Raw genomic sequence first — 72,089 nt, 5'->3', positions numbered from 1 at the left:
AGTAATTTTGTGGAGTTCCTCAATCGATTTAGGCTCCTCTCATTCTCAATCTCTCTCTACTTTCATACCATAATTTACACATCTGAAGAAACCATTGTCTAGTTCTATAGGTAACCTTCTTCCTCTCCCTCTTCCCCACATGCCCATTGCCACAACCCCTTCGTAATTTGGCTGGAACATAGTTATTGCAGGTGAACCAGCATGCTTTTTCAAGCCTATTACCCAATTTTAATTTGAGACCATCATGTATTTAAAAGTGGGTGATCCATCCTCCAAACTGTGCAAGTTATGTCAAAACCCTTTCTCCACTTCATCTTGATGATGGGCATGTCCTTGAGGTCCCCCCTTTGGATGATAATTTAAGTCATAGGGCTTATAAATATAATAGAAAAAAAAAATCTGTATAAACATAATAGTTTGCAAACATGGATGTATGTAGTTTGTTCATTAATAAATAACAATAGATAATGTTGAATTTATCTTTTTCTTTTTATAGGAAAAACATAAAGAACTAGATTAAAATGTATGTTGAGAAGTACAACTACTCGGGAGAAATACAACTAAAAGTCCTATTTATCCGGTATCCAATATTAGTAATAATATGACTATAATCCTTGTGTACTTCCATATCTATCAATCCAACAAAAAAGTTTAAAAGAGTGCGGGATTGAAATTTAGAACAAATAGCCTTTTCCATTTTTGAGACTATTTCTAGCAGGATTGTCAGATGTCGAAGAGAGCCATGGTGTCTTTGAGGTTTTTGGTATGAGAGCCATGATTCGTTCATCACTGTACCAAATATGTGGTATAGATATGCTTTCCTTTTGTGCAAGGTCAAGGCCAGTGTTGATTGCGACCAAATGTATGATATAGAATGTTGAATTTAGCTGAGTTCATTTGAAGAGAACAATGGCCTCCCACTTACTCTAGAACGTCAGGTGGCTTAATTTGTAAGTCCCAGTACTCCTATCTCCTACTATTTCGCACCTTCATATTTGTCTCCTGATATTTCTTTCTATTTGCTCTTTAATTTATTCATATACCTAACAAAATGTGGCTGAAGATCAAGACATCAATGCTATATATCCATTCTATAAAGCAACCGTAAGCACGTGCAAAATCAAAAAGATCAATATCAGAATGAACCTCAGGCAAAGATTTTATAACATTCCAAGCATCCTCCAAATTGAGATTTTGATTTCCCTCAACAACAAGGAACCTGCTCAGGCATACAGTATAATTAGAGTATTTATACCACCTAGCATCTCCATCTAACATGAACAGCATTGATAAACAAAATTTGATCATCATCAATGATTTTTCTACTATATTCGCACAAAAAGAGAGACAGAAAAATACTGCCATGTACTCTAAATAGTCATCGTGTAGTAAAAAAAAGAGTATGTCCCATCCCAAGCTGCGAACCTGTACCATCCTTGTCTTTGCAAATTACACTGTGAAAGATGCTTTGTAATGTCATTCCAATTTGCAATAGGGAGTATGCAGATTATACATTTCCTATTTAGGTTGAACCATAAACAAATCAAAAGATATTATTACCTGGGATACTCTGAAAATCAGGCTCTATTCCATTTCCATTGATGTCCATGTGCTTTGGTGTGACATACTTCCCAACAGTGACAACCATACCAGATCCATCATGGAGTTCAAAAACAGATTGAATTTAATTTGTTTTAACAGATTGGAAAAGTTAAATATACTATAATGAACTAGAGTTCCATCAGCGACATCAGACCCTGGCTCCTATATTACACAACAATAACCAGCACAATGAATTGGCAGTCCCATTTCTTTCCTAGGATATAGCCTACAAATTAGATATATTTCAATGCTTTCAGATCCTCAATATATCCAAATGATGTAGGACAGCCCTAGGAACTAGGGTATTCTACAATGAATAGTATCCAAAGCTAACAAAGACACTAGGAGGGGTTAGGGGAGGGGATTGCACAGCACTTATACTCTACCAACAAAGATGTCTATGACATGATTTTACCCAGCAAAAAGGAATATAAGAAAAATGCAAGTATCATAAAGACTAAAAGGAAACAAATTAGATTTCATGTATGATTAATCCACACGCAAAGAGATTAGAGGCATTATATTCAAGGTAATAAGAATTATAGCAGGCTATAATGATTAATTTTCCATCCAATAAAGGATAAAATATTGCATCCAATGCATGAAGTGTAATCCCAACCCAACTAACACTAACAACTACCCAAGCACCAAAAGAAATCAAATTAACAAAGCTTGCAATGATGTAATCAGCAGCCTAAGTAATAACAAAACAAGAAGGGGTTTACTATAAAGGAAAGCAAGGTAGATAGAAGTAACAAAGGCAGAGCAACAGAAAAAGAATACCAAGCCGCAAACAATACTGCCACAGGGACTAATTGTGGAGGATAAAAAATAAGAAAGCTAGGACTGGAAAATAAAAATAATTTGCAGAAAATAATTCTGCTACTACTAAGAGGGCCAGGAAAGGATAGGAAGAGATTCAGAAGAAAGAGTAAACAAGAAGACACAGCAGGGAGGGGGCTGTCGACAGGTAGAGAGAGAAAAAAATAAGAAGCAGCGGGGGGAACCGGAAAAATACCAGTGCAGGAAAATACCAGCCACGAGGGTGTAGGAGATGAGAAAAATAAAATTGGGGAAAGAAGAACAGGATTTTGGAGAGAAAAGTAGTAGGACTAGCAAGAAGGGTAAGGGAATTTTGAGAGCCAAAAGTCACACTTGCTAAACTTAGCATAGAGTTTCTTTTCTCTCAACCTTTGCAATGTGAAGTTCAGGTGCTTCACATGCTCTTCTTCGTTCTTCGAGTATATCAAGATGTCATCAATGAAAACGATTACAAACTTATCGAACACATCGTGAAATACCCGGTTCATGAGGTCCATGAATACAGCAGGAGCATTGGTTAAACCAAAAGGCATGACTTTAAATTCATAATGCCCATACCTTGTTCTGAACGCCGTCTTAAAGATATCACTTGACTTCACTTTCAACTGATGATACCCAGACCTTAAGTCAATCTTTGAGAACACAGCCGCGCCTTTCAACTGATCAAACAAATCATCAATCCGGGGTAGCGGGTATCTATTCTTGATCGTCAACTTGTTTAACTCCCGGTTGTCAATGCACAGGCGCATACTACCATCTTTCTTCTTAACAAACAAGACCGGAGCTCCCCAGGGTGACACACTTGGCTGCACAAAACCTCTGTCCAGGAGTTCATTCAACTGAGTTTGCAACTCCTCAAGCTTGGTAGGCGCCATCCTATATGGAGCCTTAGACACCGGAGATGCTCCAGGAATCAAGTCTATGGAGAACTCAACCTCTCTATCAGGGGGTAGTCCTGATAGATCGTCTGGAAACATATCAGCAAAGTTACAAGCAACGTTGACATCTTCAGTCTCTTCCTTTCTTTGACCTTGCTCCCAGATGAAGTACCTTCCACCAAGGTGTGGATTTGCATTAAAGCTGTCAAAGTCCTCTTGCTCACTCTTCCCTTCTTTCCTTGGAACTCGAAAACTGAATTCCCGTCCAATCGAAACTGGATCTTCTTCGAAGAGCACAAGATCACAGCGTTGTAGGAAGTCAACCAGTCAATTCCCAATATGACGTCGAAGTCCCTCATATCAAACAACACTAGATTTGCCTTCAAGTTCAAACCACAAACTAGAACAGGACATTCCTCTAACACTTTATCTAGTTTAACAGCAGACCCAACAGGGGTACAAATTGATAAACAACTAGATAAACATCTGGGTGTAAGATTAGTCTTCACAGCAAAAGTAGATGAAATGAAAGAATGGGATGCACCCGTATCAAACAACACAAATGCTGGAAAAGAAGTGACTAACAATGTACCTATTACAACTTCATGGCAAGGGTCTTGCTCAGTACCGGAGATGCTAAATGCTCGCCCGAAGGAGGGGCAAGGGGCAGGAACAGGAGCGGGAGCACTTCTCATGGTAGGAGCAGAAACACTAGGCAAAGCGGACTTTTTCGAACACAAGCAAGCAAAATGTCCAAGCTGCTTGCGAAGGAAGCATACAAGGTCTCTCTGTGCAACAGAAGCGGCTGCCAAAGGGGGTCTCTGAAAAGCAGGCCGAGGGGGAACCACACCAGGCCGAGCAGGCTGCACAAATCCCGTAGGTCAAGCTCCACTATATTGGCCACGAGGACCCACAGGAGTAGCACTGGAACTCTGACCCACACTCCTAGGCTGGAAGGCCGGAGTGGGATATGGTGAAGGCCTCACAAATTGACGCTCGGTGCGATCCACAAGATCGGGATGCCAAGGCTGCCAAGGCCTCTGAACACGAGCATTTTCTCTTTCAGCTTCTTCCAACTTCTTTGCATTCTGAACCACTTGGGAGTAACTCTCAAGAGGGAGGAGGGTGAGGTACGTCTTTAAAGATGGCCGCAGTCCTTTGAAGAATTTCTTTGCCTTAGCATTGTCAGGCTTCATCGAATCAGGGGCGAAAAAGAATAACTCTTCAAATTTCTGCTGGTAGTCCAGCACAGATAAGGAAGCTTGGGCCAATGCCATAAACTCAGTCTCCTTGGCATCCTTCACTGCCTCGGGGAAATAGTTCTTACAGAAGGCTTCCTTAAATGCTTCCCAAGTGACAACACCACCATGGAGGGTTTCTAGAATAGGTCGAGAAGAAGTCCACCATGCATCTGCTTCCTGTTGAAGCTTCTGCTCGGCGAAGAGTACTTTCTGAGCATCCGTACACTGCAAGTTCCGGAAGGCCTTTTCTAATTCCCTCAGCCATCTGTTAGGTAACAAAACATCCTTTGATACACCAGTAAAGGATGGCACCTGCAGTTTCAAGAAACTCTCCATCAGCCTGGTATGCGGGGTTCGTGCGAACCTCTCCACATGCGGGGCCACCAAGCCAGCATTGCCATGCCCACTAACACGTTTCTCTTCCCTCAGATTCACAAAACCAGCCATCATCTGGTTGAACTGAGCTTGCTGATGTTGCATCATGTTCGTCATGACACTTGCAATGTCCTTGAAGCTTCCAATGTCAGGGGCATTGGGGATACCATTGGTAGTATGGCTGTCCTCTTGGGTCTGTTGGTCAGACCCTCCAGCAAGCGTCTCCTCATTTTCGGTACTACCGGAGCCGACAAGACGATTTCTCAGTAGAACCATTCTGCAAAGAACATTGATCACATCGAGACACGAAGATTCATCAAAACACACTTGACCATATGATTAAAATGCTCAAATCATACATAGGTTCATCCATATAATAAGCAAATAATCAAACATTGGTCAAAATCCAAAAATTCCATCAAAAATCCCATTTTTCTCAATTTTTATAGCCTTGGTCGACTGGCTGGTCGACTGTCAGTCGACCAAGCCCAACAGTAACGAAAAATCAGGCTTTTTAACTTCATTTCCTCTTCATTTCTCATTTCTAACTCATTTCTCTTGTGGAGGGGCTCTAGAGAATGCATTAGCAAACACTCCTAAGCAGATTCCAAGTGGTTGAGGCTTTCACATCATCAAAACATCAAGCATTACTCAACCAAGTAAGTAAATCACTATTCATCATCTTCTCATTTGATTTCTTCATTTAGATTTCTCAAAATACCATGTTAAACTTGTTGTTCTTAGATAGAAACATGTTCATGCATGCTTAGAAACATAATCCCATAGTTTTCATGCAATAACAATGCTTAAACATCAAGCAAACACAAAATCTCAACTTGGTTTCGTTAATGTAGCCGAAAGTTTTCAAAATTTAGAAAAATTTCGATTTCTCCCAAACCACTAGGAGTTTTAACACCAAATTTGATGCCACACAATCCAAACGATATGCTACACATTACCATGCAATTCGTTTCAACCAATTTCAACAATATCAAAAATCCCCAAATTTGACCTAAACATCGAAATTCCTCTTTTCTAGCTTGCTGAATTTTCAACTTTAGGACGCGATTTCGACCGGTTTTCTTCCAACAAACATCACAATCTTGCAATTTTAAGTACTGTGCATATGCCAATATACTCAACTTGAATTTTCCCCAAATTTGAAAATTTTCGAAAAATTACGAAAATGCCTTTCATGTCCGATTTTGGTTAATCTTCTAACATTGACTTGTTGATCTTTTCTACAGATATTTATACCCTATGGGGAGACGAGGACGAGGTGGTCGCGCTCGAGGTAGGGTAGTAGGAGCCAGGAGAGGTAGAGGTAAGGTGCCTTTGCTGCCACGAGCGGAGGTGATTGTTCGACACCGCTTCGTCACACCATTGGCCGAGTTTCTTTACGATGCATACTTTGGGCATTGTCACATAGAGTATGGTCGACCATTTCGGGTTGGAGAGTTGACTACTTTTCGGATCGGTGAGAGATTCGATACTTTGGGATGGACACACCTACTTGTTGGGGATTTGCCGATGTACCTAGAGTTAGTTCGGCTGTTTTACAGCAATTTGACTTCATTCGTGGAGGGTCGAGCTGATCAGATGGAGTTAGTGATAGCGAGTCAGATCAGGGAGACTCAGATCAGATTTACTACTCGTACACTAGCAGAGATTCTCAGGGTTCCTTATTGTCCACATGCATGTGTGTGGATTTCAGTAGGGGAGGATTTCAGCAGACACATGCTTCCATATGAGTTGCATGAGATATGCATGACACTTTGGGATGATGACAGGTGTTATCAGCCTAGGAACAGCGGCGAGATGATTGCATCTGCCAGAGTCATCGGACGGATTATAGGGAGGAACATCATACCGAGGGCGGGACATCATAATGTGGTTATGGTGATGGATGCCTTACTCATCTATCGGATCTATATGGGAATTGAGCTCGATCTATCTTACATTATACAGAATGTTATGATCGAAGTTGTCACGCATCAGGGTGTTAGAAATCTTTAGAAATCTTTGCTTTGGGATTCTATTGACACACATCTTCAGTTATTTTGGGATAGATTTGGATGGTGAGGATAGAGTTGTTGGAGGTGCGGGGTATTCCATTGGTACGAGGACTATTGGACTGATGCAGTTAGATCAGGTTGACAGGTCTCCCAGTCTAGGGGATGAGTCGGAGTCTGAGGATGATGGTGAGGATGTTCCGGCAGAGAATCAGGGTGGGGATGATATCGGTGTACAGGAGGTCGGTCTCGATGATCAGGGGGTTCCCGCATCACAGTTTGAGACTGGGGGTCCATCATAGGCTACACCGGAGGCACCGGATCTGTATGCTCAGATGCAGTCTATGACTTCCATGATGGAGAGGATGGGGGTTAGACAGGAGCAGTTGTTCGAGAGTTTAGGAGCCAGACAGACTCAGATATACGAGAGGATGGAGGCGAGTCAATCACATATGTATGAGAGGCTTGAGGTGAGGCTTGCACAGATAGAGTCCAGGCAGGATCAGATGCAGTCTCAGCTCACTCAGATCGCTGAGGATGTCAGGACATCCAGAGTTCGACGACGATCTCCTAGATAGATAGATTGTACTAGGATTTCAGTTTTGCTTTCTATATGTAACCCGTTGTAAAACTTATTTAAGTTAATGAAGGTTATTTCAGTTTCATCTGTTATTGTGTATTATTCACTTTCTTTTTCGTTTCATTAAGTGATGATTGTTAAATTATAATTATTGTATGTTATTCAACAATTCACTTATGCTTCGTTAATCAGGTTTCTAGTCCGAGTTATCTATTATTCCCTTCTAAGAGTAATTGAGTCACCTTGGATCTGTGACTCGGAATGTTCCGTTATCGTTTCTATGGTTGGGGCCTTACTTGATCTTGGGCTCTGATACCACTCTATCACATCCACCTAGTATCCTGTCTGGCATACCCGAGATGTGATCCACAGCCCGAAGATCCAGATCGAGCGGCCATGCCTCCCACATACACGATAACATAATCATGAACAATATAATCAATGTATAAAGCAAGCAATAAATAGATCAAATGAATAAGAAAATATAATTAATCAGAGTGCGGAAATATTAAGTATCAACTTCTCAAAGGGGTAATCTCAAAGAGAAAGAGTGATCAGAAGTCACCCCTTCAACAATAGCGGAAAAGTGGTTAATTAAGTTAAATTACAACCTGTGTCAAGAACAAATCCATAAGAGCTAGAGAGAAAATATCCAAACGATTACAGTCATCCAGGGAAATGGGGCCTACACATAGGTTTCTTCTATCCTAATGATTTCTTCTTCATAAGAGTGGATGAAGTAAACCCAACGTGGCCGCTCCCTCACTAAGGTGGGGCTAACCCCGGTACGAACCATAATCCTCCTCGGCATAGCAATCCTGACCCTCAATGTATCCATCACCCGAAGGGTAGTATGCGGAATCATAGCTCGGGTCGTAGGACGTACCATCAAGGTCTTCTGTACCTGTAGGATAATCTAACAAATTGCACAAAAGGAATGAGTTCAAAAGCACTCAGCAAGGCAAGTCGTTTCATATTACATAGTTCATTCGATACAAGTCACAATATGATGCAATATGATATGAGACAAATGATGAAATATGATTCTATCTTAAGTATGCTAGTCTCTAAGGTAGACATGTTTTAAGCCATAGCACCATACTTCTTTGGGTCGTCAGTCACTCCCCCTCAATCATAAGATATCTTGGATCTGCCGTGGTAATTGGGTAAGGTCCTCATCAAGCCATGGTTGGGGATTTAGTCACCACTCTCTCACATCACCATTGGTATAAGTATTGGCGTATGTCGCGGCGAAGCCTAGCCCAATGCAAGTCATCTACTCACTCGTATCATGTCAGATCCGGATACATTCCCTATGGCACCAACCAACTCGGTTCCGTATCCTTCACACTAGAGTCAGCGTATCCCATGGCACTGACCAACTCAGACTACGGACTCATCAACCCTATTGGTCATCCACAAATGGTAAACGAGAAGCTCTCACGTCCTCTCACGAGTTGGTTACCGATCTTGAGCGCCCGTGAGCCCAGGTCTATCCATTTGCAACCCTACCAATAAATGGCTCCTTTCGGGTATCCGCAATATGGTTTGAGTCCTCTCAAGGAGTGGATACCGGTCTTGAGCGCCGATCAACCATACTCTTACCACGGGTCGTTCGGTCTCAATACCCTTCCGATTCAAGTCTGATACAACAAGGATATTCCTAATCATACACCTAGACAATCCTATGCATGTCATCCAACAACCCGGGAAAGCGTCGATGGCACCTTCGGGGAATATCACATACTACTCCCTCTGATGTCCAAGGACAGAAGTGTCAGAAGGACACTTCCCAATCCCAAGTCATACGTAATCAATCACAAGCTCAATCTCATCATATCATACTAAATCAATGATTCATTATATAAACAATACATATCATAACATGATTTGATCATATATAAAATCATAAAGTACAATTGAACATGATATTCTAAATGATATATAACATTATATTACTGATAAGAAGACATATAACAGTCACGTATGGTAAAGGAATACACATAGGAACATAACCATTAAGTTCTCACAATGTAAGCATGTTGGTATAATTAACATACTTGAGTTAACGACCGTCCTTACCTTAATCAAGTTGTAATTAAATTCAATGATCACCAAGAATGGTCCCAAAATCAGTTTTGATACCCTAGACAACATACAAGTAACATCAGAGAAGAAAACAATCGAATCGGAGTTCAAACGGATCAATTCGGCTGAGTACAGGACAGTCGACCAAGACTTGTTAACCACTGGGCAGTAATGGAAACTTGATCCGAAGATGCCCTTCCGGTGCTCCGATCGACACGAAATTTGGAGGGCATGTTTATAACAGTAAGAGAATACTACACACTAATTTGCATGATGATCCAACGGTCCAATCAAAAATTCCCAATTCGAAATCTTAGGTTTTATATGCTAATTATCAAGAATCAAATTGGAACTGATTGAAATTGTAGAGGATGATGGGAATCAATTAAGGGAATGTTAAGAATCAAGTTTGAATCTTAATTTCATTATAGTCTAAGCTTAACATGCATCTAAATATCAGATTTGAATCAAAATAGGTTAAATTGAATAGAATCAAAGTAATGAAGTGCCATTAATCTCAATGGAATCATAACATAGCATGAGTGGGGAAGAATCAAGGAATTGAAAGGGGGAAACTCATGGTTAAGTGTTTGCAAGGTTGCAGCACTTCAGCCATGGTCTCAAGATCATCAATTGATAGAAAAATGAATAGATTAGAAGAAGAATAGAAGAAATCATACCTTGAGTTGATGATTAATGTATACACTAATGATTGGAGTCAAAGATCTTCCCAAACATCAAGGAATAGCCCAAGAGAGTGTCCAACCTCGAGCTCTGGAGTGCCAATGATTAGTTTAGGTCCTCATTCATGAGTTCGAAAAAGGTAGGGGCAAAATGGGAAGTGATTTAGTGAATATTCAAATTCCATTACTCTTGGTCGACTGTCAGTCGACCAAGCCATGACAGCAACTTCAGGAGTGGATTCGGGAGGCTATACAGGGTCAAATCGAGCGGGGTTTTCTCCTACAAGTCAATCAACAAGTCTAGTTTCAGAAAATACCTTCGGATTGATCATGGGGTTCCAAGAAGTGCTTCAACTAATTCAATCTTCATCGATGCGCAGATTTCCACTCAACACTGACAATGTGCTCAAGTAAGGGGCATCATTGTCAATGTCCATAGGCTCTGTATCAAGCATCGAATCATCAACTAAGAGGGCCCATAGGTCTCTTCTACCACCACTTCGGGTCTTCGGACCTGCAACAGTATAAAATCCGGGCCGGGTCAGGGTTAGGATAAGGCCGGATTTTACACAGGGGTGTTACCATCTCTTGGTTGACTGGCATGGTCAACTGTCAGTCGACCAAGCAATCGACCAAGACTTGTTAACCAGGGGCAGAAATGAAGACTTGGTCCAAACTGACCTTCCGGTGCTCCGATCGACACGAAATTTGGAGGGCATGTTTATAACAGTATGAGGATACTACACACTAAATTTCATGACGATCCAACGGTCCAATTAAAAATACCCAATTCGAAATCTTATGTTTTATATGATAGATATCAAGAATCAAATTGGAATTGATTGAAATTGTAAAGAATGATGGGAATCATTCAAGTGAATGTTAAGAATCAAGTTAAAATCATGAATTCATAATAATCTAGGCTTAACATGCATCTACATATCAGTTTTGAATCAAGAATAGGTTGAATTGAAAGGAATCAAAGTAATGAAATGCAAGTAATCCTAATGGAATCATAACATAGAAAGAATGGGGTGATGATCATGGAATTGAAAGGGGGAAACTCATGGTTAAGTGTTTGCAAGGTTGCAGCACTTCAACCATGGTCTTAAAATCATAAATTGGTAGAATAAAGAATAGATTAGAAGAAGAATGGAAGAATCATACCTTGTGTTGATGATTGATGTGTAATACTAATGATTGGAGTCAAAGATCTTCAAAATCATCAAGAAAAGCCCAAGAGAGTGTCACTTTTCGTTCTCTGGAGTGCCAATGATTGGGGTAGACCTCCATTCACGAGTTCCAAAAAGGTAGGGGCAAAATGGGAAGTGCTTTTGTAAATTTTCGAAATCCATTACTGCTGGTCGACTGGCTTGGTTGACTGTCAATCGACCAGGCAGTCGACCAAGGCATGACAGCAACTTCAGGAGTGGATTTGAAAGGCTATACAAGGTCAAATTGAGCGGGGTTTTCTCCTACAAGTCAATCAAGAAGTCTAGTTTCCAGAAATACCTTTTGATCAAGCATTGGAGTTCATTAGGCACTTCAAATAATTCAATCTTCTTTGATGCGCAGGCAAGATTAGCCAGACATAGTTCAGCAACTTCGGACAGGGATTCGGAAGGCTATACGGGGTCAAATTGAGCGGGGTTTTCTTCTACAACTCCATAAAGAAGTCTAGTTTTGGAAAATTCTTTCGGATTGGGCACGGGAGTTCATTAGGTTCACTAAATAAGCTTACCTTCTTCAGGCTGCATATTCAAAACTAACACTGACAATGCTCTCAAGTGAGGGGCATCATCGACAATGTCCAAGGGCTTGGGCTCCGACACCAAATCATTAATAAAAAAGGTCCACAAGTCTCTATTTCCCCCACTTCGGGTCAAACACCATGTCTTCCATAAAGAGGGCCCACAAGGACAACTTCCATCATTTCGGGACATGGATCTACACTAAGGAAAAGGTCGGACATAACCTCCTAAGGCTTTCAAAGATAAAAACACAGAAATCACGGTCTAACATCAAGGTCTAATATTAAACAAGTCTTTCTTCACCCAAAACAAATGGGGTGACCCGGGCTAGGTTTGGACTGGATTTCACATTCCCGAAGGTGCCCATCGACAGAAGCGTCAGTAGAACATTCCCCAATCCCAAGTTATACCTAAGCAACCAGATACTCAAGTCCAATATCTCACATACATTTGATACATCATCATAATAGAAGTTCAGTCATAATATTGAAATGATTCATCATAAGTATAAGTGACAATAATAATTAAGCATTATAACAAGAATATATGGAATCACAATTCTATTGTTCTAAAGCATGTATAACAGTCCTATGATGTTCACAAGTAATAAAGAGACCATGTTCACCAAGTTATGAAAATCAAGGCATAAGCACATAGCCTACGTATTTATGGCAATAACCATCCTTACCTTAATCGAGTCGGAAATAATACCAATAATCACCAAGAATACCCCAAAAGTCAGTGTTGGTACCCTAGACAACATACAAGTAACATCAGAGAAGAAAACAATCGAATCAGAGGTCAAACGAATCAATTCGGCTGGGTACAGGGGTGTTACCATCTCTTGGTTGACTGGCTTGGTCGACTGTTAGTCGATCAAGACTTGTTAACCAGGGGCAGAAATGAAGACTTGGTCCAAAACTGACCTTCCGGTGCTCCGATCGACACGAAATTTGGAGGGCATGTTTATAACAGTATGAGGGTACTACACACTAAATTTCATGACGATCCAACGGTCCATTAAAAATACCCAATTCGAAATCTTATGTTCTATATGTTAGATATCAAGAATCAAATTGGAATTGATTGAAATTATAAAGAATGATGGGAATCAATCAAGTGAATATTAAGAATCAAGTTAGAATCATGAATTCATAATAATCTAGGCTTAACATGCATCTACATATCAGTTTTGAATCAAGAATAGGTTTAATTGAAAGGAATCAAAGTAATGAAATGCAAGTAATCCTAATAGAATCATAACATAGCAAGAATGGGGTGATGATCATGGAATTGAAAGGGGGAAACTCATGGTTAAGTGTTTGCAAAGTTGCAGCACTTCAACCATGGTCTTAAGATCATAAATTGGTAGAATAAAGAATAGATTAGAAGAAGAATGGAAGAATCATACCTTGTGTTGATGATTGATGTGTAATACTAATGATTGGAGTCAAAGATCTTCAAAATCATCAAGAAAAGCCCAAGAGAGTGTCACTTTTCGTTCTCTGGAGTGCCAATGATTGGGGTAGACCTCCATTCACGAGTTCCAAAAAGGTAGGGGCAAAATGGGAAGTGATTTTGTAAAATTTCAAAATCCAATACTGCTGGTCGATTGGCTTGGTTGACTGTCAGTCAACCAGGCAGTCGACCAAGGCATGACAGCAACTTTAGGAGTGGATTTGAAAGGCTATACAAGGTCAAATTGAGTGGGGTTTTTTCTTACAAGTCAATCAAGAAGTCTAGTTTCCAGAAATACCTTTTGATCAAGCATTGGAGTTCATTAGGTACTTCAAATAGTTCAATCTTCTTTGATGCGCAGGCAGGATTGGCCAGACATAGTTCAGCAACTTCGGACAGGGATTCGGAAGGCTATACGGGGACAAATTGAGCGGGGTTTTCTTCTGCAAGTTCATCAAGAAGTCTAGTTTTGGAAAATTCCTTTGGATTGGGCACGGGAGTTCATTAGGTCCACCAACTAAGCTCACCTTCTTCAGGCTGCAGATTCAAAACTAACACTGAAAATGCTCTCAAGTGAGGGGCATCATCGACAATGTCCAAGGGCTTGGGCTCCGACACCAAATCATTAATCAAAAGGGTCCACAAGTCTCTATTTCCCCCACTTCGGGTCAAACACCATGTCTTCCATAAAGAGGGCCCACAAGGACAACTTCCATCATTTCGGGACATGGATCTACACTAAGGAAAAGGTCGGACATAACCTCCTAAGGCTTTCAAAGATAAAAACACAGAAATCACGGTCTAACATCAAGGTCTAATATTAAACAAGTATTTCTTCACCCAAAACAAATGGGGTGTCCCGGGCTAGGTTTGGGTTGGATTTCACATTCCCCCCCCCCCTTAAAATAATTTCGTCCTCAAAATTGGGAGAGTACTAGGCTTTCGAAATAGATGGAGATACATCGCTTTTACCTTGACTTTCTTCTCCCAAAATCTTCGGAAAACAAATAACAATAAGTCTTTTGTAAGAAAACAAGGAATAAATCTAACATGCTTTGAAATCAAATCTAGAGTATGATCATGGCTTCATGAAGACTTCACAAGGATCATGGCAAAGACCAATATGAAGATCATAAAACCTTAAAAATGAAAGGAGATTGTAGAAGAGATGTTGCAAGGATGCAACATCTTCTTCATAATCTCAATCACAAGGAATAAAACATAGTAAGAGTAGATCAATACAACATAAGGGAGATTATTAAGCTTTGATTGAAGAACAGGAGATGAAAAGCTTGAAGTCTTGGAACAATTAGAAGGAATAACAAATCATGAAGATCACACTTGATTTCTCTTCGAAATCATCATGTGGAGAATTTACAAGGTTATAAAGTGTATGGAGATCCACTTTAGAACAGCAGGTATAGAAGAATCAATCATGGGAATGTCTTAAAATCACCCTCTCATCAAAGGGAAAATAGAAGGTACAAGAAGAAACAGAAGGGAGAAAAGATTAGCTTCGAGGTAAACTTCTACTAAACGAAATTAGGCAACTCATATGACAGAGAATAAATTGAACAAGGTATATGGTAGGTATGCATTTGGCACAGCAGCAAGGTTAGGATTAGGTGGGATTTCACAATAATGCTTCGTATACTGTTCTATGTCCATGATCCATATTTTTTCCCTAACCTTTTGGGTCGAAGATAGTGAGTGGTCTTTGGGAAACATTTTGCTTTAAGGGTTTGAACCCATAGAGAGTTTTATTGATTGAGAAGTCTCCATCCTTGTATTAGCAGAAAAGTTGTGTTATAATCCTTCACTTTCTTTAACCTAGGCTCTCATGCTTTTCGGTTTGCAGCACTAGTCCTATGAGAATAAGGTGGCCTGCTTGGCCTCAAATGGATTTCCTAGCCAAAATCTTTGGCAGAAGGAGTCCAACTTCTTGTAGAAACCGTTCGAGAATTTGAAGCACTGCATTTGATATAAAGTCATGAATTGTAACACTAATTGGAGAAGAACTCCTCCTGGAAAGAACAACCTGGAAGCCTTCCAAGTTATAAATTTGGACTTCATTTTGAGAATGGGGAGGAGGCTCTTAGATTTTGCTCTTTCTAAGAATGTTGTGTCCCTAGGTATATTGCATCCTTCCTCATTTCTAGCACACCCATCATGGATAGTAGTGCAGCCCTTTGTGTTGGGGATACATTTCTGCTTGTAAAGGCTCCACTACATCAAAGAACATATCTAGAGCCGCTTTTTCTAGTTAGGATATTTCCTTTTTCTGCCCGACAAAATAGGAAAGTGTCATATGCAAAAAAGAGATGAGAGATTTTCAGGGCTTCTTGGCAAATTTTAATGCCTTTGAACATGTTTAAGTCTCTGTATTCTTTTAAAAATCGAGATAACACTTCCATAACTAGTTAGAGATAGCTACTTACAGGACAACCTTGTTGAAATCCCCTCGAAGCAGAATAGTTAAAATCAGGGCTTTTGTTAAGTTTGATTGAGAATGATGTTGTAGATATGAAGGATTTCACAAGATTAATAATTGCACCATCATTTATCAAACCCAAGGCTCTGAAAAAGCCTAAGATAACAATCCACTCAACCTTATCGTGAGCCTTTGATATATCCAATATTAGGGCCACATATCACACTTTGGCTCTAGTTTTATTCATGAAATTGAAGATTTCATGGGCTATGAAGATGTTATCCGAGTTTGGCAGCCTGCCACTAGGGGTGCAAGTTTGGCCCTGGCGACCCTGACCCGCCCTGAGCCCGAATAGGGCTTGGGCTAAAGATTTTGGCCCTAAGGCCGGGTTAGGGCCAAAATATTCTAGCCCTGAACTAGGGCCAAGGGCGGGCCTGGGATTACTCTTTGGCCCGCCCAGCCCATCCCGGCCCGTCCCTGATTTTGGCCCTAATCTTGTCCCTGATTCTAGCCCTGATTTTGGCCCGGATTTTGGCCTTGATTCTGGCCCTGATTTTAGCCCTGATTCTGGCCCTTATTTTGGCCCTGATTCTGGCCATGATTTTGGCCTTGATCTTGGCCCTGATCCTGGCCCTGATCTTGGCCTTGATCTAGGCCCATGATTTTGGCCTTGATTTGAGTTTGGATCTTCCACCCATTATGGAGAAGAATTAATTATAATCCACATGGAGTGAATATTTGACACGTGTCAAATTTTAAAAATATGATCATGTTTTGTAAAAAATTAATAAAATAAATTATATCTTCATTACCAATGTAGTAAGGATCCACCTGATTTTGGCCCGATCCTGACCCTAGTTTTGACTCTAGTCTTATTGTTAATTTGACCCTGATCATGTATTAGATTTTTACCCTAATCTTCACATTAATATTGATATAATTATAAGTCTCGACTTTGACCTTCAGTCATTTTGATCATATTAGACTATGAGTTCACTTTTTATATTATTTTTAGGATAATTTTTATTTTTCGAACTAAGTCATTTTTAGTTTTTAACAAATGCGAGATAATATGTTATAAATAATAAAAGCTAGTATATAGAGAATTAAAATCTCACAAATCTGCACCCGAACGTCTCATCATGAATATTGACATCTTTCTTTTGCCTCCAATGTGATATTTCAGGATTTTTTTTTTTATTAAGGACAAATAGCTATATTTGTAACTAAAATATAATTTTCTTTAACTACGAAAAAAATATCAATACTAAATTATGGTTGATTTACTTGTTAACAAAGTTTTGAATATGATTTTTTTTTTTTTTTTTTTTTTTTTGAATAAGGATATCAATGAGAGGGGTTTTTCAATTTCCATCACCAAAGTAATGGGAGAGGTTTTCAATTTCCATCATTAAAACAATGAGAGAAATTCAGAGATCAATATAGAATTATGGAGTATAAATTTATTTATGTTTAAAGCAACACTATCAACTTATTGACTATTTTATAATTTTGTATGAGTTTGAATTATCTTATATTTTTTTTATTTTTATTTTTAGTTTACTTATGATACTTTTATTATTATTATTATTATTTTATAAATTTACATTTGATATTTTAGGTCCAAGGATAGGACCACTTAAGGTTAGGGCCAAGATAAGGTCAATCAGGGCCAAGGACAAGGCTAATCAGGGTCAAGGCCAATTAGGGCTAGGGACAGGGCTAATTAGGGTTAGGGACAGGGCCAATCAAGGCTAATCAGGGTCAGAGCCAATCAGGATCAGGGCTAGGGCCAATTAGGGCCAATCAGGGCCAAACCATCCCGACCCGGCCCAATTAGGGTCAATTAGGGCGGGAATGGGCTTGGCTTGGCCCTGTAGGGCTTAGGGCCAGGGACAATAATCCTTGGCCCTGAACTAGGGTTAGGGCAGGAATGGGCTCAGATTAGAACATATAGGGCTGGGCTTGGGATTGCAAAAACCCGGCCCAGCCAGGCCCAGTTGCAGCCCTACCTGCCACCGAGGCACCTTGGAAAGGTGAGATGAGTTTTGGTAGCAAGGGTTTTAGTCTTCAGGCAACAAATTTTGCCAGAATTTTATAACTCTTATTGCATAAGATATTGGGTCTAAAATTTTAGACTTGAAGAACATTATTTTTCTGGGATAAAACACAAAAGAGTATGGTTGATCCTTGAAGGGAGAGTTTGGTTATTAAAAAAAAGAATTTACACATTGGAAAACATCTACTAAATTAAGTCCCAGAAAAATTGATAGAAATAGGTATTAAAGCCATCAAGTCCAGGTGCCTCAAAGGGCCCAAAGGAGAACACGAAGTTTTTAATTTCCTTCCTCATTTTAACAAAAATATTTTTAATGCAAACCAACTCTTGAGATAGCCACAGAGGTTTACCCAAAAAAAAAAAAGGCAAAAAAGAAAAGAAGATAACCACAAAGGAAAGGATGCCAAAGAGATAAACAAAGCCTAACCCCAAAAATTCCACTGAAGAGAGCATACCGCAAATCACCACAAGCAATTAAAAAGATGAAGCAAAGGTTCAGGAAATAAAACCCATAAAGAGCAACAGTGATAGAAGAAAGAAGGATAAAGTACATAAAAATAGAGCAAAGCAAGATTAAGAAAATTTTGAATAGAAATGACTAAGCTTAAACCAACAAAATCTTCCAAACAAAAATAGCAGACATAAAGAAAAGAAAAGAAAAGAAAAAAGAAAAGAAAAAAAAAACTATAAGCTATGGATAAGAGAAGACATGGTCATCCACCTATCTATCTATGGGTCTTGGTAGAAAGCAATAGGAAATGGCTGAGAAAATATCTAACCGGACATTACTAAAAATTTAGCTTCCTCTTCCCACAATACTGGAAAAACAGAGAGCTAGGGTCATTAAAGTTGCAAGAAAAGAGTCTAGAAACATCCAAAAACACTCTATATTACTGAGAATAGGAGATGAAGGTCCCAGATATTCGAAAACGCTTGCGAGCAGGTTCCCCATCTTTGAGAACCTATCAAAACCCTTCTTTACCCTAAAAAACTGCACCAAATTTATTTTCACCCACAAAATTCCATCCATGAACACCAGATCTATAGCAGTGAGCCTTGCACATTTTTCCACACACCCCCGAGGAAAAAAAAAATAAATAAAATAACATTGCACATTATAATCCTTTCTTTGATTAGGATAATTTAGAGTTGTATGTTAAAACCGAATTAGAACCAATGTTCTTTGAGTAGAAATTCTTGACACGACTGCACTTCGGGACACTCATGCATTGGAGCACATCATTGGCCCCACCACAATGCGGGGACCCAATGGATTGAGGGACTCATGTTGTACAAATCTTTGCTCAGTCCCAAATTGTTGGCCCAATCTACTAAACCAAGTACACCCCACATCCCCGAAAAATGTTGATATGAGGTCAAGAATGAACGATTATCGTCGGATACAAAAGATCAAAACTTGAAAATACTAATGCCATAATTAGAAAGGGAAAAGGCTGAGAACATGATGCACATAATCAAGAATTTTGGGATAAAACCAGCATGGATGAGTCATCCACTAAGGAGGGAACCAATCAGACAGAAGATTGATACTACATAAATCATAGGCCTATCTTCCCCAAGAGTAATTGAATTCTTCCCACTCAACTCATGTAACTTCATCTTCTTCAGTGGAATTTTTGGGGTTAGGCTTTGTTTATCTCTTTGGCATCCTTTCCTTTGTGGTTATCTTCTTGTCCTTTTTGCCTTTTTTTTTTGGGGGTAAACCTCTGTGGCTATCTCAAGAGTTGGTTTGTATTAAAAATATTTTTGTAAGTTCATCTTCTTATTTAGCTCTACAACTACTTTGTTAAGGGCCCATAATACACCATCTGCTAGGTGGAAGGTGTTGCTTTCATACTAACTTGATTATTGGAGGTGGCTATTTGATCCACATAGTCAGCTAGCTCTCACCATCTGACTTGATGAATAAGTGTAGGCTCAACCTTTAGGGTCAATGCCTATTCATTCAAATAGTCAATTTTAGACAAGACAATTAGACTATTATAAAGATTGATTTGGTGACGAATATAATCATCATACCCAATATTCACACTTTGAAAGGATCACAATTTACGGAGTAAACAATAAGAATTTGTGAATCCTTATTACATTGAGTAAATAACGATTCAAGTATACAAAATCTTTATACAAATTCTTACCAAAATAATAATAAAAGGGATAATTACTAGTGGCCCCCTGTACTTTGATTTTATTACTACTGTATCCCTTGTACTTTTCAAAATTACTAATCCAACCTTTAACTTTGTCTACAATTACTATTGCCCCCCTACCGTTAAGTTCCGTAGTTTACTGATGATGTGACAACTTTATATTTTCTCAAAAACCCCAAAATACCCTTATACTTATCTCTTTACTTATTTACCCTTTTGTCAAGTTACAGTAGTACCTTTAATTAACTGTGGAGAAAAAAAGTAACTATAATCTGTTTTATTCTCAAAAAAAAAAAAAAAAAAAAATAAAAAATAAAGAAAGAATGATTGAATAAAACTTAAATAGAAACCGAAAAGGAAGGAAAATCAAATTCAACTCAAATTGGAAACTGAATATCACCTAAAATATTTTCAAAATAAATGAAATTTATTGAATTTGGATTTTGGCCATTTCATTAATTCAAAATAAATGAAGTTTAGGGTAAAATTGACATTTAATCTAGTTTTTATAAATGAGGTAGCATCATCTTTTGATTTCTTAATTTTAATGAAGGGCAAATTAGACATTACATATTCAAACTTAACGGCAACTTAACACCGTTATAAGGAAGGGGGCAACAGTAATTCCGTAAAGAAGAGGGTTTTATTAGTAATAAAATCAAACTACAGTGGGGCAACAGTAATTATCCCTAATAAAAAATATCTTTATACAAAGTGTTATAAATGTTTTAAAAAAAAATACATTAATAGAAGTTACTCTTTTTTTCCTACAAGAATCAATAATATTCAAAGAAAGAAAGGGATTGAATCTACGTTAAAAAAAAAAAAAAAAAAAAAAAAAAAAAAAAACCATTATTCCACTAATCAACCTAAAGAAATCTTTATCTTATTATTTTTAATTTTTTTTTTTTACAAAGGGGCTTTATTAAGCCGGGGATAGGGATATTAATATTCCTCAGCAAAGTCGTACCCACGACCTCTTTACTAAGAGGAGGTGGATTCGACCACTAGAACAGCTTTACGTTGGCAAAATCTTTATCTTTTGATTAATCAAATTAATGAGATGCACCTAAATTAGAAATTTACTTTTATTTTTCCAAAAAACAAAAGGTTTATTTTAATAATTTTTGCTTTCCTTTGTATTGTGTCACCGCACAATATTTGGATTGACAACTCAAATCATGTTTTTTAAGTAATTTTTACTTGGATTCCATGAAGTTTGACTTATTTATTATTTCTTTTAATCAAGTTATTTTTAATCCAAAATAATGAAATTTCATATTTGCCTTTTCTGTGGTATCTAAAAAAATACAAGGCATCTGATTCTAAAAGAGCCAACTAAGGCTATACTTTTATTTTTATGATCAACATGTCTTTATGCATTTTTAATTTCTTTTCTTCAATTAGTTACATATTTAGTTAAATAATTATCTAATACCAAATTGTTGATACCTTATAACTCTGTGCAAAGTTAGAGTAAAATAATGAAAAGAACTCAAAACCACATAAGAGGATTGGTAACAAAAATAACTCTATGTTTTTAATTGGTCTTTTTTGAATAATATCCAGTAGACAGATGCAAAATGATTTTTTTTTAATCAAGAAATTACTTGAGTCGTGGATATGCTTTTGACACTCTTATGGCAACCTCCTATATAGATGATTCAAATGAAAATTAGCTTTTTATTACCTAAATTTTTAAAAACAAAATATATGGATTCTTTGTTCTAACTGAACTATTATACTGCTTCTTCTTCTCATTTTTCATTATAATTGTACCATTATGCTTGTTGTATATGTAGACACTAGAAAAGTCAAGAGAACAGAATAAGGGATGTAAAATTGGGATTGCAAAAGTAATTGATATTTTGAAGATGACATCTTCATTTAACTACCTACCAAAACAATAAAGGCATTTGTAATTAAAATTTATATTAGCTATAATAGATATAATTAATTACAAGTGGATCATTGTATATAATTTAATCTTAATATAATCCACTAATTTGGGATTTGGCTTTGACAAGTTCAAAATTTAGGAGTTTTCTTTTCAAATAAAGCTGGAAACTAGAGCACTAACTCTAATTTATTATTTAGTTTGAATTGTACAGCATTACGTTTCATTATTAGACTTCCAAAGTGATGGAGGAATCTCTGCATCCTTTCACATGCAAGAAAAGAAAACAGGCGAGGCACATGCGCAATGAATGAATAATGCCTCAATGCCTTGTGTTGACATCCCTCAATGCCTTTGACAAGTATTTTTTTCATAAACATAAACATCTTTAAAAAAAAAAAATTCTAAAACTAGACTGACACGTTAGTTCAATCCGTTAGTGTCTTTCATTAAATTACTATTTTAATTATTTTAATTTTAAAAATTATCGTATTAGAGAAAATTATCGTATTATCTCTACCTTGAGTGAAATGTTCATTCATCGGTCTAGATTTGCTCTAGACCCCAAAATATATATGGGTCGTGCGCTGCTGCTCCCAAGCACGATCTAGGTTAAAGTTGTTTGATTCTCGTTAAGGACGACATCTTACCAACTAATATTATATCTTTTTAAAGTGAGGGAGGAATCTTTACACCCATTCACACGCAAGTTGGAAAAAATATATGTTGATGTGTGACCACGTTGCCACATTGGGTAGTGAGTTGAAAATTTTTTAAATTTAAATATTTCATAAATCATATTAAACGTGACAATCAATTGTGGGTGATGTTTGGAGAAGTTTCTTTTTAAAAAAATATCATTGCTACTCCTAGTTATTTTTAATTATGACATCCGGCCACAATAAATCAAAATGTCAATTAGATCCTTTCAATATATTATTTATTTAAAATGTAATAATACTTTCTAACCAAGAAAAGGATACCAATGTAAATGGTGTTAACCCTTTATAAAAGAAAAAAATTCCTGTTAGCGAAACTAATAACATTATGGCAATAATTACTTGCTCAGTTGATATCATTTTCACTTGATAAGCGACGAACCTAATATTTTGATTTGTTTTTGCATTACATTAATATTATAAAGTAATTAATAAGCAATTTTAATAAATAAATAAATAATTTGAGTTTCTTACATGAGCACCTCCATTTTTATGGAAACACCATGGGTTGAGATTTTTTGCCCCTAATCTGATCATGCTTGCATGCCCCCATTCACATGAATATGGTGTTGTTGATATTGTGTAATGTCTACTCGTGTCAAGTAAGGCAGTGTGGGGCATGGTGAGTTGGGGGTAGAGGATTTGAGAACCGAACACCACAATCTGCACAAAACCAAAACCTTAAATGTGATTCTTAATAAATTCATTTTAAAAATCATATGTAAAATTACTAATATACCCCCACATTATTCACCCTTTTTTTAAATTTTTTTTCCTCCTTTAAATCGCACTCACAAGAGATGGGTGAAGAAGGATCTTCAATTTTCAAAATTAAGAAAATGAAAGATTGAAAAACACTGGCAACATTTGGTTGATTGTTGCATTTGTTTTGGCTGTGATGCATTGGGTGACAAAAGCCACCCAACCTAACTACATTGTCACTCTAATGCCTCAAAGCTAGAAATGCCTTCTTGCGGTTCTCCTCTCTTGCTTTTTTTGGTGAAAAAGTGGCGTTGTTATCTCTATCTATTCTAACATATTAGAAATTTGAACATCTATTCTAGAAACCATGCTACAATCCCATCCCTTAAACTCTATAATCGATCTCTCTCTCCTGTGCAACCCTAACCCATCACCATGGTGCCAATGACTCTAACCATTGATTGAGTCAAGCATTCAATGGGTTTGATGGTTATCTCACAGTAGTGGTGATAAGATCCTGATAATAATAAATTTGGTTCTTTTTTGTTTTTTATAAAAAAAAAATAATAATAATAATAATAATAATAATATTGTTGTTGTTGGGAATTGATAGTTTTATATTAAGAATGAAGACTATTAAATATACCAGGAGAAGTGTCAAATTTATGACATCTTCATTAAAAGACGCCGATCATCACCTATTGAGCACCCCTTTAATGGTAAAGTAAACTTATTTGAAGTTGAAGCCAAAGGTACATGGGATATTATCAATTACATTAGTCAACATAAAAAGGAATAATAATAACTTTTTTTTTTTTTTGGTAAGGAATAATAATAACTTGGATCGATATAAAATTATACAATCTAACAAAATGGGTATAATAGTCATGTTATTCTTGTAGGCACCACCACGTATGGAGTATGGACCACACAAGCACAATCCTGTAATGTGGTCATATAAAAAAGGAATCATTTGATTTTAACGATTAAGAATAAAACTTTTGTGGAAGGGGTTTTGTGAGGTTTTCTGGGTTTGGAGGGATGTCCCGTGGTGTTACTTTGGTTCTCCTTTTTATTTTTCAAATCTTCTCCATTTGAAAGTTGCAATGCAATTTCTTTTGGGTCCCCTTCAAAAGTACTAAAATTTTAAAACAGCTGTAGTGATTTTGTCGTTTGCTCTATTGGGTCCTTCTAAAGTATTCGAATGTTATTTTTTGGTGAAATAGATCATCAAACTTCACAATACGCAGCGTTGACATTTGAAAGGATCGATCGAATGGCAACTTCCTCCGCCCCTGCTTCTTCATCGTCTGAAAGTTGGCGTTATGATGTGTTCTTGAGTTTTCATGGTGAAGATGTTCGTACTAGTTTTGCTGATTATCTTTACCATACTTTGATTGGAGCTGGAATTCAAACTTACAGGGATGAAAATGAACTCCCCAAAGGAAACCAGATTGGTCCAGAGCTAATCGCTGCAATCCAAGGGTCAAGAATCTCTATTCCCATTTTCTCGAAGCATTATACTTCTAGCAAGTGGTGTCTCAATGAACTGGTCGAGATACTCAACTGCAAGAGAACAAAGAATCAGGTGGTCTTTCCCATTTTCTACAAAATTGAACCAAGAGATGTGCGAAACAAGAAAAAATTCGATGCAAATGCCTCTAGAGAATACGAAATGGGCCTCAACAAATACCAGAAGGGGCTAATAAAAATAAGTGCAAAAATCTTTGGAGAACACCAGAAGGAAGAGCCAATCGTGCAGCAATGGAAAGAAGCTCTAAAGGAAATTGGAGGACTAGATGGATGGCATTTGAAGGAGCATACGTAAGTTCAACACAACACTTTCATTTTATTGGTTCCTTAGAATTAAAGGTTTAGCTTGTTATTAACTTTTAATTTTCTCAGTATAAATTAAGTCACGAAGTTGCATATACTAGGTAAGAAAATATAAGTAACTCTAACTCAACTTTATTTATGAGCAAGTTAAATTTTAAAGGGCTTTTTATTTTTGATTAATTATTAGTTACCGCAATGCAACTTTATGTTTTATTTTTATGTTCCTAACCCAGCTTAAACATATTTCTATTTATAGATTTTTCATTTAAGTTAAAATTGACTAGATGTACAGTATATAAGAAAATAAATACAAAAAAGTAGGTTAATTTCAATTTTGCCCGGACTTGTTTTGGATTCTTCAATTTAGTTAGTTTGTAGAAAATTTGTTGCTGTAATTAATATTTTTAATAGGTTATGTGAACATTATAAGACCCTTAAGTTCTTTTTGTGTTATATTTTTTTTCCTTACTTTTGTTGTGGGTCTTGTTTTTCATGGACAATAGGTCTAATCTCAAAACACTCTATTTTGGGTTCAAGTTCAAAACACTTTATTTAACGTTATATTTTATAATGTTACCTACATGATATCTTATTAAGTTTTTTTTGCCCTTTCAATTTGATAAGTTATTTTTTTAATATACAAACAAGGTCAACGGCCTAGAAAAAAAATGGTGTTAAGCAGTAATAAATTCTAGGTTATCTGCCTAGAAGGTCTCCTCAAATTCCAAAAAAATATCGTGAAAAAAATAATATAAAAAAATCAAATTGATAGGTTTTTATGATGTTTGTTAATTTATTTTTTACTAACTACAATCCAAATAAAGTTAGTACAATATTGATGTGTCTCAGTTAAACTTCTGGATTGATTGAGCCTCCTCTAGTATTCGGGACGATGAGTCCTGCAAGAAAGGTTAGATGTGGGCCGGCTCGTGTGCCGGGCAGCCACCTCCGATGGCTAAGTCAGATGATGAGCAAAAAGAATTCTTATGTAAAAGCAACACAAGATAATGCTCAGAGTGTATTGGATGCTTACCGGAGATGTATGTCTATGCTTTTATATTGTAAGTGTTACCTTTTATGTATTTGGTAAGTTAGCCCGACGAGGGCTGTTGTTTCTCCTAAGATTATGCCTCCATGTCGTTGGTCCTGCTTGATCAGTTATTGAGTTGACCTTCCCCTTGATAACGGTTGCTATGTTAGTCCAGCATACGTTACGCCTTGGTCGGGGTGGTTGGCATATGTCCCGACTAACTAGCATGTGGAGCCCCATCCGCGTCAGACTCGATCGGGTAGGAATCTTCCGTATCATAAGCCCCCTATCCTGGACATTGTTTACATCGTGCGGGATAGCAAGGAAGATTAAAAAAGTACAAGACCTTAAGGAAGGTGCAAGATGACCGGGATTGATCTGAATCAAATTATTACCTTAAAAAAGTGCATGACCTTATGGAAGGTGCTAGTTGACCAGGATTGACCCGATTCAAATTATTGCCTTAAAAAAGTGCAAGACCTTAAGGAAGGTGCAAGATGACCGGGATTGACCCGAATCAAATTATTGCCTTAAAAAAGTGCAAGACCTTAAGGAAGGTGCAAGTTGATCGGGATTGACCCAATTCAAATTATTGTCTTAAAAAAGTGCAAGATCTTAAGAAAGGTATTAGTTGACCGGGATTGACCCGATTCAAAGTATTGCCTTAAAAAGGTGCAAGTCCTTAAGGAAGGTGCAAGATGACCGGGATGGACCCGAATCAATTTATTGCCTTAAAATAGTGCAAGTCCTTAAGGAAGGTGCAAGATGACCTAGATGGACCCGAATCAATTTATTGCCTTAAAAAGTGCAAGTCTTTAAGGAAGGTGCAAGATGACCGGGATGGACCCGAATCAATTTATTGCCTTAAAAACATTGGCTTCATAAACACTGGCTTGTTTTTGGCACTTACGTAACAGTGTCCGTATGTTTTGGGCTTATCTGTTAGTAAGACTTCCAAAAGTCTCTAGTGTGTAATGCTACTCCAAAGTGCGTTGTACACCACCTGATCATCAAGATCCACGATCTCAATGGTTACTTCATCGAAACATTTCAAGAAATCCGGAATGGATTCATTCCGCCCTTGCCTTATAGCGAATAAGCTATCAGACGTCTTCTTGCTTCCGATCGCACTTCTGAATCGGACTATGAACTTCCGGGCAAGTTCCCTGAAGTTGTGGATGGATCCCAGCTCCAGGCTGCTAAACCACTTAAAGGTCGGGTGTTTTAATGAAGCCGGGAACGTTCTGCAGAGTAATTCATCTTCTCGTCCAAGGACAGTCATCACCGATTTGAAGTAGCTTATCTACTCCTTCGGGTTTGTCTTTCCTTCGAATGGAGTGAAAGTTGGCATGATGAAATTTTGGGAAAGAGGTATGTTCATAATTTCATCCGAGAATGGTTCCCGATCAACCACGTCCAGATCTTCATCATGGTCTCAATCCTCCAACTTGCGCTCGATCTCAGCCATCCTTCTTCTAAGGCGATTTTGCCTTGCTCTATTCCCGCCGATTCAGCGCTGTTTTCTTTTCTGGATTGAGTTCGGGCAACCGAGACCCTCGATCGGGTTGGTTGAGGATGACTTTCTCCTTGGTGCTCCATTTCTTCCTGACTTCTTCTCTTAGGTAAGGATCTTGTCTTGGAAGGTACTGAAATACGTTTTAGGGTGCTGATTCTCTTCCCGTTCGGCGTTCGTTGACGATGGTCGGGACCAGCATGACTGGACCTCTGACCTTCATCAGGTATTCCTTTCGGGATCCTTCCTCTTGGCCGAGATCTTCTTGCATTTTGGAAGGCTCTCAGTAGGCTTCCTGTCTGAGTGTTACACCTTGATCCTTGCTCAACTCCAACTTGATGGACCAAGCCCCACAACACCCGTTGCATCTCGATCATTCCCTTGCGGAGCTCGTCCATATCTGCTGCCGTAGCATACCCCTGAGGGCCTCGGGATGTGCCTTGCCCGTGTGGATTTTCAACGACTAGGTTCCACTCGGGAGAATCCTGTTCCACTCGGGTTGAGTGGACTCCATCATCTTGATGTGTTTGATCTTCGGGAATCTGATTCTCGCCAGCATTTTCTATTCAAGAACGTCCATTATTTCCTCCTCGTCTTGCCATGACTTGAAGATTTGTCGTTCCCACAGACGGCGCCAAACTGATGCGTCTCAGTTAAACTTCTGGATTGACTGAGCCTCCTCTCGTATTCGGGATGATGAGTCCTGCAAGAAAGGTTAGATGCAGGCCGGCTCGGTGGCCGGGCAGCCGCCTCCGATGGCTAAGTCAGATGATGAGCAAGAAGAATTCTTATGTAAAAGCAACACAAGATAATACTCAGAGTGTATTGGATGCTTATCAGAGGGGTATGTCTATGCTTTTATATTGTAAGTGTTACCTTTTATGTATTTGATAAGTTAGCCCAACGAGGGCTGTTGTTTCTCCTAAGGTTATGCCTACATGTCGTTGGTCCTGCTTGATCAGTGATTGAGTTGACCTTCCCCTTCGAACGGTTGCTATATTAGTCCAGCATACGTTACGCCTTGGTCGGGGTGGTCGGCATATGTACCGACTAACTAGCATGTGGAGCTCCATCCACGTCAGACCCGATCAGATAGGGATCTTCCGTATCAAATATTTTTTTCTTTTTTTTTGGCGGTAAGGTTTAAAATAGATTGAAGTTTACAAGTTATAACAATTTCATGTAGATACTTTGACAGGTCACTCATACACATTGGACAACAACCTTTTTACTTTTGAGTCCTCGGGAATATTGTATGTAACTGATGTAGTTTGACCTCTCATTCCACATAAAGGTGTTTTTTTTTTTAAACTTGACTATCTGTTTTTTTAGATTTGACCAATGATTAGCTATAGTGAACCTTTAACTTTGCATCAAAGCTTTTTTTTGTATATTCAACAAAATTTCAATTTAGTAAATCTACGTATTGTTATGGCTTGGATGATTGTTCATCAAAATTTCATTTTGGTATCATTTCTATTGCTTCTTTTTTTCGCCTTGAGCTCTAATGAGCACGTGCCTTCAACTGAGGGTAACAAACTAATTTCATGTTTCCTTTTAAAACTTCCCCTCTCCACCATGTCCCTTCCTTCCATCCTTCGTTCCATTCCTTTGAAGTAGGGGCATCATTGAAGAAAGGTTTCAAAGAAGGCATATATGGTTTGTCACAACACTTAGAAGATGGAGCAAATCAAAGGGATTAAAGAGATAGCCTTCAATTGTCCTCCTTGCATAACTTTCTATCGTCTTCGCCCTCCTGGTGAGATCATTCACATTTCCTTAGTTTCATCTTGAAACTTAAAATTTCTAACGGTGGCGTGAAACCTAAGAAGAACAAAAGTAAAATGCATATGATTAGAGGCTATTCGAGCTTCTTGAACAATAGTTTTTAATCAGATCCTAGTGGCTGTAGCCAATAACATGGGCTGGACCTATTATGCCAAATTTGGCTAGCCAGTCTAGTTGCTGAATTCATGGCTTGACTGATGACCCCGATGATTGACCGAATGAACCTCTAGAGAATGAGTTGTGAATAGTTCAAGTTGAGTTCATTGACAGAAGCCATGATCGATCATTGGACAATGCAAGCTGAATATGATTTGGCCTTATGACAAACTCTGCAACTAAAAGCCGATGACTGCTCCCATCTCCACATGAGTCGTGACTGAACAATACAATGGAGATGGCCCCTCACATCACATTAAGTGCGTTAGATAGCCTGACTAACAGATCCAAAATCACGTAACCAACACCTCTTGCTTGACAGATCTTCCCATCAAGTTCGAATATGCATAATTGTCCACTCCTGTTCGATGCCTCTATGCCAGACCTGCATCAGCCAAACTCAGTCCTACATTGCAGATTACTTGAGTAATGGATAACTAACTAGGATGCATTAATTGAACGTCCCCTTGTTAGGTTAAGTATAATTACACCGCCTCCCCTTTGATGCTAAGAAATGTGTACTCTAGTCTTTTGATTTCCGGTACATTTGGCCTACTCTTCTTAGTGTCCATGATGGGGCTAAATAATATGCTAGTGTAAATTAAAGAAAACAAACACATAAGAGTTTTTAACGTGGAAAAAACCCGCAAGGGAAAAAACCACGGGACCGTTATCGGAATCCACCCAAAACTTCCACTATCATTTAATGATAATAACAATGGGTACAGAATCAATATCACATCTCTAGATTACACTAGAGGAACTCAAAATCACAAGCACATCATCAAATAAATGGAATCACAAAGAGAATGGAGAAAGGTCACTAGAGGGGCTTCATGAGAACTGTGGTAGAATGATATTCTGTCCGTTGGATATGAAGAGCTGGGTGCCACGACCATTCCCTTCAAATCTCACTTCATTCCGGCAACGTATCACCGTCGGATTCGCCGAAGAAATCAGAAAATCCCTTCTTCCTTCTTCTCCCGCTCCGGCTCTCTCTCCTCTATTTCACGTTTTTCTCTCTCTCTCCTCCTTCTTTTGCACCTTTTTCTTTTTCCTCTCTTTTTCACAATCTTTCTTATGCGGCAACCATATATATAGGTTATCTCTCAATCCTAATTGCTTCTCACTTATAATCAAAGAGTCTCAGTTTGACTCTTTTTCCTTTTTATCAGACCACTTGGACTCCTTGGCTTCACTTAAAGCTGGGCCCCACATGGTTTTAATGGGCCATGGGCCGGACCCAACAAATCTCCCCCTCCGTGCCCATGAGGGTGGAAACCACAACTTGACTCCTTACTAGGAATCCATGTGCGCAAGCTCCTTGCACACTTCAAACTTCTCTTGAGTAACAATCTTTGTTAACATATCAGAGGCATTCTTATCAGTGTGAATTTTCACAATCTTCAACAACTCATCTTCCACCACATCACGCAACCAATGATATCTCACATCAATGTGCTTTGTGCGAGAGTGATATGTAGAGTTCTTGCTCAAGTCAATAGCACTTTGACTATCACAGTATAGCACATACTTGTCTTGCTTCAAACCCAATTCTTGGAGAAATCTTTTCAACCACAACATTTCTTTCCCTGCTTCTGCAGTGGCGATGTATTCAGCCTCAGTTGTAGACAAAGCCACACATTTCTGTAGTTTGGACTGCCAAGAGACAGCTCCCCCTGCAAAAGTAAACAAATACCCAGAAGTTGACTTTCTACAATCAAGGTAACCCGCCATGTCAGAATCAGTATACCCTTCCAAGACTGAATCTGAACCTCCAAAACATAAACACAATTTGGAACTTTCTCTCAAATATCTGAAGATCCATTTCACAGCTTCCCAATGATCTCTCCCTGGATTATTAAGGGCGCGTTTGATAACGTTTCCGTTCTAAGAAACCAGTTCTTATGTAAAACTGTTTTTTAATGTTTCTGTGCTAAAAGACCGTTCTTTACTTGAAAATGGGTGTTTGATAAATCCGTTCTGAAAATATTTTTAAAACACTAAATAGAATATGTTAGTGTTTTTTTTTTTTTGTTTAAACATCTTTTTTATAAATCCGTTTATGTTCTTTGGTAAAAACATCTTTTTTATGTTCTGCAAAAAGCGTTCTTTAGAACAATTTTCTGACTGGTCCGTTCTTAAAGAACAGAAGAACGAACCGTTTTATCAAACGCCTCTAACCCGTTTTTCCGTTCCCAAAGAATAGAAGAATGCTAGAAACGTTTTTTAAGAACGTTATCAAACGCGCCCTAAGAAACCCGCTCACAACACTAACTGCATGTGCAATGTCTAGCCTAGTGCAGACCATGGCATACATAAGACTACCAACTACAGAAGAGTAAGGAATACCTGGCATTGCTTCTCTTTCTTGATTGGTAGATGAACATGATTGCTTACTCAGTTTAAAGTGACTGGCAAGAGGAGTGCTTACAGGCTTAGCACCCTGCATGTTGAACCTTTTAAGCACGCGTTCAACATATTTTTCTTGTGACAACCATAGCTTCCTATCCTTCTTGTAACGAACAATCTGCATGCCCAATATTTGTCTAGCTGGCCCTAAGTCCTTCATATCAAAGGACTTGAACAAATGTTCTTTCAACTTTTTAATCATATCTGCATCTTGCCCAATGATCAACATATCATCAACATAAAGGAGAAGAATAGTGAACTTACCATCTGAAAATTTTCTGAAGCATACACAATGATCTGCTTGAGTCCTCTTATACCCAATAGCTACCATAAGTGAGTCAAACTTCTTGTCCCACCGCCTTGGTGTCTACTTTATTCCATAAAGACTCTTCTTTAACTTGCATACGAAGTGCTCCTTCCCTTTGACTTCAAACCCTTCTGGTTGCATCATATAAATTTCTTCATTTAAGTCACCATGAAGAAATGCAGTTTTCACATCTAACTGCTCAAGCTCAAGATCCATGCTAGCTACTAAACCCAAAATGACTCGAATGGATGTCAATTTTACTACTGGAGAGAAGATCACATCAATGTCAATGCCCTTCTTCTATCCGAACCCTTTCACCACCAAACGAGCCTTGTGCTTCACTAGCTTCTCAGATGCATCTTTCTTTATCTTGTATACCCATTTGTTCCTCAATGCTTTTCTGCCTTTAGGAAGTGTTACCAACTCATAAGTATGGTTCTTATGCAAGGAATTCATTTCTTCTTGCATAGCTTTCATCCAACTAATTTTATCACTGTGGATCATTGCTTCCTGAAAGCTTTTGGGCTCCCCCTCATCAATAAGAAGAATATACTTAGAACTGGGATACTTTTGTGTCGGTCTATGCTCTATTGTGGACCGCCTCACTTGAGATCTACAACCTCTTCTTGTAAGGGTTGCTCCCCCTGCTCAATATCCTCATGATCCATAGAATCATCTGTCATAATCTCTGGATCATTAAGGTCAACCTGTTCTTCATGAGCAGGTTCTCCTCCTGGAACGGATGTGGGATCGAACATAACATTCTCAACATGAGTAGGCTTCTCAGACTTCTCAAAGTGTGTAATATTTTCAGCTTCACGAAATATTACATCTCTACTTCTGAAAACCTTCTTCTCTTCTGGATCCCATAATCTGTACCCAAACTCTTCATTTCCATATCCCAAGAATATGCAAGAAACCGCCTTGTCATCAAGCTTTGACCTTTCCTCCTTTGGTATATGTGCAAATGCCTTGCATCCAAACACCTTCAAATGAGAGTAGGAGGCATCCTTCCCTCTCCATACCCTTTCTGGAATATCAGACTCTAAAGGAGCTGATGGAGACTTGTTCATCAGATAACAAGCAGTGTTGGCTGCTTCTCCCCAAAATGGCTTTGGCAACATAGCCATCTTCAACATGCATCTTACTTTCTCAACAATGGTTCGGTTGTGTCTCTCTGCTACCCCATTGTGTTGAGGGATTCCATGAACTGTTTTCTCATGTCTAATGCCATACTTAAAACAATAGCTCTTGAACTCTTTTGATGTGTAATCTCCTCCATTATCACTGCAGAGACACTTCAAAGATTTTCCTGTTTTTCTTTCGACCATGACATGGAACTGCTGAAAATAATGGAGTGCCTGGTCTTTGGATTTCAACAAAAACAACCACACCTTTCGTGATGCATCATCAATGAAAGTAATAAAATATCTATTACCTCCTAACGATGGAACCTCAAATGGACCACAAATATCAGAATGTACCAATTCTAATAAATTTGACTTCCTACCATGATGCTTTTGAAATGAAACTCTATGTTGTTTTCCAAATAAACAATAATCACAAGGATTCAAAAACATACCTTTGGCAAGAGGAATCAATGACTTCTTTGCCAGAACTTGCAGCCTCTTGTCACTCATGTGACCTAGTCTCCTATGCCATAGATCAGGTAAGGAATCATCCTGTGCTGCATTTAATCCGCCTTCACATATTTTCACTATTGTCTTGTACAAAGAGCAACAGACATCTCCTCTAGCAACCACCAATGACCCCTTGGTGAGCTTCTATTTTTCATTACTGAAGGTACTCTCAAATCCTTTTCTATCCAAGGCAATCTCTGAGATTAAGTTGAGATGCAAATCAGGAACATGCCGTACATCTTCCAAAGTGAGTGTGTAGCCCATGTTTGTCACTATACAAACATCACCAATACCCACAATATTGCAAGCACTTGTGTTCCCCATCTTCACAGTTCCAAAGTCTCCTGCTTTGTATTTAATGAAGGACTCCCTAATAAGAGTAGCATGATAAGAAGCTCCTGTATTAATAATCCACTCAACCTGGTGATCTGACACATGCAAACACTGATCATCACCAAAAGGAAGAAGAACTAAAGCATCATCAGATGCTATAGATGCGGTGTTGTTATCATCATCTTTCTTCTGACTGCTCTCTTCACTTTGCTCTCTTTTCCAAATTCTGCAATTTCTTTTCATATGCCCCTCTTTGCCACAATGATAACACTTGAGTTTTTCTCTAGATTTTGATCTATCTTTTGATTTACCACGACTCTTGGCTTTATCACGACCTTTGTTGAACTTGTCTCTGCTCCTCCCCCTGTTCTCTGTGACAAGTGCTTGTGCCTCATTTGAACCCATGGACTTCCTTCTTGTCTCTTCATTCAACAATGCACTGGTAACCATGCTCAATGATAATTTACCCTCTGGAGCAGAATTGCTAATTGATACAACCAAAGTCTCCCAAGAATCTGGTAAGGAACTCAATAATAATAAAGCTTGCAACTTATCTTCAACCTCATTGTGTTCAACTGATTCACTATGCTTTGATATTCATTCAAGTACTCAATAACTGAAGTATTTTCCTTCAACTTCATGTTAACAAGCTTTCTCATCAGAAAAGCTTTATTCCCAGCTGTTTTCCTTTTATAGAGACTCGCTAACTTTTTCCAAAGTTCTTCCACCGATGTCTCATTCGCAACATGATGGAAAACACTAATGTCCAACCACTGTCGGATCGTGCCAATAGTTTTCCTATTTAATTTGGTCCACTCAGCTTCAAAACATCTCTGATGGTCGATTAATATTACCTTCAATAGGTTCATATAAATCTCTACAAAATAATAGATCTTCCATCATAGGCTTCCAAATCAACCAATTTGATCCATTAAGCTTAATCATAGTACTTGAGGTACTTTCCATTTTAATTTACACAACTATCGACCTCGCTCTAATACCACTTTGATGGGGCTAAATAATATGCTAGTTAAATTAAAGAAAACAAACACAGAAGAGATTTTAACGTGGAAAAAACCCGTAAGGGAAAAAACCAAGGGACCGTTATCGGAGTCCACCCAAAACTTCCGCTATCACTTAATGATAATAACAATGGGTACAGAATCAATATCCCATCTCTAGATAACACTAGAGGAACTCAAAATCACAAGCACATCATCAAATAAATGGAATCACAAAGAGAATGGAGAAAGGTCACCAGGGGGGCTTCCCGAGAACTGTGGTATAATGATATTCTGTCTGTTGGATATGAAGAGCTAGGTGCCACGACCATTCCCTTCAAATCTCACTTCATTCCGGCAACGTATCACCGTTGGATTCTCCGAAGAAACTAGGAAATCCCTTCTTCCTTCTTCTTCTCCCGCTCCGGCTCTCTCTCCTCTATTTCACGTTTTTCTCTCTCTCTCCCTCTTTTGCACATTTTTCTTTTTCCTCTCTTTTTCACAATCTTTCTTATGCGGCAACCATATTATAGGTGATCTCTCAATCCTAATTGCTTCTCACTTATAATCAAAGAGTCCCAGTTGGACTCTTTTTCCTTTTTATCAGACCACTTGGACTCCTTGGCTTCACTTAAAGCTGGGCCCCACATGGCTTTAATGGGCCATGGGCCGAACCCAACAGTCCAGACTCTAAAGCCCCAACTAGGGGTGGTCTTGCTTCTTCTACTGATCAAATCCAAGCATTAGAGGCAGCCCGCTGGTCACCTTTATCAACCCGCTCTGATTGTGCTTTCATCTTGGCAAGCTCATTCTAGGCCAATTGAGGTTCAACCGATTTAGCACAAAGGTTAGATTCAGTAGAAAAATTTGGTGCCATCTCTAGGAATAAAGTGAAAATCCATGATAAGTGCTACTAAGTGTACAAGCAACTTCATCTACATCTAAGGGGCAAGATTGTGCATAGCATGCCATCAAATGCAGGGCCTTCCCTACCTCACTAAAGGGTTCAGCTACAAGTTGATTCTCCAGATTGAACCCAGGATCCGTCAAGAGCATTTCGGAGCTAAGTAGTTCGTCTCCAGTCCCAAAGTAGCATGAGAATCAAGAAAATGGTTGACAACCTCTTATCAATCAAATGTGCCCTTGGAGAGTCCATTTAGAGCTACATGCACATATTCAACCAAGAGTTCATCAAAATCAAGGAATTGGATGAGATCATACCCTACAACATACTCCACGGAGGCATCATGAACAAGGAGCTTACAGGTCTTTAGTTCTTGACCCACCAAAAGACATGGTCAACCTTAGGTATTGATGCCATCAGTTCCTAAACATAACAAAGATCATCAAGGCATAGAAGAGAGCGGTTGGGGGTTAGACCAAAGGCAAGAAGAATACGGTTGATTCTGCTTCACCAAAATCTTCATGCAGGAAGAAGAGAGATCGTGTTTAGAGAGGCTGATCCTTGGTCGATCTGACTAGAAGGATCGGCCATGATGGGAAGCCTACACCTCTCTGAACATGAGGAGATTGGAGAATGTCATGCAGATCCAACACCAGGGGTTCCTCAGATGCCTTAGGACCTTAGTTTCTCAAGTGGAGGTTTGGACATGTCCAAGTATTACAAGTTCTATATGGACTCCAAGAACCACACTAATGAGTGCCAGGTTCTGAAGGACGAGATCAAACAATTGATTTCACCAGGACATCAGGGCAAGTTTGTTGATTCAAGGGGAGTGATCAGCCTCATGACCAAAGCTCCAATTGAAGGAGAAATAATTGGACAATGGAGTTGCGTTTAAATGTCCATCCCAAAGAAACAAGTCCAAGTGATGAAGTAGTTCAAGCTCCCTTGTGAAGGCCAAATGCAACTTGACCATATTGGGCAGACCATAGTAGTAGGCCATGGGCAAGTTGAAGGCACTTTCCTAGTTCTAGGAATAGTTGAGGTTGCAGTGCCAACAAGAATACCTGGTAGATGTGGTAGATCAAGTTTGTCAAGGAGGAGATGGTCGACATCTAGATGCCTCATAATGATGCCTTCACTCTGGAGGCTATGATTGTCAATTGTGAAGCTCACATCTTGGTGGACACTTTCTGTTCAGTGGACTTGTTATCGTACAAAGTCTTCTATAACTCAGATTTGAGCATTAGAAACTAAAACCCAACAACACTAGATTGTTCAAATTTTTGGCACTTTGGCAATAATTAAGTTGTCGGTCACCTTTGTCAAATTTCCCATAGATGTGACCACAATGGTGAACTTCATGGTGGTCAGGGGTCTATCAGCGTACAATGTGATCCTTAGCTAACCATCATCAAATGCTTTTGGGCTAGTGGTGTCAACCAAGCACCTAAATATCAAATTCCCAAAAGAGAATGGGCGAAGTTGACGAATGAACCTCTTGCTAGTGCTACGCTATGTTAGTGAAGCAAACCAAAGGCAAGGGTTCACCAGTCACCCTGGTGGTTGAGGTGTGCAATGATTGAGACAAAGATAAATTGCAAAGCAGAACTAGTTGACTTTGGATAAGGTGTAGTTGTGCACCAAGGAATTGACCTTAGGGACCATGATTAGGTTAGAGCTAGAAGAGAAATTCAAGGGTGAACTCACCAATTTTTACAAAAAAAAATTCTAATGTATTTGCATGGTCAGCTAAAGACATGCCAGGTGTCAAATTCCCCCCGCCAAGACTCTAAACTGCAATACTCGGAGGTGTGATTCATAGCTTTGAAGATCAAGTCTCAACAATCATCCTCCCAAATAGCACAATAGTATAATCAAGAGCAAGAATAAATCAATATATAAATATAATTAAAAGAACAATCAACAAATAGATCTCAAAAAGATCACAAATCAATATCAAAGTGCGGAAAAATATGATACCAATGTATAATTTAGAGTATAGAGTATAATAGAAATAAACTCTAAAATCAAGGCAGAAGAGTAGATCAAATCCAATGTATTACAACCTAAAGAATTAAAAGAAGTCTATCAAAACTAATCTAAATACTACTCATAATGAATCTCTGTATCAAAAAGGGTATGTCTAATCTCAAAGACTTCCGTATCTAATATGGGATACTCCAGCTCTAGGATCAGACTAATCTTGGTACATGCAGTCGTCATACTGACAATCTTCACCATGATATTAGTAACTGCTAGCACCTTGTACTCTATGTGGGTCACTCGTCTAGGCTTCATAGTCTTGGTTCTCAAAGTCATCGTTACCTGTAAGAAAGTCTAACAAACACTGTCCCCGAAGGATGAGCTCAAAAGAACTTTGCAAGTAGTTCAAGTATAAATAACCATTACAATCAATATTCAAGAACAATGCATGATGCAATATGATATGAGACAATGTGCAAGTATGCTACAACCTATAATAGATGTTAGTCTCTAATGGTAGACACGCATTAAGATAAAGTACCATACTCCTCTAGGCAGTCTCAGTGACTCTCCCTCAACAAGAGATGTCTATTGGGTTCTCCACGGCTGTTGGGTCAGGGCATTCATCTCAGACAATCACTATGACTGGGGTTTAGGTCACCACTTTCTCAAATCACCATTGGCATGAGTGTTGGCGCATGTCAGCGTTATACCTAGCCTAATGCAAGTTATCTATTGAGTCATATCAAGCTTAGGGTCGGATACATCCCTTCCTTGCCCCAGGCATACCTTTCCCCCTAAAGTCATTGTATCTTATGGCTCCAACCAACTTGGACTACGGACTCTTAACCCTATTGGTCATCCACATGTAATAAATGGGAAGTTCTTATGTCCTCTCATGGGTTGTCTATCGGTCTTGAGCGCCCATGAGACCAAGCTTATTATGTGCAACCCCAACAATGAATGACCCTCACAATGTGATTTTTGTCCTCTCACGGGTTGTCTGCAAGTCTTGAGCGCCCATGAATTCCCATTTCTGCCATGGGTCATTCGACCTCAATTCCCATGCCGATAGGGTGAGATATGATAGGATTTCCTAGCCAAACACTTCTACACAAAACCTAGGTATGTCATCCAGTAACCATGGAAAGCACCAAGGGGCTCCATAGGAAAGTGTCCCATACCACCTCCACTGATGTCCTGAGACAAAAACACCAAAAGGGTATCCCCATTCCACAATCACAACTTAGGCAATCACATTACAATATAATTCCAAATATAACATCTTATCATAATCCATTCACATTCCAAACATTCTCATTCATAACAAATATGCATATCATATAATGAATAACATACTGAAATTACATAGGCATATCTGTCATGAATAAGTCCTAAAATAGTAAGTAAGATCATGCATTCAAAAATAGAAAGTAACCAATGATATTTGTAAGTGAATGTCCTTACCTTATACTCGAATTGAAATCTCCGAAGAATATATCGAAAGATAGGTTCAAGGTTGTCAAAGAAGCCCTAATCATACAAGGATTTAATATTAGGAACAAACCCTAAAGGATCAAAGATGAAATCAGACCAAAACAGGGTTAGTTGATGTCATTGTACCCTTTGGTTGCTTGAGGCAACCAAGGCAGTCAACCAAGCATACTGTGTATGGACAGTAAAACCCAGATTTGATTGAAAACTCATCGTTTGAGTTTCAAACACTTTAAAATTAATAGGAAAACTCAAAAATAATATTAGGAGACTATCTAACATGGTTTAGACATCAATCATGGTCAACGGGATAAAAATATAATGAATCCAATACTAGGCTTCATCCAAAATCAATCTGCAGATTTTACCGATAGACTAGAGTGAATGGGCATTCACTCTAAGACTAAGGAAACAATAGATCAAGGTCTGAAAATTACTTAGGAATCGATCTAGCATAGATTAGAAATCAAACTAATAAAAAGGAACAAAATCATATAGGTTCATGCTAGGCTTTTACCGAAATCACACCTTGATATTCACAGAAGAACTAGAGTGAATGGGGATCCACTCTAACACTATGAGAATGAAGGAATAGGTCATTACAGTAGCATAAGGCCTTCCTCATGATCTAAAAAATAGGTAGAATCAATGGAGAATATAGATATAGAAGGAATGCGAGTGTTTGCTAACCTTGAAGAAAAAATTCATCGAGGGAAAAATCTCACGGATGCTTGGGGATCTTCTTTGGCCTTGAAGAGAGTGCTCTAGGGTGCCTTTGACGTTCTCCAACAACTTAATGACAAAATGACTCAAATTAGATCGAAGTTTGATTATATAGGGTTTCGGAAACCTAATTTTTAAAAAGTGACAATTCTTGTCTGGGTTAGTTGGTCGCTTGAGGTGACCAAGGCAGGCTGCCAACCAGTACCTTCTTTTGACAAAAATGCATTTTAGTCCCCGAAAGCCCTAAACTCCTCTTGGGTCCTTTTCCAAGTTATAAATAGGTTTTATTTGGTTTTATGAGACCTTCCACCTGTGTCATCATTGCACTTATGGTTCATCTACCAAGTCCATCATCATTCAAGTTGCATCTTCTTCCAAAATCAGACGAGGATACTATTATAGGATCATCACCATCTACTTCCATTGGTTCCAAGTCAAATCCAATGGGTTCAATTGGGATGACCAACAGCTGTCTTCTTCCTTCATTTATGGTCTTCGGACCTACAATATGGATTTCCAAGTTAGGGGTAGGTGGGATTTCACTACAGGTTTGGACCAAAGTGTGGCTGAACAGAACTTGTGGATTAGTCGAGCAATGATGCAAGTAAAGAAGGAACTTCTTGATGTAGAAGCATGCGACTAGCCAATGTAGATATGATCAAAAAGCATAATGACAAATGGTGGATGTGCACAGACTATATAGACCTAAACAAGACATGCCAAGAAGATTGCCACCCATTCCACATGTTCGATCTCCTCATTGATGCTATAGCTAGACATTAGGTTCTCAACTTCATGGATTCATACTCTGACTACAATTAGATCTTGATGAAAGAGGATAAGCCACACACATAATTCATAACCAACAAAGAGAGTTGCTACTACAAGTACATGTCATTCGCCCTTAAGAATGCAAAAGCCACTTACTAGAGGGTAGTTAACAAAATCTTCAAGGACTAGATTGATAGAAACATGGAGGTCTATGTTGATAACATGCTAGTCAAAAGCACAATAAGCAACAATCATTTTGGCTGATCTAGTAAAAGTCTTCAATTGCTTTAGTTGCATCACATGATGTTGAATCTAGAGAACTACTCCTTCAGAGTATCATTAGTAAAGCTCCTTAGATTTATAGTCTCGTAGAGAAGAATCAAGGCTAATCAGGAGAAGACCATGGTTCTTCAAGAATTGGAGCAGCCAAAGGCCATTTAGGATGTATAGTGCCAAACTGGACGAGTTACAACCCTCCACAGATTCATTGCTTGATCTGGATACTGATGCATGGCTTTCTTCCAGACACTAAAAAGTATTGGGGCAACCAAAGAGTTCTTTTGAACCAAATAATGCTAAAAAGCCTTTAATGACTTGAAGAGAAGGCTTTCCACCACCCCACTACTCATGTGACCACTCCTCGGAGATGATGTGTTGATATACTTGGCCACTATGATGTCCATATTCAGCGCGATGCTACCAAGGAAGATAGTTAAAGTTAGCATCCGGTATGCTATGTCATATTTTGCTTGATGTTGAGACTCGATATTCAAAAATTGAGAAGCAAGCTTTATCCCTGGTGATGGTAGCCAAGAAATTGTGCTCCTACTATAAGGCACATGTGATCATGGTGTTGACCAGCTAGCCCTTAAAGAAGATCATCCACCAACCAAACTTCGTTGGATGAATAGTGACATGGGTGGTGGAGTTGAGCAAGAATTAGATCGAGTTACGACCGAGGTCTACGATCAAAGGACAACCACTAGTTGACTTTATAGAAAATGGAAACTCCACCCCCGATAAATCCTAAGGAGAAAATAGTGGTTTGGAGGAGCAGTGGATGTTACTTGTTGAGGATGGAGCAATTTTTAAGGCAGTGGCACTTGAATGCCTTGGAGTTTGAATGGGCTTGTGATATAATGTGTGCTTCTGTTTAAATTTCTAGCCTCCAATAATGAAGTGTGAGGCGCCGATCATGGGACTTAGGCTCACAAGATCGATCTTTGTTCGAGACCTAGGGGTTTGAAGTGACTGCTAGCTAATCATGGGCCAGATCCTCAGGATGTATGAGGCCAAGGAGCAAAGAATGGTACAATAAGTAGCCAATTTCATCTAGTGCCGATCATAGTTTGAGACATTAGGGATCAGATAAATTTCTTGGAAGGACAATAAAATTGTGAACACACTTGCTTAGCTTGCTTTGGTTAGGTATTCCAAGTCGGCTCTGGTGTTGAATGTAGAAGAATTGGCTACTCTGACTTACATTCGGGTAGAAACGATGGATATCAAGGAAGGGCTCGCCATAATGGCCTATTTGCATATTGATATCGCCATAATGGCCTATTTGCCTAGACATAGACAAAAGGCCCAAATAGTAAGACGAAGGGCGACCAAGTACATCATATAGGATGGTAGCTTTTACAAGTGATCGGTCTCCAAACCTTTGTTATAATGCCTTGGACTGGTTGGCACCCAATATGCCTTGGCTAAAGTACATGAAAGGATCTACAAAAGTCACATAGTTGGTAGGGCCATGGACTACGAACCCCTTCAACAATGACTCATTGGCTGAAAATGCAGCAAGAAGCAATTGAGTATGTTTAAGAATGGCCATGATGCCAATTCCATGCTTTGGTCTAGCATTAAAGCCCCTAATCTACGTCTTGTGCCTGGTCCCCTTTGTTATATGGTGCGTCGACTTGATGGGACCATTCTCACCAACTTTTGGGTGCCAAATGTTCTTAGTGATGGCGATCAACTACTTCACAAAGTGTGTTGGAGTCGAACCCTTCCCATCAATCATAGAGAAGCAGATGGGATGGTTTTCCAAAGACAAGGTGATCTACCAATTTGATTTGTCAAAAACTCTTCTAATTGACAATGGCCAAAAGCTTGACAATCTAGCCTTCAAGGATTTCTACAATTAGTTTCATATAGAGTTCTAAATACAACGATGGCCTGCCCCCAGTGCAATGGCCAAGTAGAAGGATGAACTGGGCGGGATCAAGATGCGGCTCAAGGAAGCTAGGGCACACTAGGTAACAAAATTGTCGAGCATCCTATGGGCTTAACGAACTTTAGTTTAGACAACCGAATGAGAAACTCCATTCAAGCTAGTGTTTGGATCATAGGCTCTGGCTTCAATAAGAATGCTACTCAAATTAATGTGGGTTCGAGAGTTTGATGAAACAACAAATGAAGGACTGCTTCCAATTAGATTGGACTTCCTAGATGAGGTCCGAGAAAATGCCTTATATCAAAACGAAGAGTACTAGAGAAGAATGACCACATACTTTAATGCTAGGGTTAGACAAAAAGTGTTCTCCACAAGTGATCTGGTTCAGTGAAAGGCTTTGGTGTTCAATCCCAAGAATGAGGGAATGTTATAATCGAACTGGGTAGGCCCCTATATCATTATTTGAGTGATTTAATTGGGGACATACTGACTGGAGGACCCATGCTTGTGAAGAGAGCTTGAGAGACCATGGAACATGCAAAATTTGAAGATGTTTTACTAGTGAACAGAGCTAGCCTCTGAGGCCTTGTACTTCTTAAAACTTTCAAAGCAATAAATTCATTTGTTTGGTCTCCACCTAATGAGTTCATCTATAGAAAAGCTCAGTCTGTGCAACGAGTTCTTAATTGGTTAAACTTTGAATATATACCTGATTAAGGTGTACACCACTTCTTCGCTTGGTTAGACTTCGCACCCAAGCCTGATCAGGGCCTCAGCTTGCACACCAAGTCTTCACTTGGTCCAACTTCGCAATGGATTCAATCAAGATCCTTGGTCTGTACCTAAGCATCTACTTGGTCGCGTCCAGTCCATACATCAAGTTTTCACTTGATCGAAGTTCTCGTTGAAGAGACCTTGGTCCCTTAGTCTATGCATAATGACTTCACCCGGACTAGTCCCTTATGTTAGGGGGCTAGTACAGTACACAAGGGATTGGATACTACCTCAAGCCCCAGCCCAATAACTCCTAGAAGTACTCTGGCTAGTCACCAACACTCAATGAGAAGAAAGGGGTAAGGGAGCACACAGCAAAAAACAACACCAATATGAAAAGAAAATTTTCATTTCATTGAAGAAAAAAGTTTGTATAGAACAGGCCGAAGCCTAATCACTTCCATTTGCAAAAAAGAGAGAAAAGCATAGATTAAAGGGCCAAAGCCTGATAACATATACTTGTAAGCAAAGAGAAAATGTTCCATACATCTTTGGGTCAAATCTTGATCATTAATACTTAGGATAAGATAAGTGTCTATTGATCCTGCTGTTCCCTAGTCCCCTGCTCTCGTTGCTTCTATGTGCGACCCTCCATATTTTGCTTCATCTCTCTACTGAACTCATTATCAGAAGATCATTGGCCTCATCATGAAAGTCTTGACGATCACACTAGGCTAGATGTGCTGGGCCAGGCCGATCTTATACGTTCGAATCAAACTCCTCAATCTCCTTGGTATTGAACAAGGGTCACTCTTCAAAACCAACTCCCAGTTGGAAGTTTTAGGCTCCAACAACTACCTTGCCAACCACCTTAACAATTTCATAGTTTAATAGCTTAGATTTCGTGAAGAAGTTGTGGACATCTGACGAGGCTTGGTTAAGCGCCTCCTTTTGTTCAGCCTTCATCTTGTTCAGGTCGGCCTTCTTTGACTCCAGCTTTGCATGTGCCTTCACCAACTCCTAACTACCCTTTAGAACAGCAATGACAACTTCGTCTGTCTCAATCATCAGCATTGTGTTTCTCACAATCTAGGTCAATGCTTCTTTTCTTGGTCTTGTCGATTTCACCAAACAATCCATTGAGGTTGGTTTGGAGGCAAGCAACGTTAGGCCATCTAATACTCTTGAGTGAGTTCGAAATCATACTACTCTGGTTTGGAGGTATGGGCATTGAAGAGAGTTCGTTAGGTCGGTATGATGGGAAGTACACCTCAGGTTCGTCTTCATCATTTATGGTTCTTTGGCTTGTGGCAACTCTAGTGATGGGAGACCAAATAATATGCTAGTGTAAATTAAAGCAATAACCAATAGACACACAAGATTTTTAACGTGAAAAACCCGCAAGGGAAAAAACCACGAGACAGTTATCAGAGTCCACCCAAACTTCTACTATCACCAAATGATAATAATAATTGGTATACATCAACATTCCATCTCTAGATAACACTAGAGGAACACAAAGTTACGACCACATCATCAAAGAAATGGAAATCAGAGAGATTGGAGAAAAGTCACCAGAGAGGCTTCCCGTGAACTGTGGTAGAATGATATTCTAACCGTTGGATATGAAAAGCTAGGTGCCACGACCATTCCCTTCAAATTTTATCTCATTCCGGCAACGTTTCACCATTGGATTCACCGGAGAAAACCTGAAACCCACTTCTTCTTCTTCCTCCCATTTCTGCTCACTCTCTCTCCTGGTTTTGCGCCTTTTTCTATTTGAGCAGCTACAATAGGTTTTTTTTTCCTAAAAAAAACCTATTCTTTGTTTCCTTTAAAAAACTAGGTCCCCATGTGGGTTTAATGGGCCGGACCCAACAAATCTCCCCCTCCGTGCCCATAAGGGAGGAAACCACAACTTAACTCCTTACTTGGAATCCATGTGTGCAAGTTCCTTGCACACATCAAACTTCTCTCGAGTAACAATCTTTGTTAACATATTAGAGGCATTATTATCTGTGTGAATTTTCACAATCTTCAACAACTCATCTTCCACCACATCACGCAACCAATGATATCTTACATCAATGTGTTTTGTGTGAGAGTGATATGTAGAGTTCTTGTTTAGGTCTATAGCACTTTAACTGTCACAGTATACCACATACTTTGTCTTGCTTCAAACCCAATTCTTGGAGAAATCTTTTCAACCACAACATTTCTTTCCCTGCTTCTGCAATGGCAATGTATTTAGCATTAGTTGTAGATAGAGCCACATATTTTTGTAGTTTGGTCTGCCAAGAGATAGCTCCCCCTGCAAAAGTGACTTTCTACAATCAAGGTCACCCACCATGTCAGAACCAGTATACCCTTCCAAGATTGGACCTGAACCTCCAAAACATAAACACAATTTGGAACTTTCTCCCAAATATCTGAAAATCCATTTCACAGCTTCTCAAATGATATCTCCCTGGATTATCAAGAAACCTGCTCACAACATTAACTTTTTGTGCAATATCTGGTCTAGTGCAGACCATGGCATACATAAGACTACCAATTGCAGATGAGTAACGAATACCTGGCATTGCTTCTCTTTCTTGACTGGTAGATGAACATGACTGTTTACTTAGTTTAAAGTGACTTGCAAGAGGCGGGCTTACAGGCTTAGCACCTTGCATGTTGAACCTTTCAAGCACCCGTTCAACATATTTTTCTTGTGACAACCATAGCTTCCTGTCACAAACAATCTACATACCCAATATTTGTCTAGCTAGCCCTAAGTCCTTCATATCAACGGATTTGAACAACTGTTGTTATTAATCATATTTGCATCTTGCCCAATGATCAACATGTCATCAACATAAAGGAGAAGAACAATTAACTTACAATCTAGAAATTTTCTAAACTATACACAAGCATATGCTTGAGTCCTCTTATACCCAATAGTCACCATAAGCGTGTCAAATTTCCTATACCACTGCCTTGGTGCCTGCTTTAGTCCATAAAGACTCTTCTTTAATTTGCATACCAAGTGCTCCTTCCTTTTGACTTCAAACCCTTCTAGTGGCATCATATAAATTTCTTTATTTAAGTCACCATGAGGAAATGTAGTTTTCTTTACCAAAAAAAAAAAAAAAAAAAAGAAATGCAGTTTTCACATCTAACTGCTCAAGCTCAAGATCCATGCTAGGTGCTAAACCCAAAATGACTTGAATGGATGTCAATTTTATAATTGGAGAGAAGATCTCATCAAAGTCAATGCCATTCTTCTGTCCGAATCCTTTCACCACCAAATGAGCCCTATGCTTCACTAGCTTCCCAGATGCATCTCTCTTTATCTTGTATACCCATTTGTTTTTCAATGTTTTTCTGCCTTTAAGAAGTTTTACCAACTCATAAGTATGGTTCTTATGCAAGGAACTCATCTCTTCTTGTATGGCTTTAATTCAACTAATTTATCACTGTGGATCACTGCTTCCTGAAAGCATTCTGGCTCCCCCTCATCAATAAGAAGAACATACTCAAAACTGGGATATCTTTGTGTTGGTCTACACTCTCTTGTGGACTGCCTCACTTGAGATTCTACAACCTCTTCTTGTGGGGGCTGCTCCCCCTGCTCAATATCCTCATGATTCATAGAATCATCTGTCAAAATCTTTGGATTATTAAGATCAACATGTTCTTCATGAGTAGGTTTTCCTCCTGGAATAGATGTGGGATCAAACATAACATTCTCAACATGAGTAGGCTTCCTAGACTTCTAAAAGTGTGTGATATTTTCAGCTTTACGAAATATTACATCTTCTGAAAGTCTTCTTCTTTTCTGGATCCCATAATCTGTACCCAAACTCTTCATTTCCATATCCCAAGAATATGCAAGGAACTGCCTTGTCATCAAGCTTTGATCTTTGCTTATTTGGTATATGTGCAAATGCCTTGCAACCAAACACCTTTAGATGAGAGTAGGAGACATCCTTCCCTTTCCACACCCTTTTTGGAATATCAGACTCTAAAGGAGCTAATGGAGACTTGTTCATCAGATAACAAACAGTGTTGGCTGCTTCTCCCCAAAATGATTTTGGTAATACATCCATCTTCAACATGCATATTACTTTCTCAACAATGGTTTGGTTGTATCTCTTTGCTACCCCATTGTGTTGAGGGGTTCTAAGAACTGTTTTCTCATGTCTGATGCCATACCTAGAACAATAACTCTTGAACTCTTTTGATGTGTATTCTCCTCCATTATCAGTGCAGAGACACTTCAAAAATTTTTATGTTTATCTTTTGGCCATGACACAGAACTGCTGAAAATAATGGAATGCCTAGTCTTTGGATTTCAACAAAAACAACCACACCTTTCATAATGCATTATCAATAAAAATAATAAAATATCTATTACCTCCTAATGATGGAACCTCAATTGGACCACAAATATCATAATGTACAATTTTTTAATAAATTTGATTTCCTACCATGATGCTTTTGAAATGAAACTCTATATTGTGTACCAAATAAACAATAATCACAAGGATTTAAAAACATACATTTGGTAAGAGGAATCAATGACTTCTTTGCTTGAACCTGTAGCCCCTTGTCACTCATGTGACCCAGTCACCTATGCCATAGATCAGGTAAGGAATCATCCTCTACTGCATTCAACCCACCTTCACATATTCCTCACTCTTGTCTTGTACAAAGAAGCAACAAACATCTCCTCCAGTAACCACCAATGACCCCTTGGTGACCTTCCATCTTTTATTACTGAAGGTACTCTCAAATCCTATTCTATCCAAGGCAATCCCCAAGATCAAATTGTGACGCAAATTAGGAACATATAGTACATCTTCCAAAGTGAGTGTGTAGCCTATGTTTGTCAGTATACAAACATCACCAATATCCACAATATAACAGACACTAGTGTTCCCCATCTTCACAGTTCCAAAGTCTTCTGCTTTGTATTTAGTGAAAGACTCCCCAATAGGAGTAGCATGATAAAAAACTCTTGAATCAATAACCCACTCAACCTGATGATCTGACACATGCAAACACTGATCCTCACCAAAAGGAAGAAGAACTAAAGCCTCATCAAATGCTATAGAGGTGGTGTTATTATCATCATCTTTCTTCTGACTGCTCTCTTTCATTTTGCTCTATTTTCCTGATTCTGCAATTTCTTTCCATACGACCCTCTTTGCCATAGTGGTAACACTTGAATTTTTCTCTAGATTTTGATCTGTCTTTTGATTTACCATGACTCTTGGCTTTATCACGACATTTGTTAAACTTGTCTTTGCTCCTCACATGTTCTCTATGACAAGTGCCTGTGCATCATTTGAACCCGTGAACTTCCTTCTTGTCTCTTCATTCAATAATGCACTAGTAACCATGCTCATCGATAGTTTACCCTCTAGAGAAAAATTGCTAACTGATACAACCAAAGTCTCCTAAGAATCTGATAAGAAACTCAATAATAATAAAGCTTGCAACTCATCTTCAAGCTTCAACCACATTCAAGAGCTCTGTAATTGAAGTATTTTCCTTCAACTTTATATTAACAAGCTTTCTCATCAAAAAGCTTTATTCCTAGTTGTTTTCTTCTCATAGAGACTCGCTAACTTCTTCCAAAATTCTTCCACCGATGTCTAGTTTGCAACATGATGGAAAACACTAATGTTCAACCACTATCGAATCGTGCCAACAATTTTCCTATTTAATTTGGTCAACTCAGCTTCAAACATATCTGATGGTCAATTAATATCACCTCCAAGAAGTTCATATAAGTCTCTACAAAATAAGAGATCTTCCATCATAGGCTTCCAAATCAACCAATTTGATCCATTAAGCTTAACCACATAACTTGAGGTACTTTCCATTTTAACTTACACAACTATCAACCAAGCTCTAATACCACTTTGATGGGAGACCAAACAATATAATAGTGTAAATTAAAGCAACAACCATAGCAATAACTGATCAAGTATTCAATAAACAAACCACAATAGACACACAAGATTTTTAACGTGGAAAAACCCGCAAGGGAAAAAACCACGGGACAATTATCGGAGTCCATCCAAACTTCCACTATCATCAATTGATAATAATAATGGGTATACAATCAACATTCCATCTCTAGATAACACTAGAAGAACACAAAGTCACAACCACATCATCAAAGAAATGAAAATCAGAGAGAATGGAGAAAAGTCACTAGAGAGGCTTCTCATGAACTATGGTAAAATGATATTCTGACCGTTGATATGAAGAGCTAGGTGCCTCGACCATTCCTTTCAAATTTCATCTCATTCCGGTAATGTTTCACTGTCAGATTCGCCGGAGAAAACCTGAAACCCTCTTCTTCTTCTTCCTCCCTTTTCTGCTCACTCTCTCTCTTTTTTGCACCTTTTTTTGTTTGTGTTGCTACAGTAGGTTTTTCAAAAAAAAAAAAAAACCTATGATTTGTTCCCTTTAAAAATTGGGCCCCCATGTGGGGTTAATGGGCGGGACCCAACATCTAGCTGAAGTTGTAACATGATTGTCACTGTCTATCTAAGGCACATAGGGACCTCCAACTAACTGACGTGATGTCTTCTAGGTGATCCCCTTAATCAATATGATGATTTCTCCCCCAAGGACCTTGACTTCCAGATTCACCAAAGGTCCTACTGTCAATGGCTGGGACATCTTGCCGAAACGTAAAGGAAAGGAGAAAAGAACTTACCAATGATGAAAAATACTGGAGATGAACAATGGGACAAAAAGTGAAGGACTAGTCATCCACTAAAATCGAACACAATGAACGTAGATATCCAGAGAGAAAGGTTCACAAAGTGGGGTTAATTTATTTATTACATGAATTTCAATTTCTTGAATGTACTGAGAAAGAAACACTTCTTGTTATGCAGTTCACCCTTTCTTATTAAAACAAATTTTAATAATTTGTAATATATATTAGGCTAAGGTGCATCAATTTTGACATATTTTGTGTTTCATTTACTTTAGTTGCTTACTGCTCTATTTGCTCATTATGAAAGAGAAATTTTTCATTAAAACTGCAAGAGATGAGTATAGAATTATATATCCCTCTTTGTCTTGAGTTACGATGGATATCAATTTTCAGTTGTAACTTCAAGACAAGTACATGAATAACAAAGTCAGGGTAAAAATAAAAAGTAACTTAAAGTAGCTGTCTTGAAATTGTCAACAAAAGATACATTGAATATCTCAGTCACGACCCAAAGCAAGTAGTTTGAAACAATAGAATGAATAGTTACATGGAGAGCTTTAGCCTACTGCAACCCTTGGACAAATGTTGGAAAAAAGACACATGGACAGTAGGTATAAGATAGAGAATTAACAAAATAACACTTATTTGATTGATGCAATCTATAACATCCTTGTAGAGGTTGAAGAAGAAAATGATAACACTACTATGCATTCATTTGTCACAAAAGAAACAATAAAATAACAACAACAAGAACTCATACAGGGTGAGTTGAGGCGTACGAAATAGTATTTTTCCTCAAGGTATTTGAACGCCCTCTATAGTGCAAACTGGATTTGACTTAGGTATCCTCACCTCCAAGATACAACTTCTTAATTCCAATGCATGCACTCCAAAGGAATCTACTCCCAAAGAAAGTCTGAAGGTAGTACTCACAAACCCATCGACAACACACGCACATCGACAGAAACCAAGAGACCAATATTAGTTTTAAAATCACTATTTTTTTGGTTACTAGGGATCAACTCCTCTCTTTATATAGAAGAGGAAGAGACATCTACAAAGGGGTATCTCTATAAGGTACCTCCTAGGCCATGTTTTTCCCTTAAGTCTTGTTTGGAGCCATTGAAACAAGACTTTCCATAGACTTACCCATTGGCTATTTAGGCATCTAAAGGGAATAACATCACCTCTAACCCTTCATTATAAAATGCATGAAAATATTTTGAATCTCATAATTTAAAAAGAAATTAAAATTTCAACAAAAAGTGCTATAACTAGAACATTATGGACAATTTTGATGAAGAATCAATGCAAAAATAGAAGCATACAAGATGCAAATATTTATCCACTTACTATTTCACTCCATGTAGTATTCATAATTTGTTTCGTTATATGTCTCATTCATCACCTCAATCATTTTGTTATCATTATTTTTGTTTCAACTTTGCAGGTATGAAGGGAACTTAATACATGAAGTTGTTAAAACAGTTCGGATTGCATTACAAAAGAGACTTCCCATTGCTTCTAACAACCTAGTTGGTATTCAATCTCACAAGGAAAATATGTTAAAGCTTTTACACGTGGAATCTGAGGACAGGAAATTTGTTTGGGTCCATGGTCCTGGTGGCATTGGAAAAACAACAATTGCTAGGGCTGTTTACAATGAGATCTTCAGTCATTTTGAAGAGTATAGATTCATTGAAGATGTTCGAGAGAAGGCTCAAGAACATAGGATTGAATATGTGCAAAACCAACTTATCACTAATATATTGGGTCAAGAAAAAAATAATATTACTGATAAGTTTGTTGGAATTTCATTGATTAAGCAAAGATTCCACAATAGAAAGGTTCTCATTGTGCTTGATGATGTGGATAAAAGCGATCAAGTAAAGTTTTTGGTTGAGGATGGTGAGTCGTTTGGTATTGGAAGTAGGGTCATTATCACAAGTAGAAATAAGGATATCATAGTTGTCCGGGAACCTATTATTTATGAACCCCAAGTAATGAAGTTAAATGATTCACTTGTCCTTTTCAGCCATTGTGCATTTGGAACTGACCAACCTCCAATAGATTATTTGGATCTTTCAACAAAGGTTGTAAAAACTACTGGAGGTCTTCCCCTAGCTCTTCAAGTTGTAGGCTCATCTTTATATTCAAGGGAAAGATCAGAATGGGAAGAGGTGCTAAAGAAATTGCAAATATGTCCCAATACCAGTGTCATAAAAAGCTTGAAAGTAAGTTATGATGAGTTAGATGCTGAGGAGAAACAAATTTTTCTTGATGTTGCTTGTCATTTAATTGGAACGGATAAAGACACAGCATGTTACTTTTGGGAAGGGTGTGGCTTTTCTGCACAAGTGGGGCTTCGTACTCTCTGTGCAAGGTCGTTGTTAACGATCAATGAATATAATGAGCTAAGGATGCATGATTAGCTTCGGGATTTTGGAAGACATATTGTTTATCAAGAAAATGAACACGTGGGAAAACGTTCTCGAATATGGTTTAAGGAAGAAGCTTTTGAAGTACTGGATACACTAATGGTAGGTTTTGAATAATTTCTTTTTTTTTTTTTTTTTAATCTTTGTGAGGAGTTTTGTGAATTAGGTATTTTTTATTCTTACTTAATTGAGGATGTCATTGTAGGGAACAAGTAATGTTAAAGGACTCCATGTTCGACAAGGTAATCTGATTCCGAGTGAAGGAATTGCTTCAATGATAGAATTGCGCTTACTTCATATTGATGATGCATCTTTTTTTAATAACACGTTACCGGAAAGAAATTCTCCTGAGAACATCACTAATTCTTTTTCAAATTTAAGATGGCTTTGTTGGAGAGCATTTCGTCCGTCTGAATATCAACTGTCCAACTTCCATCCAAAAAAGTTGGTTATTCTTGATCTATCCTATTCTGAAATGTCAGATGAATGGATTGGCTGGGAGCACATTCAGGTTTGGAGGAATTAATTTTTTACTTCATGTAATTTGTTAATAGCAAAATCTTGCAGGGAAAAAAAATAAACAAATTCTCTATTTTGTCCTTCTCGAGCTAATTACTACATAAATGCAATTTTGTAGGTGGCTGTCTGTTTGAAAGTTCTAGATCTCACGGGTTGTAATGAATTATCTAGAACTCCTGATGTTTCAAGGAATCTACTCCTGGAGGTATTGATTCTTAAATATTGTGGAAAATTGATGATGATGGATAAATCCATTTATTATCTCAGGAACTTGATCATATTAGATATGAGTCACTGCCCGTATCTGAAGGATTTGCCGAGTGAAATTCCCCAGTTGACGTCACTCAAAAGGCTCGATTTAGTGGGATGTTTCGAACTAATCACTCTGCCGGAGAAGCTGGGCCACTTGATCTCCTTGGAAGAAATTAATTTAAATGGTTGCAATAGTCTGGTGGAGCTCCCAAATGAACTTTATCGGTTGACTTCTCTCCAGAGTCTCAAATTAAAAGAATGCCAGACTCTACAAAAGCTGCCGGAGAAATTGGGTTGCATGACCTCCTTGACAATGCTTGATATAAGTGGCTGCCACCGACTTGAGTCCCTTCCAGATCTTCCTTCAAGTCTGAAATGCTTGATTAGTGAACATGTTACTTATCTTAAAACCATCTCAGGTCTTCCCTCAAGTTTGACTAGCCTTGATATTTCATTCTGCTCTTCTCTTCGAGATATCTCAGCTCTTCCCTCAAAGTTGACTATCCTTGATATTTCAAAATGCTCTTGGCTTCGAGATATCTCAGCTCTTCCCTCAAGTTTGACCAGACTTTATGCCTCGCGTTGCGACTCACTGGTAACACTATCAAGTACACCAGGAGGCTTGAGGAATTTACAAATATTAATTCTTGATTACTGCGGCAGCCTAGAAGAAATTGAAGGTTTCGATGAGAAAATGGATTCCCTAGTGGACTTCAACATTGAAGGCTGTGCAAGATTAAAGAAGATACCAAAACTGAAGGGCTCGAAATATCTGAGGACTTTAAAGCTGCTTGGGAATCGCTTCATATCTGATTTTGAAGGTGAGGGGATGGATTCTCTGGAGGTGTTGAAGGTAGAGGACTGCACATCATTGAGAAAAATACCATACCTGCGAGATTCGAAAAGCTTGAGGAAATTAGAGATCATCCAATGTCCCAAACTGTCCGAGATTGAACAACTTGCGTACCCTGAATGCTTGCAAGAGTTACGCATAAGTAGTGCTGCCTTATTAGAGAGATTACCTGCGGACATTGCAGATTGAGTACTGTGGGAAGTTAACCCATATCCCAGGCCTCAGCAGATTGGAGTCCCTGCGAGAATTGATGATAGCAGGATGCCCACTCATTCCAAGATTATCAGCTCTGCCCAACAATTTGAGCTATCTAGAGATCGTAGGCTGCAAGAATCTAAGTGAGATTACATTGTCTAATGATGACAATTACTGTGGATCTTTGGAGAGGTTACATTGTCTGCCAAAAAGAGTCAAGCATCTACTGATTAGCAACTGCAATAATCTAAGTGAGATTCAAGGTATGTTCTTTGAAGGGTTGGATATTAGTGCGTGTGATTCCTTCAAAATACTTGATCTGTCAAACTTTAAAAACTTGAAGAATCTAAAGATTGCAGAATTCAAGAATCTAACTGAGATTCATGGCGTCAATAGATTGGAATTCTTAGTGACTCTGAATATTATTGGGTGCGAGTCCTTAGAAAGACTACCAGATCTCTCAAATTTTCAAAATTTAGAGAAACTAAAGGTCACAAACTGTGAGAAGCTGACTGAGATTCAAACTGGTGACGGATTGATGGAGTCTTTGAAGATCTTGGTTATTGGAGGGTGTACATCCTTGGTAAGATTACCAGATCTCTTGAACTTTCAGAATTTAGAAAAGCTAAATGTCACACACTGTGAGAAGCTGACTGATATTCAAGCTGGTCAGGCTCTACCACTGTATACATTACCAAATCTCCCAAATTTAAAAAAATCAAAAATACCATACCTGCGAGATTCGAAAAGGTTAGTAATCAAGGGTAGTGCGGAACTGTCCGAGATTGAGCCACTTGACCATGAATGCTTACAAGAGTTATGGATAAGTAATGCCACATCATTAGAGAGATTACCTGCTAATCTTTCAAGGTTGAAAGAGCTGCGGATATTGGAGATTATTGACTGTGGGAAGTTAACCCATATTCCGGGCCTCAGCAAATTGGAGTCCCTGCGAGAATTGACGATAGCTGATTGCCCACTCATTCCAAGATTATTGGATCTGCCCAACAATTTGAGTAATCTCGAGATCCTAAGCTGCAAGGATCTAAATGAGATTCGTGGTTTAGACAGGTTGCAATTCTTAGAGAAATTGACTATCAGTTGGTGTGAATCCCTGGAAAGATTACATAGTCTGCCAGAAAACGTGAAGCATCTAATGATTGAAGATTGCAAGAATCTAACTGAGATTCAAGGTATTGGCAGATTTGAGTTCTTGGAAAGGTTGGATATTAGTACGTGTGGTTCCTTAAAAATTCTTGATCTGTCAAACCTTCAGAACTTGAAGAATCTAAAGATTGCAAACTTCAAAAAACCAACCGAGATTCATGGCGTCAATGGATTGGAATTCTTAAAGACTCTGAATATTATTGGGTGCAAGTCCTTAGAAAGATTAGCAGATCTCTCAAAGTTAAAAAATTTAGTGGAGCTAAAAATCGGATCTTGCAAGAAGCTGACTGAGATTCAAGCTGTTGATGATGAATGTCTTTGCAGGTCTTGGATATTAAAGGACGTACATGATTGGTAAAGTTACCTGATCTGGCACAGTCCAAGAAATTGTTCAAGTTAAATGGTTCGTATGCAGAAGTTTATGGATCACAAGAGAAATTCCTGGCTGTTGGCATATCAGAAAAGGAGTATCTATGGGAAGGTACTTCTCTTTCTACATGTATTGTTTGATTGTTTGTTTTTATGTCTTTATTTTTAGTTCTGGTTTATTTCCCTGAAAAGAAGTCTAAAAGTCTATATGGAAATTAGATCCTAGAAAAGTTTCATTGGGAAAAGGACAAGAAAGAGAGACTAGACAGCACAAAGCTGCTCGTTGAGGTCAATTTTGATTGGCTGCATTTGTGCCGAGTACCCTTCTCTAAGATGTTGCTTGAATTTCAATCAAGGGAATACTTATGACAGGACTCGTACTTCACTGTCTTACTGCATTCAACTGCCAATCTAAATCTACTCTAAACGGTTTATCTTATACTCACAAACAGATTTTTGAATAAAATCCCCATTCATATATCAATCCTCTAGTGTAAAGGTTCCTGTTTATCAGAATGAATTAGGACACCAAACCTAGGACAAAACAGAATCATGACAAACCTGCTTCATTTTTTCTTTTGGTAATCATCAAATTAATCACAGGGATTGGAGGCCCATAACCCATAGGATTGGGGGGAAGGAGGGGGAGGGGTGGGGAAATGTGTGGAGGAATGGATGTTTGAATCGAAAACTTCTTGGTCTTACTGCCTCTATATAGGAAGTTGCCACCAATATGCCAAAAGCACTTCCACAAAAATCCTACTGCATAACCAAACTAGGGCCAAATCAAATTTCAGCACAATGATTGGTCATGCTGCATGGCTATAGATCAATTCACCATATATTTATATCTATGGTTATGTAGGTAATACTCTATATAATTTTCAATTCCATAATTGATAGGGGAAAGATCCATACCTGGATTCGCTTTTATAAATTATAGAGTATTTGCAGCGGAAGTAAATTGGATCCACGTCCTCGTTCCTCCACCAAAGTTCCACCAGGGTGATTCCACAATTACTAGGAAAGGGAACAAGTTCCACAACCCAAATGCCGTTTGGAAAGGATGGTCAGGAGATCTAAAGCAAGGAACTCCTTTCCTATGTTTTAGGAGGGGAAGTTGGAGCCGCCTCTTTTCTAGAAAAAATCTCATGCACGATTAATCTCATATCTCTTCAATGATTCGGTGGTTACAAATATACAACCTATATTTTGTAACCATCCTAATAGTGAGTTTCCAATATTGCCCTCGGCCATATAATTAAATTAATAATTATAAAATCCCAACATCTCCCACTTGCACAAGGGCAAATGTTAATCTCTCTTTCACAGTGTGTCCGAGACACAGATGTATATCCTAGATATACACATTCAATCTCTCTGCTATGTATCCCAGATACGTAAACCTCTTGTGTCCCAGACAAATATGTATAACCTAGATATACATATATATTGATCTCTTTGCTATGTATCCTAGATACATAGACCACCTGTGTCCCAAACACTAACATCCACTAGTCGTACTGGCAAAATGGGTTGTGCACCGTGATATCCTGCGTGAGCCCAACTAGAAACCTTCCTAGAAGGCTAGATGGCACATCACTCAAAGAACATATCAAATAGCATTAGTATACCACATTGTCCTAGGTTTATTCAAACTCACCGGACTAAAGGTATCTCGATCCTCGAGAGATCACCTTCTTGTCCTTAAATGTTCACTCTTGTAACACATACAATTGGTGCCGGCAAACACTTTTGGGGTGCGGTGAATCGCCTTTCATTTCGCCCCAAACCATCACTACACTTAGGATTGACTCCTTTCCCGGTAGTGCCCCTTTAGGTTGAATTAATCATGACCATAGGTAACATCCCAAAGTAGCCACATCAACTCTTCATTTCATGATGTTGACGAAAGTCACTAAGAACACTAGTGGACCATAAGGTCCAGGACTCACACAATGAGAGGAGCAGGGATCCATCCTCTCATTTCCAATGATCGCTAAGCACACATAGTATGATATACGTGCTATGGTGGGCATTCTATATACAATAGAACGTATGTCCATCTCAACACCATACGGGTCTTAGTTCGCCGCAACCCTCTTGCGCTACGAGTTTCTTTATTGTCACCACCCTAGCGCCACATAAAGTACTGGCACTGGCTCCTATAAGTGTTGATTCTCTTCACAATAGAGAAACTCATCTTGATTCCAAATCAAGGTGACATCATGATTATGAACTGACCTACACAAAGTCATTCACAATCCGTCTCATATCTGCTCACCTCCAAGGCGCGAGAGGTGAATGCTCATGTGAGTGAGCCATTCTCTTGCCTATTGACATATCTCGTTTTATACTAGAAGAACACAATCACACAGAAAGTGAATAAAATAAATGCTGTAATGAACTCATATTACTCAATAATAAGAAAGTTTCAGTACAAAAGTAAATCACAAACTACACAAGCCCAATGATTTTACATGAGAAATAAAAGGATCCTTGGCTATTGGTTTGGTAAGAGGGTCAGCTACCATCTGACTAGTAGATATGTGCTTAAGTACAACTTTCTTCCTTGATATAATGTCTCTAACAAAGTGATATCTCAACTGTATATGTTTGGTCTTCCCATGATATTTGGGGTCTTTGATATAGCTAAAAGCTGCCGTACTATCACAATAGACAACGGCAGCTTCTTTGGATGTCATCACAAATTTAGTATGTCGAAGGAATCTCCTCAACCAAATAGCTTCTTGAACTACAGCTGAGCATGCCACACACTTTGCTTCCATGGTCGAGAGGGATATACAAGTCTGCTTCTTGCTACAACATGAAATGGCCCCGTCATTCAGTAAGAAAACATATCCAGAGGTTGATTTGGGCACATAAATGTCTCCAGCTCAGTCGGCATCACTATAGCCAACTAATAGCAAATCTAATCCTTGGTAACATAGCATGTAGTTACTCGTTCCTCTGAGATATCTCAATATCCTCTTGGCTGCTTTCCAGTGCTCTATGCCTGGGTTTGATTGGTACCGACTAACCAAACCCCTCGCATAACAAATATCGGCCTAGTACAAATCGTAGCGTACATAAGGCTACACACTGCACTGGAATATGGAACTCTTTCCAACTTGATTTTCTCCTCTGGAGTCTTAGGACCCATATAAAGGCTCAAATGCAAACCCTTCTCCACTAGAGTATCAATTGGTTTGCAATTGTGCATTTGGTATCTTGTCAAGACATTGTCAATATAGGTCTCTTGAGTAAACCAATAATCTCTTTTGCCTATTTCTGACAATCTTTACACCAAGCACATAGCTTGCTTCACCCATGTCCTTCATATCAAATAAGGAGGACAACCATTTCTTAATGGTTTCCAACAGCTCCTTGCTATTGCTAGCCATAAGTATGTCATCTACGTACAATGTCAAAATGACATAATTACCATAAGATATTTTGGTGTAAACACAGTGGTCTTCCTCAAGCATGGAAAAACCATTTTCCATCATAGCTTGGTGGAAGCGCACATTCCACTGCGTAGTTGTTGCTTGCTTTAAGCCATATATGGACTTCTTAAGCTTGCACACTTTGCGCTCAAGTCCATTAGCTTCAAAGCCTTGAGGTCGATCCATATAGATCTCTTCCTCAAGTTCTCCATTGAGAAAAACATTTTGTACATCCATCTGATAAAGCTCCAAGTCCAACTGAGCAACAATGGCTAGTATGAGGTGGATTGAGGCAAATCTAACCACAGGGGAAAAAGTTTCCTCATAATCAACACCCTCTCGTTGGGTGTAGCCCTTAGCTACTAAATGAGCCTTGAATCTCTCAATAGATCCATCTGCCTTTCTCTTGATCTTGAGAACCCACTTGTTCCCAATTGCCTTTTGGCCTGGCGGCAAGTCAACCAAGTCCCAGACATGATTAACTTTCATCGACTCCAACTCTTCCTCTATTGCTTTCAACCATTCCTTTGAGCTTGATCCCGCAAGAGCTTCCGGCACGCTCTTCGGTTCATGTTCATTGATTGAAGTCATCTCATAGTCGATCTCTTCAGGAGTTATCATGTAGGCTTCATCCTCTATGTCAAAACGTCGACGAGGAACTATCCCACGCCCACTAATGCGCAAGTGCATGTTAGATTGCTCACCCTCTAAGGTAGCTATCACGTCTGCACTCCCACTCCCACTAGGATCTTCTAGATCAACCCCAGGTTCACTATCCAAAATCTGAATCCCTGGACTAACAAGACCGTTATCCTGTATTTCAAAGAATTTCGATGATTCTTTGTTAACTCCTGAAAGAGATGGAAAATCATTCTCCAAGAATGTTGCATCCCTAGACTCAAGTTCCGTTCTCCTCTCACTCTCATCTAGTCCAATGAAGACATGGCCCTTTGAGGGTTCAGAATGTCTCACAAATATACACTTTCTTCCTCTGGGTCCAAGCTTTCCATATTGGTGAGAAGTAGAGTGAACATATGCTACACATCCCCATCCGCACAAGTAACTCAAATCTGGCTTCCTTCCGGTCCACAACTCATATGGTGTGGAAGGAACCGATTTGGTTGGAACTCTGTTGAGGATATAGGCCACAGTCAGCAAAACCTCTCCCCAATAAGAGATGGGTAGATTTGCCTGTGCCATCATGGATCTCACCATGTCTAGCAAGGTTCTATTCCTCCTCTTAGCAACCCCATTTTGTTGTGGAGTCCTTGGAATAGTAAGTTGTCTAGATATCCCCTTTTCATAACACAACCCTTTGAACATATCGGAGAGATACTCTCTACCTCTATCCATTCTAAGAGTTTTAATCTTTTTATCTAACTGATTCTCAACTAAGCTCATGAATTTCTTAAAACATTCTAGAGCTTTTGACTTATGAGAAATTAGATAAATGTGACCATACCGCGTATAGTCATCTCTGAATGTGATGAAATAAGCCTGTCCTTTTCTAGTATGCACATTCATGGGTTCACACACATCTGAATGGATAAGTTCTAAAGGAAGAGAGGCTCTCAAAGCCTTTTTAAATGATTTTCTAGTTGCTTTTCCAGCTAGACATGACTCACATGTTGGCAAATCAGATAGTGAACCTTGGCCTAAGAGACCTTCTCTTGCCAACCTGTTCATCCTATCTAAGCCAGTATGTCCTAGTCTAGCATGCCACAAATTAGAATCAATGCACACAGTATTTTGGCAAACAAAAGCATTACTAGGATTAGATAAATTATCAATTGTATCCAATACAATAAAACCATTATGAAGAAAACCATAACCATAAACTGTATCACCTAGATACAAAACCAAAGAATTGTTTTCAAATACAACTCTAAAACCATGTCTCAAGATAAATAACAGAAACAAGATTCTGCCGAATGTCTGGAGCATACAACATATCATGGACTAACAGGGTCCAGCCACCTTGCAAAACTAATCTGCATGTGCCTATGCCATGAACCTCCACACTTGAGCTGTTCCCCATCATAATTCTCCTGCTTCCTCTTGGAATATGATGGTGTTCCACGAAGCTCAAGCATTCCCTTGTTATGTGTTCTATTGCACCTGAATCAACAATCCACAAAGGATTTAGTTCAGCAAGCATAGTAGAACTTGTTACATAACAAGATGAGGTATAACACATAGTACATACCTACTGCTCAGTGCAATCACAAGCAAAATAACCAGGCTTTCGGCACATGAAGCAAATCAAAGCAGATTTCTTCTTGCTAGCTCTAGTCCCCCTTGAACGCTTGGGGCCATTCTTATTTTTGTTCCCACCTTGGTTACTTTGCTTTGACCACTGAGGTTGATCTTTCTCTCTCTTGCGCTTGAAGCTTGCACCCTTACTAGTGCTAGCTTCAGCAGCAAGTACTTCAGTTTGAGGGGCATCGGCCAACATCCGATCCTCCTCTAGCTCAAGGTGCTTGGTAGCTTGATTAAAAGTCTTGACAACATCAGCATGAGTCAAGAAGATCTTCATATGCTCCCAAGTCTTCGGCAGTGACCTAATAACTGCGGAGACTTGCTCCTCATCAGTCTTTCGGCGCCCACATGCGCTCAACTCATTAATCATGTTCGACATGATGGTTATATGTTGTCTCATGGTGTGACCCTGGCGCATTTTATAACCGTCAAAGGTGAGTTCGAGCTAGCGGCCTCTTGTGGTGGAAGTCCCTCCATATTGGAACTTCACAGCCTCCCACAAAGATTTTTGGAGTCCTATGCTTATCAAATCGAAGCATCAGGTCATCCCTCATGGAGCTTATGATTGAAATCCTAGCTACCCGATCTTTCCTCTTCCAGGCATTGTATGACTCAAGGTCCTTGCGATGCTGTGTAGTGGTACCTTCCTCAAGTGGGGACATGGTCTAGTTTATGGTTTCCTGCATGTTCTACTCTTCTAGGAGATATTGCACCTTTTGGTGCAGAGGTCATAATTCCTCTCATTCAGTTTATCTCCTTTCGCGAAGTCAGCAACAATGCTCTTGGTAGCACCCATTTATTCTAGAGACATTATATATTAGGATGAGTTCAACAATTTTAACATAAAACACAACTCAAGCAACATAAAATCACACTAGCATAATCAACCTATGGGATAAGCATTTAAACCAAAATATATGGTAAAAAACATTCAATCAAATTCTCATGCAAACCCACATAGACTTATACACTAGTTTCATTATGTGCAAGAAACATGATTAATAGACCCATAATTAAAAACAGTTCTAATAAAATAAAGCATGCAATCTTGTTAATGCTATGAGGTGGTTCACACAGAACACTTCTACCTCATTAGCTCCCACTAGGCCCCATTGGGCCCTCAATGCCCAAACATCACACAGATTGTCGGGCCATTGGTGTCCAGTAAGTTAGAAACACATTCTGAACTGGACAGACCAATATCCAAGAAAAACTATCTCCTAGACGGACTGCCGTCTCCCAGACGGTCGTTCGTCTACTTTTCGTGACTAGACGGATGACCGTTTGCCCAGACGAAAATTCCATCTGGGCCACTGTGATCAGACAGACCAATAGACGGACGTCCGTCTGGTCCACAATGACCAAAAACGGCGTCATTTTTTTTTTCTTTTCTGGAACGAAATTTTTCAAGAAATGGAAAAACACGCTTTTTCTCCCAAATATTCATCCAAAAACACATGAAAAAAATCCAGCAATAAATATTGAACAAAAACATTCATCATGGATTATCAATCATGCAATTTTTTATTCTTTTTTCTTAAGGGAAATCAAAAGATCCTCCCACTCGGATCCGAACCAAAACATAAGGGTTTCTAAAACCCTATCAATCCTCCCATGGGTTTTCTATTAAACCCTGGATTCTCCGCGTGTCATTATAAACCCCTTATCCTCCCATTGGATCTATAGAATAAAAATAAACAATGGGGAGGAACCGAGAATCGTGGGAACCACGGCTCTGATGCCAATGTAGGTAATACTCTATATAATTTTCAATTCCATAATTGATAGGGGAAAGATCCTTACCTAGATTCGCTTTCCTAAATTATAGAGTATCTGCAGCGGAAGTAAACTGGATCCACGTCCTCGTTCCTCCACCAAAGTTCCACCGGGGTGATTCCATAATCACTAGGAAAAGGAACAAGTTCCACAACCCAAATGCCGTGTGGAAAGGATGGTCAGGAGATCTAAAGCAAGGAACTCCTTTCCTACATTTCTAGGAGAGAGGGAGAGAGATGGGAGCCGCCTCTTTTCTAGAAAAAATCTCACGCATGAATAATCTCGTATTTCTTCAGTGATGCAGTGGTTACAAATATACATCATATATTTTGTAACCGACCTAATAGTGAGTTTCCAATATTGCCCTTGGGCATATAATTAAATTAATAATTATAAAATCCCAACAGGTTACTTATGCATTGTTTTTGTTTAATACTACATTCACTGTGATATGGATTACATGCATTCATATTTATCACCTATATTTGAAAGGGATTGTAATACCCATATCTAAATTGAGAAGTCGTTTTGTGGGAAAAAGTAGATGCTTAGACGATTTGGATTATAGATATATCGAATTTCGAGAATGAAATTGCTATGGCTTAGGGGAATATAATACCTAACTACCCATTTATTCATATAAGTTGCTTATGGCAAATTTAAATTTTTTTGAGTCCTGGATATAATTTATTATCATATTTTAGGGTTTTGGTGCAAAAAATTGGGCATAATCTATGAACCAACATTGGGATATAGATTTCTACTACAAGTTTGTAGATTTGGTCCGGTCCTTATTCCCATCCATTGAATTGGAGTTAGAACATGGAAAGGAGGCTTAACTACCCTAAATACCCCCCCCCCTTATTAATTATATAAAGCCCTATTTAAGCTCCCAACTCAAAAAATTTGGGTTAATTTGGGAGAATAGAAAGAGGGGAAGGAAGATCTTCAAAGTAAGGAGATTAAGGAAGGGTACTATCTTGCTGCAGGGTCACCTAGGGCTGTTGTATTCAAGAAAAAGAACGTATGGGTTCAAGTAATGCTCACTTCTTCTTTATTCTCCTATCAATTCTACAAACTTCAATCGGACTTGATGGGTTCAAACCCTAGAATTTCTTAGATCAACTCTAGAACTAGGGTGGAAGTCAAGGGTTATAAATGTGATTGGACATGCACTCCTCTACTTGGGAGGAGAAAAATCAAAAGGGAATGAGAATAATTGAGGTATGGTCAGATTGGTATTCATTAGGTTTAAGATTACTAGACTAAGCTAGGGTTTAACTGTTGTCAGTTGTGGACTAGTTCTATCAAATCGAGAGAACGTGTATATCTTGAAATTCATATGGATTAATTATGAAACATTTTGAATAAGACTCATAGAAGAAGATCTCCCCCAAAGTTGGATCCTTCTAATCTCATTTGATTGGATAAAAGTTTACCACAAACCAGACTAACGAGCTGAAATTGCAATCAAAACCTGGTATTTGTAAAAATCATATTTGAACTTATCTAATGAAATTTAATTTAAATTTTTTAGACTGAGTTTTTAAGTAAGTATTTACTCTAACAAATCAGAAAAAAAAAAAATGAAAAGTCGTCAAGTATAGGTTCCGGAGTTGTCTTTCTACTAGGTGTATAATTTAAATGAATCTAGGCATTGTAGTTTAGCAGATCAGAATCCTAACCTCGAAGTTGATCCTGACTCTAATTGTTTAGGGAATTTATTATTTAAAACTCCAGCATAACTGATTCTGAATTTTGATTTATTTGAGTCTGGGATATATTTATAATATATTTTAAGGTTTTGGTGCACAAAATAGGGTAGAATCTCTTGACCGAAATTGTGAAATAGATTTGTACTACAAGTAGTGCACTAGGTCCTATACTTTTTGGATTTTATTCCTTAGGTCCTAAGGGTGCTTTTGTTTAATATTTGATGCATTTATAGGTCCATGGTTTTAATTGTGCAGAGATATTGGACACTTGAAACCTAATCTACATCAACTGTCACTTCAAGTAAGGGGTTGTGTGCTAGAATTAGGTTAATGGTCTCTTGTGAATTCTTTTGTCCTAATGTTACTAATGATTGTACTGATGAATACTTTGATTAAGTTATACTCTAGGCATGCATGCATGCATTGAAAAACATGGGGATGGGTATGAATTTATGAGGACGCGTTGTATTTAAACAAGTTATATCCCGTCTATTGTATTCCAGTATGATGAACTTTTGTATTTTGATGATGGAGTTGGTTATGTATGTCAAGGTAAGACTTGACACATGAATTAAGATTTGTTGGATATGCTCATGCAAGGGTATGGGGGAAGTAGACTAGAAACTCACATCCACACACTTTGTCGCATTTGATCATAATGGATGCACAACCCATATGGATACATGACTAATAGAGACCCCTAACACATGCTAGTCCCAAATCCCTAGTTGATTTACTTTTCTGTTGTTATGAGTATGAGCAGACCAAATCACTTGAACCTATCGGTTGATGTGAGCGCGAGTGCAAACCAAATCCCTTGAACCTACTAGTTGATGTGAGCAAGAGTGGAGACTAGATCCAATTACCCTTGGTTGATCTGATATGAGATGATGAATGAGTTGTCATGGGTTGCAGCTTGCTCATGCATTTTGTTAAATTGTATTGGGTCGGGTCATAACCCGTACCCAGGTAGAGAGGGTAAGGCAGTGGAAATAAACCTATAAATTGTGAATCATTGTAAAACCCTAGAATTAATCAAAACTAAAGTAGCCTCCTTTCTCCCGTGGACGTAGGCCTCTGGCCGAACCACGTTATCTCCTCTTGTTCTTTCTAGATCTTACATATTTTTCCTTGATTATACAATTAACATGGTATCACATTTGGATGTGTTTGTGCCTCTCATAGCTCACCTCGTTTTTTTTTATTTATTTTTTTTTTTTTTTTAACATGATGGTATAGATGTAGGAGTCCATGTGGAGCAAGTTACTCAGGATTGCGGAGTGGATGGTGGTGTTGTGGCTGCCGAGCAGTTGGATGCTAACCATGGTGCCTCGTGTCCATGCCATTCATGCTTACACAAAAATCATCTAGTGGACTAGGAGTTTGATAGTATATCAAGACAATGTTAATTATAAATTCTTTGCTACTTCCATTTGGATTGTGTTATCTTGTTTAATTTGGAACTTGTATGGGATCAAGTAATTAGTTACCATTACAACTCCTTAAGTATTTGATAGTGCAAGTTGTTTAAATCCTTAATTCTCTTGCCTACGACTTGTGTTGCGAATGAGATGTCTGGTTATGGTACTGCATTTGTGATCCAATGGGGGCACTCAACATCATTTACACAGCCCACTTGAGTGGGGTATGACAAGGACAATCCACTTTAGCATGATACTTCAAGGTACGTACGTCCCATGGATAAGATAACTGCTGCTTGCAAAATATTTATAGTTGTCCCCTTGAAGAACTTCTATTCTTTCTTAGTCTCCTGCAATGGTTAATTGGTACTTTTTTATGGTTTGTAACATATGCTTGGTCACTACTACAACTAATTTTTCCAGTTCAGATCTTTAATCAAATTGGGAACAAGTGGGATAGCCATTTTAATCATCCTGAGCATTTTGTCTGGTATGTTGTATGTTTTGCAATTTATTTAATTGACCATTCAAGTTCTTGAGTCAATGTCTATGTTGACGCCTAGATTCAAACTTAGGACAATGATTTTCTTTAGCTAGTATGATAAGGATTACAAGCGAAGTTTCATTCCCTACTTAATTAAGGGATGCATATGAACTGTTTTATGGATAACATCACATTAGGTTCCCCAGCTGTCTCTTCTTCCAATTCCAACTCCTTTGTGCATGTGCAATGTATAAAACACTGTCAGATCCACCACAAAATAGCTTGTTATCTACTAATATTAGTAGAAATAGGTTTCATGGACGTGGATTAAAAAAAAAAAAAACTCTTGTTCATTTACTGAGACTTTTGTGGTCTGTTTCTAATACTGGATTGATCTCTCTTCTCTCAGTAGATCAATCAAACATTGACTGCAGAATGTGGACTTTTTCTTTATTATGTCTTTCTGCAATACTTTGTGCATCGATATCAAACGCCCACTGGTTTCATCTGTTTGTCTAGGGTATTAATTATAAAAGTGGATTTCGTTGAAGATGAGAGAAATAGAGGCATTACAAAACCTTGTAGGAGCTGTATGGGTTGTATTCAGTAGAAAAATAAACATTAATTCTCCTTGATTTTTCTTCATCCTCTTGAAGTTTGTCTCGTTATGCCTGAAGAATATCTAGACACATATAAAAAAAATTGGTTCACATCAAGGGGGAAAAGAAGAATTCAAAAGCATAAGTCAGAAATTGGATAAGCTAACTTTTGGACCTTTTTGGGAAGGGATTCAGATCATCTTGCAATATTTTGTTGGACTTTGAAAGTTTTTTTATTTACTTGGAGTATGAAAAAATAGTCAGTGAAGAGCAGTTGGGTTAGTTAACTTATTTTGGTTATTTGCTCAAGTGGCACCCTTCCCAAAATATAGCCCCAATTGTAGGTTAGTACAAGGTTTTGCTAGCAAGGCCACTCAAAGGTATATCAAAGGTCTAGACTTCAGTTCATAGACCTTATTGATACACTTGCCAATCTAAAACTGAAAATATGCCCAACCTTCAATTCACGGATGAAATTTTGAAGTAAAATCCCAATTTATACATGCATTAATCCTTCGATATTAAAGATTTTGCTCAATTTTGGGTCCTGCTTATATAACACTGATTATTCCCCATTTTCATGTTTCCACTAGTATCCTCCTTCCAGGCTTGAAACTACAGAACACTATTGCAGAACTTTTGCTATCTTGAAAAGCACAACTTGTATTATTTACATGAAGAGTCAAATCAATTTTATGGTCATGATGGTAGAGTTTATTTAAACTAGTAAAAAGTTTCCTTTCATTGTTCAGAAACTAAAGTCCTCTAGTGGAAGAAATATTGACCAAGACCTGAAAAGAATTATGTATATAGTTATTTTTTTTTTGGAATAGACAATTTTTATATATTGGGGATGGGAGTATTACATAATATACTATTAGGTAGAATCAAACCCACAACCTCTTCACTAAGAGGTGTTGGTCTTACCAACTGAGCAACATAGAGATAGTAAGAATCCTGTATATTTTGCACTTGGAAAGATGATTATTGACATCCATTCTTATTTTCTTACAGTTATTGACCTTTAAGAGGATGCAGCTGTAGCATAGTCATTTTAATAATTAGAGAAAACAATCTCGTGGCCATACAACATGGTTAATCTACATTAGCAATCCACAAAGCTTACTACTCTTGTCACACTCAAACTTCTATCTTCCAAAACATCTTTTTGGCTTGCAGGATGCGGGAAGAACTTGGCTGCTACCCAGTTAGTACTGAAAGTCATCCTTGAGGGTGGGGGGAATGAATAGGTTGAAACTAGTGATATCGCCTTGTCTTTATAATTAATTAACAATTTAGAAGTTAAAGCAAATAAAGATGCAATAGACACAAGACAAAAGATTTATAGTGGTTCAATTCCAACAAATCTACATCCACTCCCTTCTAGACCTCTAGAAGGATTTCACTTGTATGCTCTTTTCAATATAGTGGTGGGGACACAACGCCTATTACAAACCTATTGGTCAAGGCAAGAGCACCTAATAATAAATAATAAAAAAAAAATAGACTAAAATGAAAACACCTACAAAACCTTCTGGTGGCATTTCCCTACATATAAGATGAATGCAGTGATTAATCATCCTCACATGATGAAAGCCTACGACAGATTGGAGTGGGACTTTCTCCAACCTTCAACCTCTACCTTCATATTAACACTTCTGCCTTCTTCAGGAAAAGGGAACGAATCTCTAAAGGGATTTGGATATTGAGGAGGCAAACAGGCTAGAGCAAAGGCACAATAATGAGAGCTTTTAACACCTTGACATTCATGCCTCTTTGACAGTCATGATGTTCCTTTTTTATAGCCGAAAGGTTGAGCCAAAAGGGTTACCAACACAATAAAACAATCATATTCAAACCATTAGAATCTAGACTTTGGAGGCCACCTGTCTTAAAGATCGATTAACAGTTGATCAAGACCTTTGATCGTGGGCTGGTGGTTGACCAAGAGGCTCTCATAGTACATATAATGTGCTTTCTATGAAGTTATCGGTCAATAAGGCTATTTTATGTCATGACCTATGACAGATAATTTCTGAGCATTTTTAGGGTTTCTAAAAATAATCTTGAAATTTTGTCTACATCTTTAAGGACTGACTCAATAGTCCTCTTTGCCCATATGATTATTTCTATGAAAATCCTAACTTAGGAAGTGCATGCAATTACATTTTGGTACTTTCCTAAATATATGCATGGTCTTCAAGGAAAGTATATCTTCACTTTTGAGTCTTCTGAATTGTACTTGCACGTTGGTAGATCTATTCTTTGTTTGATCATCAAAATCAACATTGTCATTTGATTCAATGCTATAATCTGAATCACTTCCTCCACTGTTCATACATTGTTCATATCTCCTATATCCGGTAGTTTTGAGTGGCTGTGGAGCACCATGTCTTTGCCAACATCCCTTCTTCAACTAGGCTTCGTCAAATCAAATACATTCATCTTATTTGGATAAACATTTTCCCAGTCCAACCGCATTGTACTAAGACTAGAACACTGTCTAGCCAAAATGGGACCCTCTTCTATAATCTCTCTCTAGCTCATGTCGAAGTATTTGGAATGTTGTGACTCTTAGTTCATTATGAGGAGTCCGAGCACTTTCATGAAGATCATCTTCCATTGATATGGAGAGTTTATGATCGGACCGGGTTCATACCTGGCCCGACCCTCGACCCCGATCGAGACGGAGAAAACCGAATCGCTCCCGAGCGAACCGGATCCGGAAGATGGCTTGCTGAAGAAGAAAGCTTATTCGGCTGCAAGCGTGCTCTAATCTTACTTATGGATTAGGGTAATCACCCTAATAATGGCAGACTCAAACTGACGGCTGCGGATAATCATTATCGAAGGGATAAACATCGTATAACCTAAAGGTTATCTCAGGAGTCCTCTACTAGCCCAAACTAGTAGAAGTCTATTGCTCAATGGATCTCACTGATAAGATCCAACGACTACCCGAAGAAGGCTCGAGTGCATCCAACGAAGGAGATTCGAAGGTACACTCTATATAAACCTCACTACCATACAAGGTGAGGGGATCGATCGAAAAGAATACTATCTGAGACTCAGGTTCAGATACATACTAATAGACCTAAACTATCAACGATCTGCTATCTAGATCACCTTTCCCAGTTCTTCATTCCTTAGCTCTGCGCTTCTAGCAGAGCCGTTTGTGATTAAGTTCATCAAGCGACTTAGCCTTCGGAGGTGGACTCCCGACCCCAGCGGTCGGGCCACATCCGACGCTTTCGTTTTGCGAGGACATCACGTGGAGATCCAAGGGCTGAGCAGATTTTGGACGCATCATTTGGCGCCGTCTGTGGGAAACGACTTGAAAAGCCTTGGTGACTAGATCAGCGCCGCAGCAGCCGCCGCACAACGCAATTCCGGTGTTCGGATACAGGTGAATGATCCAGATATTCCCAGGAAAGCCAAAATCCTATCGAGGTGGATGGTGACCAGGGAGGACGTAATCCTCCTCCTGATACAATCCAAGATCAATTGGATCAGGTAAAGATTCAACTCTTGGAGGTGAGCCAAGCACTCCGCATGCTCACCGGACGAGTGGTTTTACCACAAGAGCACGATCGGCGCGATTCGGGAGCGTGCATTGCCA

At 38.7% G+C, this 72,089-nt stretch overlaps 1 pseudogene across 1 annotated transcript; it reads left to right on the top strand.

The window, feature by feature from the left end:
• Positions 1 to 24,550: 24,550 nt before the first annotated feature.
• On the top strand, positions 24,551 to 56,949 carry LOC149000153 (uncharacterized; annotated as a pseudogene). The gene is made up of 5 exons (XR_016170874.1): positions 24,551 to 25,293; positions 52,428 to 53,517; positions 53,621 to 53,926; positions 54,053 to 55,211; positions 55,480 to 56,949. The product of XR_016170874.1 is annotated as an uncharacterized LOC149000153 (transcript).
• Positions 56,950 to 72,089: the final 15,140 nt, after the last annotated feature.

This window comes from Hakea prostrata, chromosome 11 (assembly GCF_041222555.1).
Source record: "Hakea prostrata isolate BN-2017 chromosome 11, UWA_Hpros_2, whole genome shotgun sequence".
NCBI lineage: Eukaryota > Viridiplantae > Streptophyta > Magnoliopsida > Proteales > Proteaceae > Hakea > Hakea prostrata.
Note: the sequence above shows the minus strand (reverse complement) of the source record. Positions and strands in the feature narration are given on the sequence as shown.